A 72,089-nucleotide genomic window follows, 5' to 3' on the forward strand; every position below is an offset into this window, starting at 1 on the left:
AGCAACAGACCTGTAGGCAGAATCTTTCAAGTACAAACATAATCTGGAATCCAACTGCAATATATTTCCTTCCATGGTTCTGCAGGAAATGCATGACCTACACCAGGAGTCAGCAAACTTTTTCAGTTGGGGGCCGGTCCACTGCCCCTCAGATCTTTTTTTTTGGGGGGGGGGTGGACTATATTTTGAAGAACATGTTCTTTTTATGTGTAGCATAGCAGGCACATCTGTAAGAGAGGTCCCTTCCAGTGTGTTTAAAATGGAATAGGCATCTTCAATGATGGTGTCTGTCATCTGAAGTTTTAAATACATTTAAGTACCTACATTAAAAATAATTAACATTTTTAAATTAAAAAACAGTCCAATCAATTTGGGTCACCTTTTACTTGATCAAATGTTTATGAAGTGATATTAATCAATGAAACACTGCACCCTAAAGACCACGTACAAATTGAAAGAGAAAGGCAACAACAAACACAAGAAAGACAGGCACATATCTACGAATCACTTTTATTAGTACTTGTGAACATTCCTTATTCCTTTGAACATTCCTATCCAAAAGCGACAAAGCCTTTATAAAATAGCTGCAAACATGACTTCTCATGCTACTAAAGCAAGAGTGCTAAGTGAAAGTGTTCTGCAGTTTCTGAAAGTCTAGATCTGTCTAGCCCACATGACTGAATACTACTCGTATGTGTGGCTGAGTGAAATATAAAAACGCAAAGCTGTGTTGTGCATGTAGAAACAGTATTGAGATTCTTTGCCAGCAATAGGATCCCCTTTGGAGTCAGATGTTATTTGTTTATTCATCTCCCACTGTCTTCCAAGGAGCTCGAGGTGGCCTACACTGCTCCCTGACCCCATTTTATCTTCAGAACAAACCTGTGTTAGGATGAGAGACAGTGACTGTCCCAGTGAGTTTTATGGCTGTGTGGGGATTTGAAACCTGGTCTCCCAGCCCTAGCCCAACACTCTAACCACTACTATGCACATGAATTCTTTTGGAAACTGCAGGCATGGCGGAAAGGGGGAGAATCTGAAAAAAAAGTTTCTAAAGAGGAAAACAAGGGGGAAATTGTATGTTGTGAAGAGAACTATTAGCATGTGTGTTCTTTGGAGAAGTTCTTGCAGAGATCTCCAAAGCAACTGACTAGAAAAACTGACCTTAAGGGCCCAAGCAGTTTTAGTTACTGACCTGATTGTTGTAAGAATGGTTCCTGATAAATAGTAATAACAGTTCCTACCAAAGATTTCCCCCTTTCCAAAAAACATAGGGGGGGGGAATGGTGGAATGAGGATGGGATCAGAGGTTCACGTGAAATACTGCCTCCGCAATCGTTTTGTGACCACAGCACTGGCTACCAACGTTGTGCAAAGTTACACTCTTGCTCCACTTCCTGCTCTGTGATTAAACCTGTGGCCTCCAATCCTTGTTTCCAGTTGTTGGGTATTTAGAGTTAGTTAAAAAGCAGAGCATAAGGCACTACAATCTGGCATTGCAAACAAACAGTTTGAATGGTTACAAGGCTGGGGTTTTGAGTGAATGTACCTAGAATTGAAAGCCTGCACACTGTCTCTAAAGATATTGATAGGTCACTCTGCTTTCAGTGGAACTTAGTTCCAAGTAGTATACTTAGGAGTGGAGCATGCAGGATGTCTCCCTGCTTAATAATAGGTTTGAATCTTCGCACTCACTTTGTGTTCCTCATGCTAGGCATTGCGAAGGACCTATCATGAATCTTGTAAGTGATTTAAGACATTGTAACATATGACAATCCTACACGTGGTGGTTTTGCTGCATGGGCATACAGTGTTCATGCTGGAAAGATGCAGCTAATATGACTTATCTGTTCATGTATCAACAGTGAAATTCTTTATATTCAACTAACACTCAAAGCAGACCCAGGGTGGATTACAGCACTTTAAAATGCAGCGTAAAACTGTTTGCAAACCTTACATTCACAAACACTATTGTGAGTACTTTGATTGGTACTTTGGGCCTGGAAACAAAACTGCCAATCAATGCAGTGGTTTTAAAACAAGGGTTATATGTTCTGAATGGAACCCCAGCCAGTAGTTAGGCAGCTGCATTTTGGACCGATTGGCGTCTTCAAGTCATCTTCAAGGCCAGCTCCATGTAGACCACATTATAATAATTTGGAAGTTACCAGAGCATGGAGTACAGTGGCCAAGTCATTTGTGTCTAAAAATGGCCATAGGTGGCAAACCAGATGGAGCTGGAAAAAGACACTCCTATCCCGCCTGATACACCAGTGAGAATGTTGAATCCAGGAGCACCCCCAAGAAGGAGGCTCACACCTTTTAGGAGCAGTCGTGGCCATTTATTTCAGTGCATCTACTCTGGAGGAAAATTACTTGAATATAATCCTGGTGCCTTCCATGCAGAATTGTGTATCGTGCAATAGCTCTTTGTAGGTTCATATTTCTGAATGCCATGCCTTCGCCAGTCTTAACTATGGGCAAAGTGGCACTGCTCTAATAAAGCAGAAGTAAGAATGCAAGAAGAGCCTGCTGGATCAGGCCAATGGCCCATCTAGTCCAGCATCCTCTTCTCACAGTGGCCAACCAGGTGCCTGTGGGAAACTCACAAGCAGGACCCTAGCACAAGAGCACTCTTCCCTCCTACAGTTTCCAGCAACTGGTCTTGAAAAGTATTACCACCTCCAACTGTAGAGAGGAAGCATAGCCATTGTGGCTAGTAGCCATTGATAGCCTTCTCCTCCATGAATTTGTCCTTTAAAGCCATCCAGGTTGGTGGCCTTCACTGCCACCACTGGTGAGAGTTCTGTCATTTAACTATGTCCTGCTTGAAGAAGTCCTTTTCTTATCTGCCGTGAATCTTCCAGCTTCATAGGATGTCCGTGGGTTCTAGTGCTATGTGAAAAGGAGAAAAACTTTGCTCTGTGCACTCTTTTCCTGGCAATGATATAGCATAATGAAAGCAGGGGTGGGGAACCCACAACCCTCTGGGTGCTCTTGGACTACAACTCCCATAATCCCTAACCGTTGGCCGTGGTGGTGGCAGTTGGAATCCAACATCTGGAGGGCCACAGATTCCTCAGCCCTGCACTATAGTATCCACATCTGCTCTCCAACTGCTTTCTACTACAAAATTTCAACAGGAGGATATCAGGGCAGGCCTTATCTTATCAAAATGGCCTACTTATTTACTATGTGCCAACACGATGGTTGTTGAGATCAAGCTTGGAGTCAATTTCAAAATATTACAATACTGGCAATATTCAATAAACATATCCCATCAGCGCAATGATTTTAGCTTGCAAAATGGGACTACACCCACCACTCCTCGCCCTTTGCTTGCCCCACAGCTTCTCCAGATTTAGGGGGTGCATGGGGGGATGTTCCATTGCAAAAGCAGAAAATCAGGGGACCTACTTACTTTCACATAAGTATGCTTAGGAACAGAGCCTAAAACCACTTAAAAGGTGCAAGATTCTGACCTATACTGCTTAAACTGAGAACTTTGCATATTTCACCATTTTCTTTCAAAATGTGAGTCATTTCTGTATTTAAGAAAAGTATTTACTGAGCCATTTTGAGCTTAGTAGACACCCTCCTACGATAGAAGTAGCAGAAGCTCTTCTGTCATAAGCAGAGAAAAATAAAAGTAAAAATCCAGCAGGACTATTATACAAAGTCAAGCAAAAGTCAGCAACCCCTTCCAAATTACTTGGACTTTTAAACTGCTAGCCTCTGATTTATTTTTTAAAAAACAAAAACAAAATAGGAACGTGCAAAAGTACAATTGTTCGAAAACTAAAGCCAAACGCCTGTTGTATTTGTGTGTTAGCATGGGGTTCCTCCCTGTTAACACAACTCAAACACTGCAGACCTGGACTACAACCCTATACTTACTTGCCTGGGAGTATGTCCCACTGAACTCAATGGGCTCACTTCTGAATAGGATTGTACTGTCAAAAGACAACTCTCCTGTTGCAAAAGGGTGACCAGATGCACAAGTTGACAACACCAGGGCTGGCCCAAGAAAGGGGGGCCGGGGGTGGGGGGCAAGCAGAGGAGTACAGCCACTCTAGAGTGAACATATGTGAAGAGGCGTCCACAGCAATGCATACAAAAGTTTTTTTATTAGTTTTATTTATATGCAGCATTTTATACCACTCATTAACTGTATGTTCTCTGAGCAGTTTACCAGAAGACTTTTTAAACCATAAAATATAAAAAACCAAATGGACTTAAAACCAAACGCTGGTTAAAACAACATCGAATCAACCAGGATAAGAATAAAACCAGTAGTGCTCAGGGTCTAAAAAGCAATCAGAATTTTAAAGAACAAAATGAAAAGCCTGCAAAAATAAAACTCTTTGGGGAGGGCATTTCACAACCAAGATACTACTAAAGAAAGTGGCTTATTATAATTATTGGTCACCTTTCCCCCCAAATAGGAACCCAAAAATGGTGCATATATTATAACTGACATAAAACTAAAACAGCTAAAAGCTAAAAACACATTCAAATTTATAAAGACAAGACTAACATTCTACGCACTGAAGTCATAGATAATTATAAAGCCCAATTTCCTGGTGGAATAGAAACATTTTTGCCTGATGCTTAAAAATAGATAGTGATGGTGCCAGGCATGTCTCCCTGGAGAGAACATTTCATAAGCTGGGAGCCACTACTGAGAAGCCCCCTTCTTATGTCAACACCCTCCACAGCAACTTCAGAGGTGCCTCACCCAGAAAGGGCCTTGGATGAGGAATGCAGAGTCTGGGTTGGTTCATGTCATCTGTCCCACCAGATGTGTTGAGGCCACTCAGATAAGGACATCTGATGTTGATCTTAGAGCCAGGCACATATATGGGAGAGGAGACAATCCCTTAGGTAATTTGGCCTCAAGCTGCATAGCTTTAAATATTAATACCAGCACTTTGAATTTGGCCAGGTGGCAATGTAGTGGAGAAAAATGATAATAATTTCATCTAGTTTCTGCTAATAGTTAACATCTCTCAGACACATGAATAACACAGGGCTCAAATATCTGAAAGACTGCCTCCGTCCCTGCAGATATTCATGGGTGTTCAAATCAGGAGGACACCTCTTGATAGCGCCATCACCCTCAAAAGCTCAGGAGGGAGGTGGCTTGGGAGAGGGAATTATCAGTGGCAGCTCCTAAATTGTAGGATTTATCTTACAGAGAAAGCCTGGCACCTTCATCATGTAGTTACCGTTGCATGCTGGAGATATACTTTACCCTCACCTTTGACACTTGAGATTTATATATTTTAGGACTCACTCTATTCTTTTATTTGTCTGAAAACTCATTTTAATATTATATTTTTAAACACTTGTTTGTGTTTAACCTGGTGACAAAACAACAGAATATTCACCTACATTGTAAGCTTGTAAATGGTGGGGGCTGGTGCCACGTGGGGCTGGTGGGCCGGAAGGCATGGAGACTAATTTCAACAAGGCGTCAGTATGAGGTGAAGAATGGTCCTCAGGCTGCCTGGAATACTGCTGGAAAGATAATATTTACTTTCTTATTAAATTAGGCACTGACTTTCCCACACCATCCCCACGTGGAGCTCAGACCACCTGGATACCACCTGGGATCAGATACAGGCTATATCACCTGTGCTGGAACATTTCCTAGGAAAGCAGTAGCTGCAGTCATATTAAAAACCCCTTGGCTTCCTTCCTCCCCTCTGCCCCCACCAATGCCCTAAATTTCTCAAACTTGGGTCCCCAGCTGTTGCTGGACCACAACTCCCATCATCCCTAGCTAGCAGGACCAGTGGTCAGCAATAATGGGGATTGTAGTCCAACAGTTGGGGGACCCAAATTTGATCCTATATAATACCTCAACCCAAAACCTCTTGTTTATGCTATAAGGGTGATATCAAGTTATGACATTTTTGATAACCCCAATTAATTTTCTTAGTAAACGATAAAGGCAGTAAAAAGGTAAAGGGACCCCTTACCATTCGGTCCAGTCGTGACCTACTCTGGGATTGCGGTGCTCATCTTGCGTTATTGGCCGAGGGAGCCGGCGTACAGCTTCCAGATCATGTGGCCAGCATGACAAAGCTGCTTCTGGCAAACCAGAGCAGCACACAGAAACGCCGTTACCTTCCCGCTGTAGTGGTACCTATTTATCTACTTGCACTTTGACGTGCTTTCAAACTGCTAGGTTGGCAGGAGCTGGGACCGAGCAACAGGAGCTCACCCCGTTGCGGGGATTCGAACCGCCGACCTTCTGATCGGCAAGCCCTAGGATCTGTGGCTTAACCCACAGCGCCACCCGTGTCCCATAAAGAGCATTAAATGGACACTGAGGCCCAAGTGGTGTTGGTAGTTTGTACTGCTTTTCATCAGCGCAAACTGCAGTCTGTGCTGGATTATGTCATGGTCTTTCATGCTCCAGTGATATTATTGAAGCTAGACTGCTGCCATAGACTGTATGCAGGGCTGCCTTCGAAGACCATTCAGAAACTCCAGTTAGTCCAGTTAGGCCATTGATTGGGTCCAGATGGCAAGATCATTATCTTTCTGACATTAAAACAGCTTCACTGGGCCTTGGGCTGTTTCTGAGCTCAAGTCAAGGGGTTGGTACTTGTCTTTAAAGCCCTGTGTACCTTCCTCCTCCTTATTCTGCCCAATCACTCCAAGATACAATGGATGACATCCAGAAAGAGGGCCTTTTAAGTTATGGCACCTTTCGAAGAGCTCCTTAGACGGCTTGTTTTATCTTTCTGGGGCTTTCCCAAGCTTTTTAGATCTTTTGACTTCTCTTAAAGTCACTGCTAAGTTGGCATTTATCACCAACATTATTGGGCAGTGCTTGATGTGATGTATTCACACTGTGTTGTCCCCTCACCTCAGTTGGTACTTCCCCATCCAGAGGTAAATTCCGGAACCCAGAGATCTATTGTAGGCATGCGGACAAGTTTTTTTTATATTTGTGTGCAGGCACCTTTTAATTACTTTTGAAAGGTGAGTTTCCCAATATACATATCAGATTTGCAGAAAACTGCAGCATTAAACAGACCAATGTGTGCTGCTTCAAGCCAGGCAAGGATTTGGAGTCACTCGTGAAAGGGTGCCACTTCCTTCCCTTCCCTTTTCTTTCCCCACCTTTTGACCTGCAGGGAGAAATTCTATTTTAATTTTTAACACAGTTGTTTTGTGCAAGATCTCTTCTCACAAAAGAACTGCTTTCATTAAAAAATATACCAGGAACCCGAATCCTTTCCTATCAGCTGATGGAAGCAAAATGGAAGTATGGGGTAATAATTGACACTGCAGAAACATCACCAGAACCTGCCCATACAGTGCGTTCTAGTGTGTCCAGTCAGGTAACAAGTGATTTTATGTTGGATTTACTTTCCAAGTTTAGTATGAAAAATTGTAGGCTGCCAGTTGGATGGGGAGAATGCAACGTGGACAACACCAAAAAAGTCAAGCAGCTTCACATGCAGCTTCAAATCCACATTAAACTCCTGTGCAGATAAGTGGAAACAGCTTGGCAGGTCATTGGCTGCAAAACAGAAGACACATCCAAGATTGTGTACACATCTGAGGCTGTGTACACAATCCTGCTTACTCCAGTGCACCCCCACTGCTGGTGTTTGAACCTGAGTGCACATGGTGCTAGCCACTATCCATATACATCCTGTAGTTTCTTGAGAAATATTGCTGTTTGATGCATTTTCCCTCAAACCAGTTTCCATGAGCTGTGTTTAAGCTGTGTGTACAATTGATACAGCCATTGTGCAGGCACAGATGATAGCTTCATGGAATAGGAGCAGGAAAACAAATCAGGTCATGTGCATCAGGTGAACATATCATTGCCCCCTTCTGGCGTGTTCAGCTATGTAAAAAGGCAGCTTGAAACACAGTTAGGGGGAATGACCTCACTAATGTGTACGACTTCTGAGAGACTGGGCACAGACAATATTGTAAAGGTAATGAAGTAAACAAGTGGCAGACATGTATTACACACACGCACACCACACACACACACACACACACCCTTATTAGTATGCTAGTCTATTCTTGGTTCTATTGGTGTGGGCCAGGACAGTCTCATGGGGATACATAATGTGTGTGCATGCATTGCACATCACTCCCTCTAATAGTGAACTCAGTTGGTGAGTGCCAACACTATAGCCTAAACGGGGCCACTGAGAAGAGGAATGTACTGTATCAGCAAGCTTGGGAAAACCCCAGAATTTGCAGAAGTATTAAAGATCTTAAGGGGCGTAACCTAAGGGGACAAAAAAAAACAAAACCCCAAACCAGCGCAGTCAGGACTGAGCATTCTCAATCGCCATCAAATGCTGGCTGATGGTTGGAAATGTTGGGGAACAGAAAATGAGCAGTGCTAGTAATTAAATAGACCAGGCATCCCCAAACTCGGCCCTCCAGATGTTTTGGGACTACAATTACCATCATCCCTGACCACTGGTCCTGTTGGCTAGGGATGATGGGAGTTGTAGTCCCAAAACAGCTGGAGGGCCAAGTTTGGGGATGCCTGAAATAGTATGCAGAAAGTGCAGAAACTTGGATGTGCAGGTGTCTTGCACTGCATTTCCTCTCTTGCATTAGATATACTGTATGCAGAAACTGCCTCCCACTGTGCACTCCACAGCTACGGGTACTCCTAACACATGTGCAACGGGTGCCTTTTAGCAAAGGCAACTCCTGGGCTGCAACAATCCGGATGGAAGGTATGATTTCAAAACACTGGAAGCAGTCTGTCAGCCGCTAAATACAAAGCGCTGCCTGCTGCGATCTCCTCCCAGGAGAGTATATTTGCAAGCCCTGCTCTCAGTAAGCCTCAGATGGGGTTGCCACCACCTTCTCTCCCCCTCCCCCTCGTCAGAATTTATAACCTGCAGCATTTCCAAAAATTCAACAGGTCGTTTCTCTCAACAGAAAGGTGGCACTGCACCTGTTGGACGCCTGCCTGCTGTTAAAGGCATAGAAGCCCTGTAAAAAAAAAAACACGCACACAACTAGCGACATTACCGTCCACCTCCACCCCGCAAAAAAGACAGGTGGACCTGGCGGAGAATAAGTTGCAGCTTAGAGCTTCCTCCTTGGCAAGCAAAACGGGCAGAGCGCCAGAGAAAGTTTGAGCCCAGCAGTGCCCTTATGGAGGCCACGAAGTGGGTGAGGAGGAGAGCGAAGCGGGCTCCTCTCGCGGAGCCTAGCATGGCGACTCACAGCCACCCCGGCTCCACCGAGCAAGCCCGTGCTCAGGCAGTCCGGCGGGGGTGTGCTTTGGCGGGGTGTGTGTTTGTGTGCCTGTGTGTGTCAGCAGGACACGTCTCGGCTGCGCGGGACTGTGCAGCAAAAGGCGCCTCTCGCGCCTGCCCGCTCTCCCCCTCGAGTTCAGCTCCGGGCTGCCGCCGCCGGCGCCGCCTCAGCCGCGCGCGCTTCGAGCCACACACAGCCGAATGGGCTGGAAGGACTTCCTCCGTGCCAGTAAGACCCAGGGCCAGCGGCTGGAGAAGCGCCTGCGCACTGCAGGGGCGCCAGATTTGGCGGGAGGGGGAGTGTCCAAAAACCCTTTGTTTGATGGCATCTATGTTTACAGAGTTTAGTCTTTCATCTCAACCTGTTTCCTCCTCCCCTCTCCCGCTCCTGAGAACTTTGCGGCGGAGGAGCTCCTCTTAAGCGGCAAGAAACGCCAAGCACCTCTTCCAGCAGCATAAAGCCCTCTCCTCCCCCACCCGCCCACCTACTTTTCGCCTTGCCCTCAGTGACTAATGCAAGGATGGCCAGGAGACCTAGGCACAGGTAATAAGAACAAGAAGGGGCAGAAAAGCAAACCTCTTCGCAACGCCAATGCATTTCTGTCTGTCTCTCTCCTCTTTCTGTGTGTACGTCTTGTCTTGTCGGGCTGCTTTTTTGGGGAGGGGGGAAACTATCGCAGTGTCAGAGAAGAAAAACTCCCTAAGCTTCTAGGAGGGCGAGAGCTGCGGCAGTTCATTTGCACACCTGTCAGAGCGTGCATTAAAACGGGTGCCTTGCAAGAAAGCGCAAGGCTGCATCAGCCAAAGTTTAGCAGCTTACTTTCCCCTTTGCAAGCCACATCCCTCCGCTCCCGGTTGCGAGTAACTTAGAATCGATTCTTTGCAATGAGTCGTGCAGGTTTGTGCAGTAAAAGGCGTGTTTTGTGTGTCGTGCGCGGGAGGGTATTCCTCCCAGGCTACGCGTTGCACGCATGGGCCCAAATAATTAAATAAAAAGGTTCAGGCCCGTTTGTGGCTTGCCAAGGGGACCCGCTGCCTCCGGCGATCGCGACGGGCGTCCCTGTTCCGCGATCGTTTGTGGCCGGAGCAGGCGAGGAAGCAGCCTACTGGAGGTAAGAAAAGAGTGTATAAATGTCGGAGCAGCTTAGCTTGCAGGTATTTGATCCCTGTGTCCATTCGTCTCATTCATTCTCTGTGGTTGTGTCAGGAGGATGACAGGCTGCGTGGAAGGGAGACCCAGCTCTCTTTTTTGAATTTGCCCGGCGTGGTGTTTCGGGACTCCAAACTCAGCTTCCTCCCGATAGCCCCTCTTTTTAAAAATGCATATAGTGTGTTCGCGTGTGCGCTATATATGCATCCCAAAAGCAGTGCTGTGCAATGTGGCATTCATTAATGCACACGCTGTTCTCCGCAAGCCCGAGCGTTCTTTGCAGCAACGTGTGGAACAACTTTGGCTGCAGAGGAGGATGCAATGGGAGGGAAGGAGAGAACGGGCTAGGGGTGCTTGTCAAGAACTGTCACTCGTTTTGCTAATGTTGACCCTGATCTTGCATGGCAAGAAAGACAAGGTCGCCTGTGTGTCTTATGGAGGAAGCCTCAATCGTCCTGTGCTGGGAAACGTTGTGGCTGTGGGGTGGTGGAGGTTACTCTGGCTACCCGGCGCTGCTCCTTTCACCCTCCGCTGTTCGTGGCGTGCAGCAGCAGCAAACTGGAAGGGCCAAGCAGCGCCTCGTGGTCTGCAGAAACGCTCACACAGTGCAGGATTGTTTTCCAATTATCTCGGGACAGTCGCTCCACGTGGAGCCAGAACTTGCCTTTCTCTTTCGCCGTGTAGCGCCAGCGATTATTCCCCTCCTCCCTTTCTGCCCGCTCTCTCTCCCCTCCTCCCTTCCTTTCCCCTTGGCACGGAAAGCAAAGTCCTAGCTGCTGGGGCTCACGCTGAAGTTTCCCTTTTCTCTTTCGGTTATTACTAATCTAATTCGAAAAGATAATAGGCAGGCGGCGAGAAAACGGATCGACGCGGGGCATGCGTGCGCTCGCGATTGTGTGCAGTCGAAGTTGCGAGTCTGGGTCACAAAAGCGATTTTGGCGGCCCTCGGTGACGCACCCGGGGTGCCCCGCTTCTGCCGAGCCCGGGCATTGCCGCCGCCGCGCGCGCCGCACCGCCCAACCAGTTCGCTTCCTTCCTGCAGAGCGGCAGCGCTGGGCGGGGGGAACTCGTGGGGTTTCTTCCCAGCTTTGCCTTGGCAAAGCGCAGTTTGGGGTTGGGAAGAGTTCGAACCATGTCTTACAAAACACACACACACAGCGCCGGATCATTTTTTTAAAAAATGATGGTAATAATACATCCTGTACAGGAAGGAGTTGTATTCGTGTGTGAAGCATGAATGGGACTGCAAGGCGGGGAGTTACGATCTCTTGCACTCCGGGCGGGTAGAACAGGCGATGATGGATCCCCGTTGGCGAAGGAGGGCGAAAGAGAAAGAAGAAGAAAAAGCCCGGGGCTTGCTTCCCCTTGCAGCACCTGGTCGGAGGGCTTAGCGTGGTGAAATCGCGTCAGAGCAACGGCAGGGGCTACCCTTCGGTTGGCTAGCGCGGTGCTCGCTTTTTTTTTCTTCAATCACAGTGTCAGCGATAATAGTAATAGTAGTAGTAGTAAAGCGCCAGCAACAAATCACTTCCTCCCCGCCCCTCCACCCCTCTCTCCTCCCTTCCTCTCGTTTGAATTGGTTGCACAATTTGGTTTCCTTGGCAAAAGGGTAGCGCTCGCGCGTGGAGCCTTTCAGCAAAACTTAGCAGGTGGGGTGCTTTTAACTCTTTAGCTTCCTTCGGCCTGACACGTCATCTCAAGGGAAGGTACACTGAGCAGTTTATTGCACTGGAAGGAAACGAGAGAGGCAGATCTGGTGCTGGATCCACTCTGCTTGAAATGTAAAAGAGGAGCTGCAATGATGCTAAACAGGATGCAGTTGGTCTGAAATTCAAGGCTGCAGTAAACTGGCCATTGAGATGGTGCAAATGGGGTGTTAGCAATAGGTTTTTCTAATACTGTATTGAAATACAGTGCAGTTTCTGAGTTCTATTGTAAACACATATTGTATTTTTTATTTTGTAAATTTTTTAGGGACTGTCAAGAATTACGCGGCATAAATAAATGAATAACTCCATTCTCCTTTCAAAAGGGTGTGTGGGGGTTATGGACTTGCAATGACAACATTGCAAAAACAAAACAAAAACAAACTTGCATGCATGTGGATAACCAATCCTACAATTCCAGGGGGTTGGACTAGATGACCCTTGTGGTCCGTTCCAGCTCTACAGTTCTATGATTCATACATACATAATTTTATTAGTATGCTGCCTTTCCATAGTTAAAACAATGCTCAAGTTGGCTTACAACATGAATAAGCCCCTGTTTATTCATTAAGCACATTAAGTTTCATTGCTTACTCCCAGTTGAAAGCAATAGGAGTAACTTCTACTTAATATACATAGGATGGGGCTATTAGTCTCTCAAATAGTGACCTGACCATAAAGGCCAAGATCCAGATAATGGTAGTTATGACAGTTATATTGAAATCAGCGAAACTATACTCAAAGCTGAATTAAACTGTACTCTGGGTTTCAATGGGACAAACAGCACCATCCTATGTTTGCATATCCAGAAGCAATGCCCACTGTGTTCATAAGATTCCAACTTCATGTCTTAGTATTCCATATGAACCCAGTCCAGCAGCTTAATGGGGCTTATTAAGTACGATTCAAGGTTGCATGCTGACCAAGGTTTGCGGCTGATTTATAAACTGTAGTTAATGTTAACCATAGCATTATGTGTGAATTCAGACCTTCACATTAACTACAGTTAAGGAGCTGCCACTGCCCAAAATCTAAAGTGAAGAGCTGCTCTTCCTGGCTTGTGTTTTCTTTAATGGCAGAAGAGTGCATATGTTTCAACAACTGTCTACCAGCTACCTCAGCTTGGGGGGGGGGGAATCTTGTTGAGGTTTTTTTTTATTGACTTGCCTAAGATCCAGGACAAACCACTGCCTTTCGGAAATTCCCCCCAGACATCAATTCCGCCTTTGAAATGGCAGCCCTAACATTAGCCATGGCTTTGCATGATGTGTCCTGTAATCATGCTAGCTCTGCCCCTTCCCCAGCACTGTTTCGTTGACCAACTTGTGGAGGGTGACTGACTGCAACATGGAGCCTTCTATATTCAGATATGTTCCTTGAGTATCTTGTAGCCCTAGAAAATAGGGTTCTAAAAGGTGCAGGGATTGAACATGCTCATCCCTTGGCATGTTTCCTGATCACAGTCAAGAGGAGGGCTATATGTGTTGGTGTTGTGGAAGACAGACTGTTCTGGCCTCTGGTAATTGGTGACGCAATCGTTGGGGCTTAGTAGCACGGAGGTACCTTTAAAGCTGTAGTTTTTAGTTACTTGCTTAGCACTTTTAGATTTCTCAAAGCCCTGTAAAAGTGACTCACCATCATTTGATTTTTATGCATGGGAAATTGAGGCTGAGAACCAGACATCTTACCCACGGCTATGAGTGATGGCCAAGCTGCATGACCAGCAGTCCTACATGATGTATCTGTTGCAGAAATGTGCCACTTTAGTTATATGGTTAGAGATTTAATATCGGGGCTCACCCAGATAACTTTGTCCCTGCTAATGTGCCATCGTGAAAGGTTCTTCTAGGGCAGTGTTTCTCAACCAGTGTGCCTCCAGATGTTTTGGGACTACAACTCCCATCATCCCTAGCTAGCAAGACCAGTGGTCAGGAATGATGGGAGTTGTAGTCCCAAAACATTTGGAGGCACACTGGTTGAGAAACACTGTTCTAGGGTAGGCATGGGGAGTGTTGCAGGTGGTTAGGGATGATGGGAGTTGCAGTTCAGCAGCATCTGGAGGGCCAAAGATTCCCCACAACTGTTTTAGGGTATGATAGTGATTAATAGAACACATTCACCAGGGTTAGATATGGGGAACCTGCGACCCTTCAGAAGTTGCTGGAGTGTAGCCCCCATCCTCCTTGACCGTTGGCCATCCTTCCTGGGATTGATAGGAGTTGGAATCCAACAACATCTGGAGGGCCACAGATTCCCCTCCCATGAAAACATAATGTTCGATGTACCTACGTTCTGAAATTGAGCAGTCTGGTAGCAGGTACATTTATGTGAGTCTGCTGATGGTGTGTTTTGTCTCCAATACTGTGCCCGAGTTTGAATCCAAATTTAAGGTCACCTAAGGTGAATCCTCCATAAACAACATAGTCTTAGCAAGGCTTACTTGACGAATGGCATGTGTTAGTTTAGTGCCGGGAGATACCAAGACAGGGGTCGCCAACCTAGCACCCGTGGGAACCATGGTGCCACAAATGCTTTTAATGGTGCCCCTGGGAAGCTGCTCCAAACTCTGAACATTTATTTATTTATTTATTTATTTAAAGTCTCTTGCCTTCCTAGAATGAAAGTTGTGGGGCAAAATGTGCAGGTGCTTTCTGAGCAATTTCTGTGAAATGAAAGTGAGTGTGGTGTGGCCACCTTTTATCTTTTCCCTGGTACTGAGTAATATTCCCTGTTGCAGCAACATTGCAACAACACTGGTGTGTGTTTGTTTGCCTGTATGTAAAATCAGTATTGTATGACGTCCACAATCAGGATCTGCAGGACATAGCTGACTTCCTCTGGTTAAGCATAAGGGTATTGGGGATGTCTATCGCTCTAATTTTGTGTTGTGCCACACATACCCATAGCAGTTATTTTGTGCTAGGCATCCCCAGGAAGCTCTCAACATTTGAAATGTGCTCACTGGTCCAAAAAGGTTGGTGACCCCTGTCCTGAGATATGAGTTGAATAGGTGACTTAGGTTTTCATGAATGACTCTCAGTTTAAGCAGATGTATCTCTGTAGTTTTCAAAATCGACTTCTGATTTTTCATATAATAGTATAATGTCTTTGGCATTCACCACATGCCATGTGTTCTACTGATAAAAAACAATGATACAGTTTTTTTATCTGTAGAACATCTGGTGTATGGTACATCCTTAAAAGTGAAAATTCCTTTCACCTTTATTTGGAAACTGTGTGGTAGCAGAAAAGGAAAGCTTGATACTACAGCAACTAACATGCAACCCTCAAGGCATTGCTTCTGAGTAATCCTATTTTCTCTCCACCTGTGTAACTAGCTGAGGCTTCTAGCCATTAGATTCTGTTCCAGTGTTAGTCAGGATTACTTTAATAAGCTTTTTCCCCCTCCTCAAAACACATGCTTAAACTGCACCTGAGGTTTATCCCATTAACATATCAGCATAATTAGCCATAAATCATCCATGTGTTCTTTTCTACTGCATTTACAACTAGTATGCGGAGGTTTCAAAAGTTATGTTTATGTTATAAAGTTAGAAATAAAACATTGCACAATAGAAATGAAGTAAGGCCATTTGTGTTGCAACACACTTTGTTTTAACTTTACTGAACTCGATGGGTTAAACTGGATGTTTGTGATTGTTTCCACTCACTGCTGCCTTGGGAGAGATCTGCCTTCAATCAGCAGCTGAAAATACCTCAGGTGGACTAAAAACAAGACAACTATTTATAATTAAGTAATGTGACTGTTCACTTCAGTGCTGTGAAGTTTTTAGATTGTGCATTTGTCCTCAAGTTACAATTGTAGTTGGCCATGAATTGTGGACTTGTTGGTACTGCTCTTCATTTACAAAACAGCCTGATCACTTGATGTCTGTACATTTCATTTGTTTTGAGAAGCCTTTGCCCTCTGATGTTCTTTAGGTTGCTGTTCTGTGCATTTGTGCAGCCTGAGCCTGTGCATGTTTATTTGGAAGCAAGTACCACTGAATTCATTGGGACTTACTTCCTTGTAAGGGTGTTTGGAGTTGCAGCCTTACACCTAAGTAAGTGTGCAGGGGGAATGCAGCTTTCCTTGGCATCAGTCAAGTTGAACTCTGAATCAGTGTACATAGGATCAGGCTATTAGTCTTTTCATTATTTGATGAAGTTTAGTATTGAATGTATTTCCTTTTTAAAATACCCAGCCCTTCAGCATTTATCACCTGGGAGTTGAATATGCAAGCTTCTTTATCAACTGTGTGAAAGCATAGAGCATTCTTCAAGTGATCTGGCATAAGTTAAGGATTTTGAGTATGTACTTGGGCAAAGGACACAGCCTCCGTTCTCTTTATTGTCCTAAACATTGCGTTTTAATTTGAAACCATCATTGGTTGAACAGCTGCCAAGTGTGTAATTTGCCACTGATCTAACAGTATGAGCAGGTCTAAACATGCACAGTAATAAGAAAGTTGCCAGCCTTTTGCTTGTATCTGTGGATACCAAAAACAGCAGAACCAGTTCAGAATACTAGGAACAGAATGTAGAACAAAATCTTGCAGTGCAAGTTTCCAATGGTACCCTCATAACCTTTTAGTTTTAGTTTTAGTTTTTTTTGTAAATCCTGTCATTCTAAACAGCTTCGCATTTTACCCTGTTTTGTCTTTGTGCTCTGTTTCTCCAGCATATACAGCAGCGATGATGAGGATGAAGACCTGGAGGTATATGATCATGACTATGATGGTCTGCTGCCCAAGGGTGGAAAACGCCATTTAGGGAAAACACGGTGGACCCGGGAAGAGGTAAACAGCTGAAAAGTTCAGGGCAGACAAATAGAAGTAGTCTTTCACACAATGCATAGATGGAATGATATAATTTAATACTTCAGGATGTAGCAATGACCACTTAAGCTGGATGACTCTTTAAAATGTGAATTACAACAAGCTTAAGTGAGGATAGGGTTATCAAGGCTATATAGTTGGGATGGCTATATTATCTCCAGAAGGCACTATACTTCTGAATAGCAGTTGTTGGAGAACATGAGTGGGAGAGTGCCATTGTGCTCAGGTTTTACTTATGGGTTTCCCATGGGCATCTGGTTGGCCACTGAGAACAGAATGCTGGTCTAGAAGGGCCTTCAGCCTGATCCAGGAAGACTCCTCTTATGTTTCTTATGAAAGGTGTGGATAAAACCCCTCGTCTCAGTTGTCTTGGGCTTCTCCTAAGTACAAGAATAGAAGCTGCTTGCTGTTAAGAAATGTGAGCCTAGGCCTGTTAAAATTTCTTGTCAACTGCCTTGACTAGGCCTGTACCTAGAAAGGTAGCTTTGTTTTTTTGTTCTAAAAAAGTAAATTTGAAAGCAAAGGACAATAGCCAATTAAATCACCTGAAGTTTTCTTTTTGGGGAGGGGGCTTTATAGGTGACATCTGGGGGGTGGGGGAGATTGTTTGGGTTATATCCAAGGAAGCTTGCACAAACAAGCAACATATTTTGAAAGGAAATCCTTATGACATGTATAATTAGTTAACTTCCGAAGCAGCTTTCCTGGTGCGGCGGAGTCTCAATGCTAGCTTCCCGGCAGGTGTTTCATTGCAATGCAGGTGCACCAGTGGTGCCAATTGGACTCTCCTGCTGGAGCATCCACACCAGTTGCCTCACCCCTCCACCTCCTGGCAAGCAGCAGTGACACACCTGGTGAGAAGCTAGCATTGAGCCTCTCTCCTCCACTCCCGAGAAAGACACTTCTGGTCTACTTCATTCTTTGCTACTCAGTAGTTGCTCTTATATGGCCATCAAATACTTTTGATGTAGCCATTATGGCACGGAATTGGAACAGATGAGGGACACCCAGGAGCAATGGAAGTAGGAAAAAGAAGTTTGAGAAGCATTAATAGAGTTGTATTTGCTCTCCCACTTGGGAGTCTGGGGTAAAGGCAATAGGGAGTGTGCACACACTTAACAAGCGCCAACCCCTTCTCCATTGAAGGCAACAGAGCAGCAAACACTCCATTGACTTATGTGTAAAGGGGAAGGTACTGGGATGGGGAAGGTACTGGGATGGGGCACAGCCTTTTGTGTTGTAAGGCTGTATTTGTAGCCGTAGCACAAGACCTATATGTGGCCAGCTGGTCAACTATGCCATACAAAAAAATAAATAAAAAAAATCCTTCCAGTAGCACCTTAGAGACCAACTAAGTTTGTCATTGGTATGAGCTTTCGTATGCATGCACACTTCCTCACGTGCACACAAAAACTCATACCAATGACAAACTTAGTTGGTCTCTAAGGTGCTACTGGAAGGATTTTTTTTATTTTGTTTCGACTACGTCAGACCAACACGGCTACCTACCTGTAACTATGCCATACAAGTTTGCAAACTGGCATGCACCTGAGCTGAAGTTTTCCAAGGCCATTGAAAACATCACTGAACATTATTTGCTCTATAAATTTATAAATGGGTGGGTTGCACTGTTTCATAAGGTCAGGTCATACAGTAATGAAGTGTGGACATATTAAAGTTGCCCTTTGGCTCTCTTTGGTTGATATCAGTGTCATCGCTTCATGTTTCTAATGGTTGCTGCATAAAGAACCAAGATAGCAATGCCTTATAGCAGATAGATGAGCAGAAACTATGGGTCCTTTCTAGATGGGCCACCAACCTCCAGGCTTTGCAAGAGAAGTGATAGGGGGGTTGCTTACATTCTCTTACTCTTTCTGTGGTCACCGATGAGAAAGGAATATATAATGAGACTGTTAAAGAGTTGGGAACTACTAATTTAGTCAGGAGCTACTAAACAAAAGCAAATGGTGTTGAAAGACCGATCCCTTATGAAAGACCTCAGAACCATTTGTTTAATACACTCCAAACCAGTAGGACCCACTGGAGTTTCTGAACAACTGAACTGCATTCTAGAACAGCAGCTCTTAAGAAACAGAAGAACTATGACTATCTACCACCCTGTCTAGTTTTCAATATGTTATCTCCTTTTTGGAAAGCCATCAAGCACAGTGCAACCCGGTCTCATTACTTTCAATAGAGATTACTAACAGGTAAATGTGAATAGGATAGCAGTCTAAATGTGAGAGTTGAATACTCAGAACTAACTCCCACTGGGTGGGCTTTATCCCAGGTAAGTGGATATAAGCCTCAGTTATTTTTTCACACTTGTCACTCATATATTTATTTTCAGCATAAGCTTCTGTACTGGGGAAAAGAATCACTTGGCAGTATCGAGAATCATTATTTAAGCTTCCATTATTTCTGTGCATTTCAATTTTCATAAAGCTGTTTTGGCTTGATTAACATCATGTACTGATGTTGCTATGTAAACATTAGCAGGTCATATCCCAAATGCTTTTGTAAAAGCTTAGGCTGTTTGTTGCAGAACTCTCATTCCTCCTAAATAGCCTTTTGCGCCTAGTGTTATGCTTCCTAAACTTTCAGTAAAGGTTATTGAGACAAGACAGCAGCTCTCAAATAATTTTGCTAGATTAATGCATTTGTCAGTGAGAATACTCAGAAAGAGTATGGAGATTGCTGTCTTGCTGCCCAATCAACAGATTAATTAAGCCAGTACTTGAATATAATGGCAGTGGCGGGTGGGTGTCAATTAAAACATTACACCCCTACTGCAACTGCAAAGTGTTCCTTCGTGGTAGTGCTCCATGCGGTTGGTTGGCATAATGTTGAAAACCCCACTGGCCCAATTACAAAGAGTGTTGAACTTCAATGGTGAAAGCTGCATTTGAATTCCTGTTCGGCCATGGAGTTCATTTGGCAAGTCGCTGTGGGTGAAACTGCATGTTACAATAATGATGGGGCTGCTGCCAAGACCACGCATACATTGAATCCCCCCCCTTTACAGGACATTTAGTGAAACTTGCATTATCTCACTGTGTGTTTCCCTGCCACCTTTAGCCCATCATACAGGGTAGGGAATTAGTAACATCAGAACGTGAGGTACATTTTATTGCATGCAAAGGAAAGGACAAACTCAACACAGGGCTGCTCTTTTCAGTGTCATTGCAATGTGTCGTTCTCAGCCTAGCTTAGTTTGCTGTGTTGTGAATTCAAAATGTACATCAGTATGTGCTAGTTGAAGGAAGGATGGAACAGAATGTTGCTGTGCAGAATTTTCCTATTTGTTGTGTAAGGTTCCTATATAACAATAATGTTATCCAAGATAATGCTTTGTGTTCATTCACGGCATGGCCAATAATGACACTTCAGTGGTTGGGTGGTGCACTAAGCAATTTTAAGTGAAGAGTATAGTAGATCATACATTAGATTCAAAAATGTGGTGGAATTGGCTGTATTAGCCTGTGATGCTGGATAGATGTACGTAGGATTGTGACCTCATTTTATTAAGCTACTAGGAAGGGACTTTTAAATAACGCTGATCAATTACAGTGGACTCTTGGTTTTCGAGACCCGAAACCGTTCAAAAACCAAGGCACAGCTGCAGAAGCTTCCTGCACTCAAGCAGAAGCCACATTGGACATTTGGCTTCCAAAAAACATTCAAAAACCGGAACACTTCCGGGTTTTCGGCGTTTGGGAGCCAATTTGTTCATCAGCTAAGCCATTCGAGAACCAAAGTACTGTAATTCAACTTTGCCTTGTCTTCCATACAGTATACTGACTGTTTAGTCTTCTGGTGCGGGCTCACACTTCCAAAATAGCAAATGACACACTATTTCAGTGAAGTTGCAAAATCTTGCTAAAATCTAGCTCGTAAAAAGTGTGCAAGATGTCTAGAACAACCAAACTGGAGATTTCCTTTTCTTTGTTGAAAGATGTTATGACAATCAGCAATGCATAGTATTGACTTTTAAAACATGCACATGCACACACACGTCAGATGAACTTAAACCACCTTTTCTTGAAATGTACTAGGATGAGAAGCTAAAGAAACTGGTGGAGCAGAATGGCACAGAAGATTGGAAAGTTATTGCCAATTTCCTTCCTGTAAGTAGGCCTCGTTTTCTGTTTATAACCACACATTTATCAGTGGGTGAAAGCAGGGGAGGTTGTTTCATAATTACAGATGGGGACTTAATACAATTATAGCAATTTGGGAGGCTTGCAGAACTTCACCATGTATACCCAACATTTAAATGTCTTTCTTTCACTTCTCATGAAATGGAGGAAGGAGAAATGTTAAAAGCCTTTGGGGGGATTTTATATACAAACAGATGGTTGGTACATCATCTATCTATCTGTCTCTCAATGGAACAAAAAAGCATCAATGCAGAATGGAAACTGGCTTTGATCCGTAGTTGCTATTGCTTATTAAGTATGTGGTTCTGCTGGTAATTTTTGACACACTTGTTGAGAAGCAGCAGGTGAAGTTTATTATATATTCATTTAGTATGCAACTATGGTATCTGTCTGCTGTCTACAATCAAAAATTAATATGAGAAGGTGCTGCAAGGTTTTTGTAGCTGAAGCTGTCATAGTGTCCAATTCATCCTTTGGAAGATCCGCATCTCAGTTTTACCTCTATCGGTGGCCTGATCCTTGCTTCTTTTGATGGTGATGTAAGCAATAAAATGTAGAGAAGATTTTACTTACAGAGCCAGCATGTGTGCTGAATCACAGTGTAAATACTGCAATATCATGACTCAGAATTGCATCTGTGGGGCATTTGTTAACAAAGTTGCATTTTTTCATGCAGCCGTAGCAATTATGTACCGGTAATAATTTGTTGGGGTTTTTTTTGGCCTGTTAGAATCGGACAGATGTACAGTGCCAGCATCGGTGGCAGAAGGTACTAAATCCGGAACTTATTAAGGGCCCGTGGACTAAAGAAGAAGATCAGCGAGTAAGTTAGCAATATTATTTTAATCTAATCATTCCATCAGCATTAAATGTTGGGACCAGCCAACCTACATCAACTTTGATGAAATAATACCTGTATCTTCAGTTATTTAATAATTGATCTTTACAGCCCCTAACATTTCCTCCAGCAGCACTTTAAATAATTGCTTAACTGTCCACTTGAGAGGTGGTGTAATACAGAATGGTTGAGAGACTGCGCTGTGAACCAGGAAGTCCTTGACTTGAGTCTCGGTTATTATCTCATTAGATGGCCTTAGGCAAGCCTCGTGTTTTTGAGCCCAAATCCTCCCTCCCATCTTTGGGGAATATTTTGGGAATAATTATACAAGAGGTGATTCCAGGCATCCTGATTTGTTTGCACAAAGTTTGTGGGGAGGTTAGATTATGTGGAATATTGATTGATAACTAATTCTGATCTGTTTGTTGGAACGTTGTATGTTTTGTCCACTGTGCTTTCCCCCTTTACTTTCCTTATCACAAAAGTCTGTTTTTTTTGTGGGGGAGTGGATTTGTTGTGCAAGAATCTCACCCAAAATTTGTGATAGTCTGGAAATGCCATGGGGCAGCTGTAATGGCAAGACAATAAATGGGATGCCATCTTTTCCTACTCACCTGCTTTCTTTATTCCCTGATAAATTTTGCACCTGTTTTTATCCCCATTTTTCTTCCCGGATAATAATGCTGGCCTATCTAAATTCCTGATGCACATCACAGCCCTGATCTTCCATGAAACATAAGAGAATGAATGTGATTTGTTCCCATAGCATAACACCGTAAAAAATAGAGGTGGCACTTTATTTGTTTTTGTGCTTGTTTGAAGGTGATAGAGCTGGTGCAGAAATACGGTCCCAAGCGCTGGTCTGTCATCGCTAAGCACTTGAAAGGAAGGATCGGGAAACAATGCAGAGAGCGGTGGCACAACCATTTGAATCCAGAAGTTAAAAAAACCTCCTGGACAGAGGAAGAAGATAGAATTATTTACCAAGCACACAAGAGACTGGGAAACAGATGGGCAGAAATTGCAAAGTTGCTTCCTGGACGGTAATGACAGAGAGTAGCACTTTAAAGGAAAGACTGGGGTGGAGATGGGAGATGAGTAGATGAAACTCTGTATTTTGTCGCCTTAGAAGAACAAATGCAATGCATGTCAAAAGTCAAATTTTGCTCCAAATGAATATAAGTGAGCGCATGGCCAAGCTGATGAGATCAAAGTGTTGTGCATTATTTTATAAGTTGATACAAAGCTACAGCAACCAACTATTAGCTTTAATTGTAGGGGAAGTTTTATAAATTTTATCTGGTCAATAGAACAGGCAGTCTCACGAAGCTACTGGGGGTCCTCTGTAAAATAACGTCTCAGGTGATTTTAGCCTGTGTGCGTCTCCAGTGACACAGAAGACCTTGCCTGATAATGTTACGACGTCTTCATATGTTACAAAGACGGAAGGAAATATGTGTTCGTCTCATTTCTACCATAGTATGAATTGTGTGGGGCGTGGGACTTGCTGAGCTCCCATATGGAGAGTTCTATGATCCCTCTATGGAGATCCATGTCCTACTACTCCTGTAGAAGTGAGGAAAGAGGAAACCCAACTGACCTGGCACTTCTTCTTTTTACAGTTTTGCAATGAACAGAAACTTTATTTTAGAGAATATTAAAGCATAATTATGAAACCATTCTAAATTAATAATGTAGTAAGATAATTTTTATAATTATTTCTCAAGCACCTAAACAGCTTTTGGAGAATATCATACACAGACACACATCTGTTTTTTCTTTTCTTTGAGTAACAGCATCTTCTTCCCTTCACTGAGTATGAACACCATGGTCACATTGTTGTTGTTGTTTAGTCGTTTAGTCGTGTCTGACTCTTTGTGACCCCATGGACCATAGCACGCCAGGCACTCCTGTCTTCTACTGCCTCCCGCAGTTTGGTCAAACTCATGTTGGTAGCTTCGAGAACACTGTCCACATGGTCACATAAGCCCTAGCATGCTGTGTCCCAAGACTGGAAGATACCTGAGGTGCAAACTAAATATGACACAGGAGATCTGTGATCAGGATCTCCCACTACCGGCCTTGGACATCCCTTGTAGATAAGGGAAATGGTGCTCTTTAATCTTGCCCTTTCCCAAATCTATACGCCCTCACTCCCTAAACTTATTAGATCCACCAGGGTAGGTCAGGATAGAACATTACCCTCTCGTGCTTTTTAGGCCCGCAGAACTTCCCAGGATCAAGGACTTGTCATACATCTCTTGGATGAACTCCAATCATCTTGGGGTAACCACAAATAAAGCCCAAACCCAAAAAGAGCGAAAATGTTTGCTTCATTGACTGTAGAACGGGTTTCGATTTTCTAGTATGTTTGCTTGGAGGATGACCGCTTTGCATTGCCTCCATGCAGCAATGGAATGCTACAGAGTTCCTTTTGGACTGGCTGTATTTCACAAGCTTGATGGGCCTAGTGCGTCACAGAATCAGGAGGTTGTGCCTGTTGCATCACAAGTTAGAGGATGAGGTGCAACTGGAGTGATTAATTTATCCAGGTGGAACAAAGTGGAAGAGAAGGGGCAGGAGGAGTTGACTTCAGAACTGAAATCAGGAATTCAGGGAGATTGTTTGTTTTTTATGTCACTGCTTTACCTATTTAATTTTTGCTGCCAGTTACAGAAGCAGGGCACTAATGAAATGCAGTGTGAATCGTTGCATATTTTGACAACAGTAAAAACCCGTCTGTTGCAAGCTTGTAGCAGAAGTTCAGCCCATGTCAGCTGAATAGCATACAGTGGTACCTCGGTTTACAAACACAATTGGTTCCGGAAGTCTGTACTTAACCTGAAGCGTACTTAACCTGAAGCGAACTTTCCTATTGAAAGTAATGGAAAGTGGATTAATCTGTTCCAGGCGGGTCCGCGGAGTACTTAAACTGAAAATACTCAAACCGAGGCATACTTAAACCGAGGTATGACTGTATTCCAATATAAGCACTATCTATTAAAGTACAAAGGAGATTCCTAGGTGAATGGAATGGAAATGTTATATGTTAACTGCTCTCTCCTGCCATGCCTGAGCATTCCGATTTCATGTTGTTCTTTCTTCTTTATATGCCTGTGTCCTTGTGCAGAACTGATAATGCTATCAAGAACCACTGGAATTCTACGATGCGGCGAAAGGTTGAACAGGAAGGTTATCTTCAGGAGTCTTCCAAAGTCAGCCAGCCTTCAGTAGCCACAAGTTTTCCAAAGAACAACCATTTAATGGGCTTTACCCACACTCCACCTTCTGTGCAGCTGCCAACCTCCACCCCGACCCCGGCTACCAGTGACTACTCCTATTACCACATTTCTGAGACACAGAATGTAAGCTGATGGGAACAATTCAATCGGTTGACAGCTAGGTCTCCCCATAATTGAGATATTGTAACTGCCATGCATGACCATGGTGGGAATGGAGAAAGGAAGGCTAATATGATTGATATATTGCTATATCTTGCTTTTGCACGAGGTTCCTTGTGGTCTCTCATCTGAGGATCTAATCAGGTCCACATTTACGTAGCTTTAGCCACATTGCAGCATCAGCAGTTCCCAGACCACCTGCAAGGGCTGGGAAGGATGCTAGTTAGCAATTGTCTGTAAGAGGCGTAATGGCTGCGGTGGTAACCCCACTTACCTGGTGGTAAGCTCCTTTGAGTAGGCATGGTTAGAATTGCAGCCATAGGCTTGGCCTCGCTCTTTTTTAAAACAATGGGTAAGGCACGACTACTTGGAATTAGACCCACTGAAGTCAGTGGACTTGAGTAATGTAAATGCATTTATTTCAATGGCTCTACTCTTCAGTATAGTTACATTAGATATCATTCAATGTTTTTAATTTTACAACTATGCGCTCCATTAAAAAATGGAATTCAGATAACAGTGATATGCATATGTAAGATAGATGGACACGCCTATTCTCATATTTTTGTGTGAAAGCATTTTTAATGTCTTAATTTTGACAAGTAGAAAGTAATCATTGAGAAGTTGTCCTTCCTCTGTGGGGTCTAAACCTGTAGCATTCTCCTGTTCTAGACTTCCACTGGTTTACAATTTGGCTGCAGGTGAAGTAAGTAGTTATAGCTGATAAGTTATATAGTTATAAGTAATTGTAAACTCATAGTCATTATTAACTAGATTATAGGAATCTAAGATTTATATGAATTATATGGCTCTAGTTTGGACTAGATGGCCCTCAGGATCCCTTCCAACTCTACAATTCTATGATTCTATTATGTTTGTAATGTTATTATTTTATTACAGAAGACATGTGAAGGCAGCCCTGTTTAGGGAAGCTTTTAATGTTTAATAGATTATTGTATTTTAATATTCTGTTGGAAGCCACCCAGAATGACTGGGGAAACCAAGCCAGATGGGCGGGGTATAAATATATTATTATTATTATTATTATTATTATTATTATTATTATTATTATTATTATTACTACTACTATTACTACTACAGAATATAACAGTCCATATGATATATGGCAAAAATCAATAATACAGTACAGAGAGAACCCACTCATAATTTTGCCAGTAAATACAAAATGTCAAACATTGGACTATTTGGTTGCAATTTAAACACTTCTTCCTTATCTTTTTAATTTTTTTATTTGTCACAGCATCTGAGGTGTCTGCTTCACAGTATTTAGCTTTTCTTGATAACAAGAACTCACAGTGACTTTCTTACATGAGACATATTGTAATTTTACATTGTGGACTGCCCTGAGATCTACAGATAAGGGGCAGATAATTGATTAATTTAATTAATTAATTAATTAAGTGGAAGCACATGTACGATAACTTGGTATCCAATTTTTGTCATGGTTTGTTATTGATTGGTGGATCATAACACAGACTGCATTCTCTGTATTCTTCCTCATGTTTAGATGTATGCGGAAGCCATACATGTAATGGATCTGATGGTCTGTCTGTGTTACAATCCACCAAGTAGTTGTAAAGGGTGGGGAAACATGTCTTGTTAGATGCCTGCTGGATTGAACCAAAGGTCCATCTAATCCAGTTTTCAACAGTGGCCATTCAGTTGCTCCTGGGAAGCCCATAAACAAGACTTCTTTTCCTTTTCTGGGGAATAAAAAAATCATGCTGTGGGCCTGTTACCCCCTTTTACTTTGAGATGCTTAGCCTTCGACCCAACACAAGCGGCCTTGATGCCATCTGTCTATTTTGTTGTTGTTTATGAAATTAATTAGGCACATTTCTCAAGGAGCAGCCAGGAGTACAAAAGACACAATCATTCATTAATGCAATACAGAAAATCTCACAACCTCATAAAAATCAATACAATCCAGGCCTGCAAAATAATCCAGTAACCAAAAACAAATTAAAAATTAGTAATTAATAAAACAGCAATAGATGGTTGGGGTGTGTGTGTGTGTGTTATTGATTGATCAATGGATCGTTATAGTTTGAGAATTCCTAAAAGGGTTACTGAACTTGTTGCAGTTAAAATGAGATACCTCTTTTATTTCAAGGAGGTAGAAAGATTGGCATAAGAAGTACATTGTGTGTGTGTGTGTGTGTGTGTGTGTGTGTGTGTGTGTGTGTGTGTGTTACTTAAGCCCATCACATTATTGAGAAGTGTGTGAACAGCATGATTAATTTGGGCTCTCTTTGTCTTTTGGTCTAGGTCTCTTCTCAGATCCCATATCCAGTAGCACTTCATGTAAATATTGTTAATGTTCCCCAGCCAGCTGCTGCAGCTATTCAGGTAGATAAATTTAAAAACCATTTCAGGGGTCCATTTGCCATACATTTCATATGCAAGTTAGATGCAAATACCTTAACCTGCCAAAAAATAAAATCAGACAAAGTCACAGCTCTTTAACAAAGTACAAATTCTACTTACGAATTTAATGCGTTCCGAACGCACATTTGTAAGTCGAAAAAAAAATGTACATCAAATCCTATAGGAATGCATTGGGAGAAAAAAATCGTAAGTAGAAAAAATCCTATCTAAACCGCATCCAAGATGGCGGACGGAGCTCCATTCGTAAGTAGAAACATAAGTAGAGGTACCACTGTAAATGATGGAGAAGGGCCTGGGCAACCATGTTTCCAGCAATTTGGCTGCCAGCCTTGAGAAGATACACACTCTCCTCACAGCTCCTTCACTTCCTAGAGCAAATTCTCCCCACTTTGGTGACTGAGCAGATTGTCATGGTTTTCAGCTTAGGGCTAAACAGGGTTTTCCCTTTCTCAAAATGTGAAGGCGGCAGATTGGCGTGGATTTCAGATCCTGGTTTTAGAGTAACCCCTGGTTAGCTTTCACCAGAGTCAACATTGGTGAAGGTGAAGGTGAACTTGCAGTTTAGGAGGAGAGGGTATCAATTGCTCCAGGAAAGGGAGTAAGCGCGCACGTTCCTGAGACAGGCTTCCAGTTTGCTAACCACTGTTAGCGGCTGCCCAGTGCTTTTGTTGGCGCACTGGCAGAAAGAAAAGTTGTATCAGGGCGAGGAGGTTTACTCATTTCTTTAAAAAGGTGGCCAGGGAAAGTGATCTGGTTTCTTAGGTTCCCTAGGCATCCAGAAAATAGGTATTGTGTTTTGCACTTTAATACCTGTGTAAAAAAAATTATAATTAAGCAGAGATGCCGTTTTTGTGTCCAGTGGAGGAGCCTGTCAGGCTAAATTGCCTGCGATTCTGCAAGGCCGCAAGCCATCGTCATCGTTGTAAACTGCAGCATCCAACCCGGCCTTTACCTTCTCTTTCCCCTTAACTCTTAATTGCAGAGACACTATAATGATGAAGACCCTGAGAAAGAAAAACGAATAAAGGAATTAGAGTTGCTACTAATGTCGACTGAGAATGAACTGAAAGGGCAACAGGCATTACCAGTAAGAATGTCACTGTGTGCTTGGACGGAGGGATAGCAGCTTTACCCCAGTGCTTCTCTTTTCCCCGCCTTTTCCCTCCCCCTCTTCTTCTGACACTAATCAAGGCTCTATATTTCCATTTGAAGAGGACGAGACATCACATCGCTCTCCACCCCCCCATAAGCATTTGCTTCTCTTCCCCCCCCCATCTCCAAATTACAGTGGTACACTAATACCACCATGTTTGCTTTTATGTGTAAATGGACTGCTATTTAAAAAAGAACAGCAACAATCAGTTCCAGTCAGGTTTTATCCTGAGGGGAAATCTTTGTTTCTGAGAACTTCCGAACACTCCGCGTAATGAAAATGTAGTGCCTGGTTCTTGGTTTTCTTCTCTTTCTCTCTGCACTATATTCCTTACCTTCAGCTATATGTTGCACTCCTGGCCTGTGATCCTCAAGCCATTGTAGGTGGTTTTGCTCACTCTTTGGGGCAAATGTGGCACAAGTCAAATCCAGAGTACGACACGTACCGCTGCTCTAAAGAGTGCTGCTTGTATGTATTCAAAACCTCACCCCTGCCCCAAAGCTTGGAGTGGTTTCCCCTCTAGCTTGCAAAGTCAGTGAGCAATGCTGCATGGAAGGGGGCAGGCAGAGTATGTCTCTCTGCACTGGCCACACCGCTGGGCCTGTCTCCTCTGTTTCAGAATGCCACAGAATCCTCCTCCCAGGTGGAAAACAACATAGTCTTTAATTGGCGTTGGGGAGACAGGACTATTGCTCCAGACTGAATGGTTTGGGAATCACAGCCCAAATAAGGTCTATTTTATTTTATTTTATTTATTTTTATGCATGTTTGGTAATGTTTCGTTGAGGAAAGTTAGATTCTATAACTGCATGTATGAAACCCAGAGCTGGCTATTACTGAATTTGTATATGTAATAAAAAATTAATATGGGAACTGCAGAAAAACAAAAACCTGGGTGATAGCCAGCAGGAAACATCTACGTCTAATTAATCCATATTAATAATTAATTCATTTTTCTAGTTAATGGGGGGGAAACACAACCGTGTGCATGAAATGCTAGTTTGGCCACTTCTAATTTTTAGTTGAAGTTTTGCAACGTCTTCTCTTGCATGGTTATGCTGCAAAGAGACTTCTGTTAATTTGCTCTTCTGCTTTCCTAACCGCGTTGATTTTACAGCCTTTTCATTGCATTGGTGTAAGCTGTAGCGCTAGTCAGAGATAGGGCAAAGATGAGGGGAGGTGTATTAAAAATAAGTAACTGGTATTAATCTAAATCTGCAAAGACCAATGGAAAAGTTGCCAGTGACTTCAAACGTGATGTGGAATTCACAATCTAAATCCACAAGTTACAGATTAGACTGAGTTTTGCACTAGGGAGATCTTGCAATTTCATTACTTTGCACAGGGAAGGAAAAACAGATTTGTGCACTCACGGACTTTGGAAGAAGAGTGTAGGCATGTAGCTGTATTGCTCGATATACTATAGACACTGGCCCAGGATGCAGAGTTATTGCACAAGATGAGGTAATGCCAAAATGAAAGCTATAAATCTATTACCCTTTCAAACAAGCTCTTGCTGCACTGATGAAAGGAAACATCTTGACAACTGTTTCATAGGCATTAAGTGCTTAGATGATGCAACTACTTTTATCTTTTCCTTCAACAGCCATCCGATACCTTGTGCAATTTCTTGGCTAAATTCCTTCTGCCTCTTTTTTCTCGCACCCTCTTTACCGCCCTTCCCCCTTCCTTTAGACACAGAACAACACGTCAGATTACCCAGGATGGCACAGCACCGCAATTGCAGACAGTACCAGAACTAGTGGTAACAGTGCGCCCATTTCCTCTTTGGGCGAGCATCATCATTGTATTCCGTCTCCACCAGTGGACCATGGCTGCTTGCCTGAAGAAAGTGCATCCCCTGCAAGGTGCATGATTGTCCACCAGAGTAACTTCCTGGATAATGTTAAGAATCTCTTAGAATTTGCGGAAACACTTCAGCTGATAGATTCCGTAAGTAGAATGGTCACCTTCTAAGGTGTGGCTGGTATAAGGACTGGAGTCATATGCTATTTCTATATCAGTTTGTTTTCTTACATTCTGACTTTCTTGTTCACTTTGTTACTGAATAATCCAATATCCAGGGTAAACTTTCACCATGGCTACCTGAGTACAGTTGGGGGGGGGGTTGCTGCACATTTACAACTTACAACCCAATCCTATGCAAGCTTACTTGGAAGTAAGTCTCATTGAAATAGGTGGGCTCTTATTTCTGAATAAACATGGCAGGATCCGAGCATTTAGCCCTAGCTTGTTGTTTGTAGGCTCCCAATATTTATCAAGCACAGGTAAACAATTGCCTGTAACATGCATGTTAGTGTTTTCAGGTTGCTTGCATATTAACCTGCAAAGGATAAATTTATTCTAAGTGAGCTGGCATATTTAAAATTATTTCTAAATATGTTGTGCCTTTTAACAGAGAAATAATACTGCACATTACAAAAAACACAACTCTATGTGTATTTTTAATTCCATTTCAAGTGACTGTACGCTTCTGCATACCTTCCTGGATCCCTCCTTTTTTGTGAAACACACATTGCATTAATTATTTTCTTCTATGAAAACTTCGAGAAATCACATGTCATTTTTGAAGATTCTAAGACTTTCATGTAGAAATTTTAAGATTGGCATAGGGCTCTTTAAGAGGTACAGTGGTACCTCGAGTTACAAATGCTTCAGGTTACAAATGCTTCAGGTTACAGACTCTGCTAATCCAGAAATAGTACCTTGGGTTAAGAACTTTGCTTCAGGATGAGAACAGAAATCGTGCTCCAGCGGCGCAGTGGCAGCAGGAGGCCCCATTAGCTAAAGTGGTGTTTCAGGTTAAGAACGGACCTCCGGAATGAATTAAGTTCTTAACCAGAGGTACCACTGTATAGGCTGAAACCAAACATTTGGCAAAACAAATTAATTATGACAGCATCACCTGCTCAACTGTATCCTTTTCACTTAAGAATCCTGCCTCCTTAATAAAGCAGATGAGTCACAGACTGTAACAGACTGACTGGTAAGGGAGGGGGAGAGTTGCTTCTTTTAGGAATCCACCATTAGGATAGTTTTCACTCGGGAAAGACTGAAACTGGGTCAAAATGACTTAAAAATGAGGAACAATAGCTCCTTTACTTTGTTTCCCTTTTATTAAAGTTATGTTAGTGCTATACATAATTATTATTATTTTAATGAGAGGGCATCGTACACTGTCTCATAGATTCGTGACTTCCCCCATTGTTTTTAGGATCCTTCATCATGGGGTGATCTCAGCAGTTTTGAATTCTCTGAAGAAGCAGACACCTCGCCTAGCCGAGCTCCCTCAGGCAAAGCCCCACAGCTTCAGCAAACAGAGGCCAGTGCATTTAGGCCTGAAGGACACCCTCTCTCAAACCTGAGCAAAGCCATGTTGAGTCAGGATTCCCTTGCCTTGCCCAAGTCCTTGGCTGGCTCAAAATGTGGCACAGCTCCGTTGGTGTTTCTGCGCACAAAGAGAGGGCATCCCAGCCACTTAGCCAGTGGCCATAAGTCCTTCATACTTGCTGATGTCAGGAGCTCAACTCCTAAGCGCTCCCCTGTCAAAAGCCTGCCATTCTCTCCCTCGCAGGTAGAGCAAGATTTCTGCACAGATTTTACTAATCCTCAAAAGTCAGCAAGGTGTTAACAACGTAGGAGAACTAATCATTGGAACGAATGACTAATTCCTGTTGCATTCACTGATTGCTCTCCAATTTTGAATTTACTCATAGCTTACTCTTCACCATGGAGTTTAGACTGCCAACAATCTAACTGATAAATTTGCTTTTCTCTGTGTGTCTCATTCTTGGTGGTTTTCAAGGGGTTAGCGGTTTGTTTGCTTTGCTCTTGCTTGTCATTCCTTCAGCTATCAGAATTTTAACATTTCTGTTTCCTGTAACCATTTTTTTTACCCCATACTTTGCACATTTGGGTTCACTGACCCCCCCTAAATTTGCAATAACAGACGATGGTGTCCAAATTATGCTGCAAACTAACAAGTGATTTAAAATAAAGATAAAAATAAATGATTATTTGAAAACATTTTTGAACAGTAAGGTGTGAGTTACAAACTACTTGATATACTTAATGTATACGCATATCATTGATTGGGCTAAACAGATTAAGAGTATGTGAATTGGTTTAAGTGGCTTGTGGACATCTGCTTAAACATGTAGAGTTTGAAACAACAACATGTTGAGTTAATGACAGTCATTACTGCTAATGAAGTTTATTTCCTAAATTCTGCAGTAGCAGCCCTTTTTCAGCAAATTAAATATTTACATCAAAACAGTAATTTTGAAAAGCTCTGTGCATCTTTTACTTTATATTCTGTGAAAGTAAAACAATCACTTTTAATGGATAAAATAGGAACATTTAATTTAAAAAATCTAGTTGCCTTATTTCATGCCACAGGGTTCAGTGGGTGATATCTTTACTTATTTGGAGTGGACCCATTGAAATAATTGAAGTCAAGTCCAGAGATTTCATTGGCTGTACTCTGCTCATGACCTAGGCAGACGTCACCCAGTACTTCTCATTAACCAAGCTCCAAGGTTCTTTCATATTATTAGACATTCTTTGCAATGGCAAATAAACTCAGCGAGGTAAAACAAATACTTGTTTCTATAAATAATCTTGTAACAAAACCAAAGGAATATATTTGTGTAGGTCAAACACCAGAAATGTGAAACTTTACTTTGGGAGTATTGCAACCAAAATACTCACTGCCACAGGACGCTGTTGTTGATAGTTTCACTGTAAGTTCGTAGAAGAAGCACTCCTGTTAACTGAGATTCCCTCTCTATTTTTAATATTTGCAGTTCTTGAACACCTCATCAAGCCAAGAAAGCCTGGACCTGGACAATCCAACTTTAACTTCCACTCCCCTCTGTGCTCATAAACTCGCTGTTACAGCACCTCTTCACAGAGACCAAGCATTTAAGATACAGAAGGAGAATAATATGTAATTTCTCTTGCTTTATTTTTTTTAATGCACTTTGGCCATATTACTATAACAGCTAAAATTGGCTATGAACATGCATATTGATTTCTTTCACCCTGATCCAGAGTTTGTTGGGTTTTGGTTGGGTACACAGAGATTCTCTGTAAATAAGCATCCCATTCGTTTCAGTGGAGGGAAGCTCAGTATTGTACATTCACAGCTGCTCCTTCCATTGACAAGAATGAGGGGGCCAGATGTGTAGGGTAGCTTTTGAACTAGTATGGTGGCCACTACGTCAATTGTTCCTACCATCTTATAGTGGAACTGCTTCTGGGCACATATAATTAGAACAAAAGCAAAGCCTGCTAGGTTAGGCCAGTGGCCCAGTATCTTGTTCTCACAGTGGCCACCCTCACAAGTGGGACCTAAGCAGAAGACCACTCTTACTTCCTCTAGTTTCCACCAACATGTTCATAAGAATTCTGCCTCCAGCTATAACCACTATTAGCCATATCATCCATGAATTTGTCCAGTCCTCTTTTAAAGCCAACCAAATTGCACTCTGTGTCCACCATCATTACTTCTAAGTGCTTGAAGCGGTTTGTGGACATTATTTCAGCAGTCCTTACAGCACCCCTGAAATACATGCCCTCATTATTATCCCCATAGTGCACATGGCTGTTTGGAACTTAGAACTTTGCAGTGCACAAGTCAACCTTTTAATTTGACGCTACTCTAAACTAGGATTTCAGCAAAAAGATTAAAACTACTTCCTAATTTCTCTCCCCCCACCCCCCTTTTGTGGACTCAGCTTCAGAACTCCAGCTATCAAAAGATCAATATTGGAGAGCTCTCCAAGAACACCAACTCCATTTAAAAATGCACTCGCAGCTCAAGAATTCAAATATGGACCCTTGAAAATGCTGGTAAGAACGGGAGGAGACCGTGATAAAAATTGGATTTCTATGAGGATGATACAAAGAGTTTTGTGTTGTGTTGTTTCATTGCATACTTATTTTTCCTTTTTAGCCTCTGACACCAGCTCACCTTGTAGACGATCTGCAAGATGTTATCAAACAAGAGTCTGATGAAACTGACATTGCTTCTGGCATATGTGAAAATGGATCCCCTTTGTTGAAGAAAATCAAACAGGAGGCAAGTTAAACAATATTTATCTTAAGACCACTTAAAACTGGGGTAACTTTGCCCAGAAGTGTCTTAAATTGATTCACTTGCTCTGGCAAGAAGCCAATTTTGCCATGTTTTATTTTTCGAGATCATCAGGAGCTGGATCAGATTGTTCAAATATTTCCTCAGTCATAAATTTTTGTAAGCAAACATATTAATTAGGTGAACCGTAATATGTCACAGAAACAGTACAGTAAGCCTGCCACTTGCATGCATTTAACTTGTGCACATTCAGCTTCATGCGCATGGCAAATAATAAAAAGGGAGTGACTTTGGCCATCCATCCGCCTTTGAACTTAATGGGGTTTGACTATACACAGTTTTGGTTTGGGGTGCAATCCTTGGAATGAAACCCCTGCGTAAGTTGTGGGCCTACTGTCCTGTCATTTCTGTCATTCAGAGAAGGTCATTGCTTCCACAGCAAAAAGTATACAATTGGTGCCTGATTTTTATATGTTGAGAATAGATTATCCTGGTCTTTACATACAACAAACTTATGTTGAGCCTTGTAAACCATTAATTTCAAAAATTTCATATTCTATGGCATGGGATGACCCACTGGCTTCAGTGGAACTCTCAGGAACAAGAAAGTTAATCAATGAAGCCTTGCAAATCTTTTACATAATGTAAAAAGACTACCATTTCTCATTGATGGCCCCTCTAAGAACTTAGTTGCAGTCTAGATTTCCAGATTTTTCGAGATGGTTGGACAGTGTTCTCGAAGCTACCAACATGAGTCTGACCAAACTGCGGGAGGCGGTGCAAGACAGGAGTGCCTGACGTGCTCTGGTCCATGGGGTCACGAAGAGTCGGACACGACTAAACAACAACAAGATTTCCAGGAGCTTAAATTATTGTTCAAATTGGTTTTTTTAATTGAATCAATCCTGAATGTCAGAACTTAATGTTATGTCATACAGAGAGTGACTTTTCAAGAAGTAATGTACACTGACCAAGCTAACTTGCGATGTAGGCCAAATTCATCTGGAAATAACATTACTGCTAAATAGGGATATAGTAAGTCATTTGTTGTATTTGAAACATAGCTCTGCTTTCTGCTTCTAGGTAGAGTCTCCAACAGGCAAAGCAGGAAACTTCTTTTCCTCGAATCATTGGGAAGGGGAAGGGCTGAACACACAGCTCTTCACACCTGTGTCCGCTGGGGAAGATGTGCCAGTATGTATTAAGCTATGAATCTTGTGTTATTTGTTATTTTGGTTTTGTTTTTTGTGACGTGGCGTATTTGGAAGCTGTGGTAAACAAGCAGATACAGCTCAGGAGCCACATCTGTCTCACCAAGATGTTTCCTCTGACCATGTCACCAGGCTGCTGTTGTGGGCTGATTTGTCTGCAAGATGGGTAAATTCTGCAGGAAAGAGGTAGAAAACTTTCCCCAGAGAAAAGTCCCTCGGTAGAGCCACTTGTTGCTAATACATTGGTGCCTTGCTTAACGAATGCCCTGCTTAACGAAATTTCCGCTTAACGAAAGGTTTTTTCTAGCGGAGGTTGCCTCGCTAGACGAATTCGTTTTATGAAAAATTCGTCTAGCAAATCACGGTTTCCCATAGGAATGCATTGAAATTCAATTAATGCGTTCCTATGGGCAAAGAAAAATTCAAAAAAATTTCAATGCATTCCTATGGGATTCGCTAGACAAATTTTTCATTATAAGAAAAGACCCGTGGAACGGATTAAATTTGTCTAGCGAGGCACCACTGTACCTTATTCCCCCACACCCCCTTCTGAAATTCAAGTAAGAAAACAATGCACAGCCTAAGATACGCACGTGGAAAGCTTGTTTTTAACTTAAAGCATGTTTAATACTCCCATTATCATGAACAGGACACTAAAATGCTCAGCTTTGGTTTGAAAATCATTGTGTGTGTGTGCGCGCGCGTGCGTGCGTGCGTGCACACAGACACACACATGCAAAATAAAAATAAAAATGGGCTGGATTGTGCCAAAACATTTTTCACCTTAAGTTCACCAGTTTTTCTTTATATTGTATGTATAAAAGCACTGTGCTGGTACAGAGTGCACTTTAGGTTGTGTAAAAACCTGAGCCAAAGTTCTGCTCATAATTGGATCGCTGAAGTGTTTGCTGAAGTCAGTGGAATCAGTGAAATATTTACTTTCTTTGCCCAACACCCTTTGCAAATGGCATAATTTCATTTTTAATATAAATGGGATTAGAACACAATATAGTCCAATCGCTACATACTTGTACTTAAGCTGATTTACTGCTATTTAAATTTTATTTCTCACTGTTCCCTTAAAGTGACTGGTACCAGATTTAGCCTTGCGTGTTTTCAGTTTTACTGGGCTGTGTGAGTCAGACTGCACGTTAATACTGTCAACTAAAGGACAAGGAAATTCCCACTTTAGTATGCATGTCATTCTGATCCTTTCAATGCAATGTGCTGTTTAGCTGTTTACGTTAAGCTTAGCTTAAGTAGTTTGCTGAAAATAAACCTTAACTTTCATTTAATATCACTATGATTTCTCTTTCAAGAATATGACAGCCCTATCCTATGCTTCTTTAATCAGAACTAAGCAAGTTCTGTGTGTGAAGAATATAGATATAGATAAATCACCTTTGTGGGGTGAGTTAATAAAGAATTAGCTGGATCCCTAGATCCAAAGCACAGAACTAAACACACTCTCCAGCAAGAGAGTCTTAAAATCACAGAACCATGCAGCTCAGTGAAGTGTGAGGAATATAAGCTGTTAGACCCTTTCAATATCCTGTTTAGTCCTCTTACAGCGCTTCCCTTCTCTAACCCTCTCACAATGAACAGACCACACTGTTAGTAAATTTAAATGCTTTACTTACAAACTCCAAAGGTCAGATTCATGTGTTATTCCATGCAGCAGCAAGAAGAACACAGGTAGAAAATTATTAGGTTACAAAATAAAGAAAAATATTTCTGAGCACACAGTCTGGGCTCTAATTGGTCAAGTCTGGATGTGCTGCCTGGTCAGCTTCACATGGTGGAAGAGGCCGAACGAATGGTCACTCCCTTCTTCACTGGAGGTGAGGGAGCATGACCTGAGTCTACAAATAGAGTTCTATGGTCTCAACCCCTTCACGCATTAACTACCACTTAAGCTTGCCAGTTATATTTGACTACAATTTCCCACATTCTGCTGAGTTGAAAGGGGCTTAATGCTCAACAAGGGCCTGCAGTTTGGTGTTTCTGGAGGGTGAGATGTTCTCTGAAAACTCCCAGCCCATTATTTATCATTTCTGCCTGTTCACTGATACTTATTGTCTCTCTCAGCAGCTGCTCCATAAGAGTATTTCCCTTTTAACTGTCTCTTTTTCATGTTGTGTATGTAATGTCATGACTCGGTATAACCAATCAGACTTGGTTATATGACCTCACCACAATAGCCAACTCAGAAATACACACAGAACAAAATCACATTGGAACTTCCTTCCAAGTGATTGTTCTAGGATCAGGCTGTGACAATGCATAGCAACATCTTGTACCCAAGTTACTGTTTTAAATTACTGAAATTAAATCGTTGAAATAACATATTCAGCATATTCATTCATTCTGCCTTTTCAATCACCTTTTTTTTTTTTACTGTTTCATCAGAATCTACTTACCAGTTCTGGTTTAAAGATGCCTGCATCAGAAGAAGAGGACAATACTCATAAATTATTTGCATTACATAGAAATAGGTCATCAGTTAGCCCACTTCAGGTAAAATTCACCTTTAAAAATTATTTGCAGTATATGATGATTCCTTGCACAATAATAGAACTTATTTTTAGATTACTATTGGATGCAGTATTGTTTGCTGACTATAAAATTCAATGAAAAAAGCTGTTAAGGAAAGCAAAATAGCTGACCTGACATTTTGGTATGCTGGTTCAAAGGTGGCATTCTTTTTTCTGCAACCTGGAAAAAAATGGTTTGTCAAAATGTAAACAGAATGGAAGACACAGATGTTATTCCCTCCTATTGCCATTACAGACTTCATTTTTATAGCGGTGAAGCATGCTCTTTTATGTATTGGTTTCCTTGGACTAATCATTATAATTGGCTATCGTAAGTATGAACTTCAGCAAAGTTCCACAAGGCAGTTCAATGGAAAGTCAATATTTTAACAGAATGGCAGGAAGGGAAAGTTGCCAAGTCTAGAGAAGGGCCTTGATTTCAGGGGTAGGGCATTTATGTGCTTTGCATGCAGAAGATCCCAAGTTCAGACCCCTTTATCTCCCATGAAAAAGGTGGGATACGGCTGGGAAAGGCATCTCTCTGAAACCCTGGAGAGCCATTGCAGAATAGACAAAACAGCTAGAAGGTTCAATGGTCTGGCCCAATGTAAGGCTGTTTCCTGTGTTTAGCTATGGAAAAGGTAAGGTTAGTTACTAATGTAAAAGGTTTTTAGCCGTAAGAACCTAAGTAGAGCCCTGCTGGATCTTGCCAAAGATTCTCCTTGGCCTGCATTCTGTTCCCAGCCGTGGCGAACCAAAAACCCACGGGAAGCCCACAAGCAGAGAGCAAAAGTGCACCAGCCCTCTCCAGCTATTGTTTCCCAGCAGAAGTGCACTCTTTATTTATTATTATTTATTATTTATACCCCGCCCATCTGGCTGGGTTTCCCCAGCCACTCTGGGCGGCTTCCAACAGAAAAATAAAATACAGTAATCTATTAAACATTAAAAGCCTCCCTAAACAGGGCTGCCTTCAGATGTCTTCTAAAAGTCTGGTGGTAGTTGTTCTCTTTGACATAAGATGGGAGGGCGTTCCACAGGGCAGGCACCACTACCGAGAAGGCCCTCTGCCTAGTTCCCTGCAGATCAGTTTCTTGGGTTTACGACATTATCTATGAAATAATGGGGGACAGCTCCACACGCCAGGAAAAAACACACCACAATTGTGAATATGTGACTTGTAGACATAAAGCACGGTACCTTTCCACTGTCTTGTGAAGCTGCAAAGATAAATAGTACAGCAGTTGCTCATATGGTAATAATCCCCTCTGGACAAGAGCATTAGAGCATCTATTTCTATAGAGCTGAGCCAACAAAATATTTAGAATCTTTTATTACTCCTTCAGCAAATAGCATTTGCTCTGAGTAAATGAAGTAGAATTGGCTTATTACCTAACTAGAATTTTGCAATATACTTTTATTACCACAGAATTGATAAATGGCTGATGAACGAGCTTTCTCCCTGTTCCAGTCATGAACCTTGGGGTTGTCACTTTTCAAAAGTTGTTCTGATTCTTAGATGTGCAAACTCAGTAAAAGATTTTATGTACACCGGGAGAACTCACCTTTTACTCAAAGAGGCAATTGGAGATTGTCATTCAGGAGGCAAGAGCAAAGGAAGAGCATAAGAACACTTTCTCTTTCTCATTTTGTAGGTTTGTCCTCCCACTTGCTCCAGTAGGCCCATTCAAATTAACCCTGTAACAGCAAGGGGGGGGGTGTATTCTGACCATATGACTGTGTGGTCTGCTTCAGCATCACTATGCTGAACGATAATGGTTGCTAGCTTTGAGTTCCTGGTTGTGTCTGTTGCATTTAGAACGCTCTTTGTGCAGGGGTCATTTTGACATCAGAGTAATCATATTGTGGTGCGTGGTGGGATTCTTCCCTGGGTAAAGCTTCCATGAAACTACAGATCATTTTCCCCCCACCTAAAACTTGGAAATACTACTGCAGAACAAGCCCTGAGTTAATAAATGGATTGTAGGCTGTGGCCCCTTAAAAATTACTGAGGAGAAAGGATAGGTATCAGTCTCACTATGAATACAACCCTGAACGTTTATTAGTAGCCTTGCTGTTGACTTCAGGAAGCCTAGTCGGCAACCATTTTGTTTTCAGAAGAGTGCTTCATTGTAAAACAATCAGGTCAGTGTTCTGCTCATTTGCATCTGTTCAAGTACAGAGTGGCTGAAGACAATGCACTAATCACAGCAGACTTCAGTGAACCAAATGTTTATGTTGGCCTGAGGTAAAATCCAACTCCAATTAAAAAGTGATTCCTAAATTTCAATCCAAGTGGAAACCACCATCTTGAATGGGGAATTCACAACAATTGGTATAAATTGTATAATATGTGAGCTTTTCTTTTGGGATTCAGAAACCAAACCTTCACCTTTATGCACTTTGCTATTATAAAGGGGTCAGGTGTCCTAGGGAAAAAACACACATTGGCAATCCCACCCACCAAATGTGTTTTGACTATATGTGATTTTGGCTTGAGGCATAAGAGAGTTCGTTGTATTACTTATTCCCACTTTTCTTCCCTTGAGTGCTTCCTACTTACAGGAAAGCATAATGTGTGAATCAGTCTTTACAGTGTGTGAGTGAAGGAAAGCACCTTGGCACAGCCTTGCCTTGTTTCTCTCTTTTCCCTAGAGGGGTCACTTTTCTTTAAAGTGCTTTAACTGGATAGCCCAGTTTAAGCTTTGACAATCTGTTTACTGTTCACTCTTCCCTGGGGCAACAGAAGGCAGGTTACAGGATAAGTGAGATAATTGCCTTGCTAGAAGAAGGATGTTCTTGTAGGATTACTGATGTGGCAAAATGAACCAAGAGTGACACAGCTGAAAATACACCATGGCTTGATAATTATATATTAACGTGGCATAAACATACTGTATGGAAATTGCCTTTCTTGTCCACAATTTTAACTTTTGAAGTAGCTTTGGAAATTGTTAACTTTTAAAATCTGATGTGAAAGAACAAATTGATTGCTTTAGCAATATTTGCAGTGGATTAGTACCATACATAACAGACTCATATAATCCAAAGTCTTGATCCGAAACATATAGCCAGCCAATGATTTTTCCTGGTTTGGGGCTAAATTGCCTTCAGTAATGCACTCAGAGCCCGCTGGCACAACCTAGCAAAAAATAGCTATACATGAAAACCAATGGAACAGGAGTCACATGGCAAGCATTGTTGGGCTGTACATTGGTGTTTCGTGCACGGCTGGTAATGAGAAATTTGTCCTGTGGCAGCTTGTGAGAGGTACAGCATGTGGGAAGTGACCGTTACTGATGAGTGGAGCATCTTGAGGGGGAGGCAGAGGGGCAGCTGGGTTATTAAGACTCACATCCCACAAAAGTGCTTGCAAGGGGATGAGATACGATGAAAGATGCTGCTGCTGCTGCTCAGCACTAGCCTTACACACCCCTGTCCAGAAATGTGTGCCTGTTTTGTGTTTGTGCATATGTACCAAGTATGGAAGTGGAGCTTTTTCATTTCCGAAAACTTTTGTGTATGTCTATGAAACCACCTTCTAAAACTGGCAAACCAGAGGTCATATGTTCTTGTATGGCACTAGAGGTGCCATTTGGGCCTATGTGTGTTGGATTTGATGCATGTAACCCTGTTCAAAGACTAGCTGATGCATAGACACATTCAAGGGTGTTGGAAGTAGGGGAGGTGCTCTCAGGCAGATTGGAAAGGGATTATCTCCCTCCACCGCTATGCACAGGTACCATGTAAGGGAGAGCACCATCCAGAGTATTTTCTGAGGTGACTGCCCAGCCTTTGTTTACACACAGAGAGAGAATTGTGGTCAACCATAGGGTGTGACTGTCTCTGGTTACTATCAGGTCACTGTATGGTTTCAATGAATTCTGATCCCTACCCACTTCTGCATGTTTAAGATAATGGAAGAGAGTTACTGTTCATATGGTCCCTTATCATGAGAAGAAGCAGCCAGACAAGAGCATCTGCCTATCACTTTCTGTTTTACTTCAGAATATAATTTATTTATTTTATATGAAGTTTCCACCTTCCACCAGAACAATGGACCCAATGCAGACTGCAGAGCACATACACTACATGGAAAACAGTCAAACTGTTCAAAATATTCCAGAGAATAATGTATTCCTAACACACTTTAATGTACTCTCATTAACTGCAAGAAGATCAAACCTATCCATTCTGAAGGAAATCAGCCCTGAGTGCTCACTGGAAGGGCAGATCCTGAAGCTGAGGCTCCAATACTTTGGCCACCTCATGAGAAGAGAAGACTCCCTGGAAAAGACCCTGATGTTGGGAAAGATGGAAGGCACAAGGAGAAGGGGACGACAGAGGACGAGATGGCTGGACAGTGTTCTCGAAGCTACGAACATGAGTCTGACCAAACTGCGGGAGGCAGTGGAAGGCAGGAGTGCCTGGCGTGCTCTGGTCCATGGGGTCACGAGGAGTCAGACACGACTAAACAACTAAACAACAACAAAGAGAAAAGTTAAAGGGTTGCAAAGAACCCATAGTGTAAGGCAAATGTTGTTATTCCCTTCCACAGAGCTTGAGCGACTTCAGACATCCCCATGCCTAACCTAGACACCCTTCAACAGTAAGATCCATTTTTTGCCTATGTACTGTTCTACAAAAATACCTCCATCATTCCAGCAGTGGCTCCTTTCTCCCCTGAGTGGATCTGAGTTGTTGGGCTTACAACAAAGGCTGAAATTGCCCGAGGCATGCCAAGTTCCCCAAAGGGGTGGAGATTGTTCATTGAAATCGTAGCAGAGGAAACAGCAGCAATGTGGTGGCATATCTGTGATGTGAAAAGTATGTCACACCTGCCCTTGGCTGCGGTTTGAAGAGACAGAAGCCCATGTTGCAGAGAAAGCAAAATAAATGGGGTGCCCTGTGTCACGCTTTACTGAACTGCTTGAATACCAAAGTGTGTATCATGTGGGAATGCAAAAGGTGGATTTCATAGTCAGGACTGCTGGAACTAAAAGGCAAAAGACAAAGAATATTAAAAAGTTGTATATTCAGAAAAATGACTTTTAGCCATTCACTTGCCTTTCCCCTTAGCATCATCTTGATAGGAAATATATTTGCCCCACAAATCATTTCTTTTCTTTGAGGAGGAGTTCACTTGTTTTTGGCAAGAAACTTGATTATATTAGAATCCATTTGTCTTGAGCGGAAGCTTGGCCATATCTGACACTCCAGCTATATCACATATTAGGCATTTGCCTTTGAGCTATCCAGTAGGTGTAAGGGATGTAATATTTTAAAAAGAAATACAAATAAATCCCCTGTTTGCTCAGACAGCAGCTTCTTAATCTCCTTTAGAATGTATTGGTTATGGAACCAAAATGACCACTCCCAGCCTTCAAATGTTTTAATCTGAATTTCAGTAGTTCAAGTTTAGGAGAAATAGTGTGGAATACGCATCAGAAATGCCTCAATTTGGCACTTGACAATTGAACTTAATAAATGGATGACCTGGTCTAGCAAGAATCTTCTTATGATGTTCTTATGCTCACAGAAGCTCTTCAAAAAGACAAGGGATTTCGAACAGTTCTTCCCACCCACCCCATTCCTCTTCCACAAAGATCTTGTCCTTTGTTCCCTCTCTGCTGTCGTGTAAATTACCACCCTGAGAATAGTGATCTGACATAAGTGTGCTTAGAATTTTGAAAGAGATTGCGTGTTGTGTGGTAGTTTATACATAGAGGAGAGTGAATTGCTGCATCAAAACTGCAAGTTCTGGTAGCAATATAGTACTATAGGTGGAGAAGAAGAAAAATATATCTGTATTTACACATTCCATAGAGTGCTGAAATTTTTGCCCTCCTATTGGCTTGGGGCACCAAGACATTTTGCATGTCTCAAGAACAAGCAAATGACTGAGATGCCACCCTGGTTACAGATATGTTTATCTCTGGGCAGCACAGCACTGAGGAGGGCTTCCAATCTTTGCAAATACCACAAAAACAAAACAATATTAAATTATGCCTTAAAAACTTGTTTCTCAGTGGAACATTTACCTCTGGCTATGTGCTAACATACTTTTGAAGTTACCTGAGAAAACTGAGCTAGTTATTAACTTGAGTCCAGAGCTGTCTATGTGAACCTTCACTTTGGACTAGGCTATGCAAGTTGGGCACAGTCACTGTGCTTTCAGCTCACAAGTCCAGCAACTATCTACACCAGGGCTGGGGAACTTGTGGCCCTCCAGATGTTCTATGAATTCATCTCCCACCAGCCCTAGGTGGCGTAGCCCAATGGCCACTGTTGTTATGAAAGCTGTAGGCAAGTGACAAATGGAAGACGGCTCCGGTTCTACATTGTGCAAGAGCAACTTGCCTGGTGGGGCAGAGCCAGGCAACAACCCCTTGACAGCAATATCCATGCTGCTTACTGGGTGAGAGGCTAGTGAGGTTGCGGGTGGAACCAATCTGGCAGTCCTGCTAGTGAACCCAAACAGCCCCTGCCTCACTGTCGCCCTCTTTTCCTCCTGGTAAGCAGCCATGCCACTGCCAGGAGGCTATTGCTGTGGCTCTGCCCCACTGGGGTGGGCTGCTCCTCACATAGTACTTGCTGCCAGTTAAACCCCTTTTAACATGCTTCCAAAAGCCTATTGCTGTTGGGTTGCTTGAAAATATTTTTAGCATCATTCCTTCATTCCCTTCTTAAGCCTATTTACATCTCAGGGGTTCTCAGAACCACTAGGATTGGCTTCAGCACAACATTCCTAGACGTTGCTTCCAGTGGCAAGTCCCTTTTGTAGACGCTGTGTAGCCACCAAAGTTTTCAAAGCACCCCTCCAAAAAAGAATCGTGGCAATGGTGCTTTCTTGAAGGTCCTGAGAATTGTAGCTCTGTAAGGGGATAAACTGCAGTTTCGGGGGGGGGGGGTATGCACTTTGAATGTGCTTTAAAGGTCTGGTGTGTACGCTGTCCCCATGACTTCACTCCTCTGTACTGCCACGCTTGCAAATGACTCAAGCACAGAGGACAATTCTGCAGCGCCAACCCTGGGAAGGAGCAGGTTTACAGGAAGGACTGGATTGTGCCACAGCTTCTAAAATTCTCCCTCCTTTTTATTTTTGTTTCTAGCATTTTAGCAACACATGGGATTCAGCATTCTGTGGGAAGACAGAAGATCAGCTGACCTTCTCAGATCCTGCACGCAAGCATATGAACGCATTCTCGACTCGAACTCTGGTCATGTGAAAAAGAGTCTTCCAATAAGCATTATGTTTTCTTTTCAAAACACTTCCACTTGATTTGGACTTACCATTCCTCTACATGGGAGAAAAACCTTTTTCGTTGTTGTTGTTGTTGTTGTTGTTGTTGTTGTTGTTGTTGTTGTTGTGGTACAACATTTGGGAGCAGCACAAAGTGCATTCAGTCACAAAAGCATATATGTGTATATATTGTTCATGTTGGATCTCACCCAACTTAAAAAAAGAAAAGAAGAAAATAATTATGTTTGTTGATGATGCTTACCTAAATTCCTAGGTATTGAATTTTATGCAATTAATTATTAATAATGTGAATGCCGATTTCTTTCTCTCTTTTTTAAAAAGTGATTTTTAAATGATTATTTTTTATATATTAAAAAAAACCTTTTTGGGAGATCAAATGGACCAGTATTAATTCAGTGAGGAGTTGCCACATGAGTTCCCATACCATTGAGGATGCTTGCTGAGGTTTCCTTTTTTTCTTTGAAGAGCTGGCACTCCCATCAGTAGCGTCAATCACTGAACCAAATGTCTCGGTATGAAATACTGCAAGAAAAAGCATTACTGCAAATGCTGATCTGAAGGTGGTCACACAGCTATACTGTTTGAAGAACTGTTCCACTCATTAGAACTGTAGACTGTTTACGTGTGTATGTTGTTGTGTTTTTTTAATTAGCTTGCTTTTAAAAAATTATTACGGTATGAAACATAGTTTTATGAGAAGAAATTATATTTTTTATCCAGTAATTTAATTTTGTAAATGCCAAATGGGTTTTGTTCTATTTTTGGTTTGGTTGGTTTTTGTTTTGCGGGGGGGGGGGGGTCGGGTTTTTTTCCCTGGTGCAGATTTACAACATGTAGATGGGCTTAAGGCCATAGAGCTTTATAAACGAAAGAGAAACCGGGGGGGGGGGGGGGGTAGCTAACTTAACTATGCACTAGCATTTCTGACTTTGGAAACATTGCTTTTTAACCCCCTACCTGGCCCTCCTCTTCTTCTTTTTCTTTTTGCAAGCAATATTTAAAGTTTAAAACACTGTTCTTGGGAGATTTTATGTGCCTGTATGTGTGCTCGTGGGTTTGCAACAACATAGAATGCAAACTCCAGCTATTTGGGAGATCTTAGTCTTGCTTGCTGCTTCTACTCTTGTTTCATGTGTAGTCTAAATAGTCCCTAACATGGATTCCATACACAAAAACATTTTTTAAAATAAATAAATAAATAAATGTATGTCTTTTGGACTGCCATATCAAACTTTTCCCAGTACTAAGAGAAGGTTGCTTCTTTTTCTTATAATGGATTCTGAACTTGCTGCCTTAATAGAATTAGGTGCAGCTTTTCCTGCACTTAACTTTTTTTTATATGACACTGTACTTACTGCCTTGTAGATAAATAAAGCGTGCCGTTTTGTAAAAAAAAAAAACCTACTGTTTGTTTGAATGCACTTGTTTTAGCATATTTGGGGGAGAGGAGTGGGGGGGGGAGTAATCTTGCCACATCCATCTGTTCATTGAGTAGGTCTTGCAAAGTAACAAGATGCCCTTCTACCCAGAACTCAAAACTCTGGGAACCAATAGACCTGTATCAAGGCTTCAAATTGCCCATCAAGTTGGGAGAGTCCCGTTCTACAGTGGATATCTACAATGGATATTTGAGTTAGATCCTGTTGTTTAAATAAATTATTCTATACCATTCAGAACATTCTTTCCATTCAGTGTGGGTGTATCTGTGTAGAACAGGATGGGGCTCATATAGTGCAGAACAACAAAATATGGCATGATGCCCGAGTCCTTGCATCTTTCCAGGTTTCGGGTTCTGCTGGGAGGAACTTCTGCCTGCATGCTAGCGATTCATTTCCCTGAATAATTAAAAATGCATGTTGAATGGAATGTGCTTATCCTAGTTCAAAAATGGATATACACTCAGGAACAGAAGGCCCATGTGTGTATTTTGCACAACATTTTAAACAAAAGTCCAATCAGCATCTCAACACAAGAGTGTAACAAGGAAAAATCGACTCAAGTGCGTTTCATGGCGTATTTTGTAGTTGGGCCTGTATACCTCCCCCACTACTGAGTAGGTTCTGTTTGCCCCCAGGCCAAAGAATACAAAAAAAACGAAAGCCAAAAGGTGATACGAGCTGTACTTTGAACCTCAAAATTGCTTCTTTCCCCATATGGCTCAACTTTTAATTGAAGTCAAGTTTGAGGTGCCTTATGACCAGCATATTGGCATGCCATAATCTTCTGAACAGCCAAGGATATATCCCATACTTTGAAAGAAAGTTATCACATGCCATATGACACACATGTCCTCACTTTATTTATTTATTTATTTATTTATTTATTTATTTATTTATTTAAAGCCCTTTCATGGCACAAAACACTTTAATAATATATTCTGTATCCTCACAACAACCCTGGGAAGGAAATCATTTCACAAGCAAGGCATTGGAGGTGGACAGGCATGCTCAGCAAACCCCCAAGGCTCTACCCCCCCCAAAAAAATGGTGAGGGGGACACAATTTAATGGTGAGAAGTGGACCTTTCTCACCCTCGATGGACCTTTCCAACCCTTCCATGGGTGCCTCCCCATCCCTTGCCTCCAAAATCACCTCATCATGCCCCAACATGGCAGTAATCAGGGTTATAAAATAAGCTACGTTAATAGGAGCTCTCTTTTGGGGGGGGGGTCAGTCAATTTTTTGTTTGTAAGTCAGTCGTGGGGAGGGTTGTCCACAGATACAATGTCTCCCTCCTTTTCTTGACTAGACGTTTACCGTGCTGCCTCAGTATTTCAGTTTCTTGATTTCCTTTTCTATTTCACATCCAGCATCAACCTGTCCTCACTTTCACAGCTTTGCCCAACTTCCTCTTTTGCCCTGAGGGGCACGCCGGGGGGAGGGGGGTGCTGCTTCACCTTTCCCACTTTGAGGCACTGCAACACCCTGTTCGGGGTGTGTGTGTTGCTTTTCACAGCTTCTCAAAAGCCCCTGTTCCAAAATGCCACAGAAACATAGGCACAGCTGCCCACCCTCCTAAATCAATAAAAATCAATAAAAATACATAGCTGACTAAGGTTCTGCCCTCCCTAACAGAAGGCCTGGCTGCTGGCTTTTAACTTCCAATATGCTTTGGGCCCGACAGGATGCTTTGAGGCGGCTCCTGCCAATTCCCAAAGAGAAAGTAGCCCTCATGGAGACCTTTTGTTTGAAAAGAACATGGAGGCCAGGCATCGCTCGCTGATTGACTTGCAAGTAGGGACGGAAGTTTCTCATTTTTCTAATCTTAAGTTTCCCACATTTTCACACCAGTTCGTTGTTGTTTTTCAGAAGAGGGGGAGTCTTCATGGAAATTTATCAGCATTTGAGTACAAATTTCTCCTAATGCACATTTTAAAGACCAATTCCCCCAGTGCAATTCATTTTTTTAATTTTGCTTCCACTAACATATATAGTTTAATGCACACTTTACCTCAGAATATGCATTTTTTAAAACACATCTCAGCTTGAGAGCTGCATTGCAAAATTCAGAGAAGTGCACCTTTTCAAAGATGACCGTGTTTTTCTTTTGTTAGGGAGGTTCCCTTTTAAACGAGAAATGAATCTAAAATACAAATCAGCACACATCTCGCCTACCCCAAAGCCAGCACAATAAAATCAATATAAAGCTATCATAAGAACTTGCAAATGGAAAAGATATTTGGTGCAAGTCTTTTCAGAACAGCAATAATGCATACCTGTCATAAGTTTTTTTAAGATAAATCATTTTTATTAAATTTTCCACTTTAACAATTCAATCAAATCACGTGAAATATTCCAAACTGTACATATGCATAAAATAATCCAAATATTCTGCCAAATTGTAAAAAATAAATAATAAAAAGGACTTCCCATGCTTCAAGTTTAGAAGGCCATACCTGTCATAAGTTGAAAGGTTTGGGGAAGTGAAAAATGCCTTCACTGGCAGCTAAAAATTCATAACGTAAGCACCAGTCAAGTCTCTGAGGAGGCTATTCCAGAAATTACTCCACTCATAATATGGTTCAATGCCGAACAAATTGTCAAAGAAACAAACCTGTATTATTTAATTAGCACAAGCAATATACCGTATTGTACATATCAAATATATAGAAGCTATACTTAGGGAGACAGTTCCATAAATAAAAGTAAAAGAATGTAGACAAAATATTAGGAAGAACTTGATGTCAAGTTTGAGCCATCAGTTGATAGAACAGAAGGAGATGGACACTTTGTCACTGAAGCAGAGGCTGGTGGAAAGGTTGCATTCAGCTGTTTTACTCAGAGTAGAGCCACTGAAATTAATGAACATGACCGAGCTAGGTCAATTAATTTCTATAAGTCTACTCTGGATAGAACTTAGCTCCTGGATGGCAAACTACAATGGGCGCTGTGTAGTAACAGGCTTCCTGAATTAGGAGGGGGAGGGGCTCAGGACTGTTGAGGTCATTTTCAACTCTATAATTCTATGTAAGGGCATTGTTGGAGAGGGGCCTATGCCCCTTGTCTTTTGGACTGGGCCCCATATCTCATGTCCCATCACATATATAAATAATCTACAGACATACACACTTCACTTGCAGAGCTGATGCATTTGTCATGCAGATTTGTTTCATAGTCTTTTGTCCTCTTTTAAATATGTAGGAATGTCCCTGGTTTATGACTGGGCTGGTCCAGCAGTGGCCCTGGCAGTCAACAATCCACTAGATTAATGGACCCAGTACTGAGTTGCAACAACCCTACCTCCATATAAAAATATGGTAAAAAAAAGTGAAGTGGGTGCCCAAATGCACATTTGGGTTAAAGGTGGTCCTGGGTCTGCAAAGGTTGAAGACAATGTTAAACTACAAGAGCAACCCAATAGGTGTGCAGGATACATTGCAGGACTTCTGCAGATCATATACAGGTCCATTGTACAACAGTTCCAGTCAAATTCACAACTGCAAAACTACACAAAGCAATAAAGTTAACATAAATAGTAAAGGAGGTACCTGGTATCTTAATTCATGATAAATCACCCAGGTGGTTTCATATTAACTTTTCTGGATCTATGCCTACGGAGAATGATGGTGTGTGTGAAGTGTGATGTCACTACTTTCCATATATATTTATGATAATTAATCTTAATCAGGCATGCTTTTACAGAGCTCCCAGTGAAGCAATGCTCTCAGCATTACATCAGAAATTTTTAATCCTGATTGTTTCAGTTGCCCTGGAGAACTCACAAATTAAGCCGTTACAATGCTAGCCCAATCATGTACAGAACTGGTTATTTGCCATATACATACTGTTATTGTATGCATGCATGCATGCATACATACATACATACATACATACATACATACATAATAAAGTATGTGACATGGAAATCAAGTAGCTGCATATTCAGATTTATTTAGTAATGTGCCTATGCAACTGACATTCATAAAAACACCCAAATGAGCCTGCAATATGTGTTTGTGTATTAGCAATCTGTTTGGGAGGCAAGCACTCTGATGCATGTACAGAGCTCCCCTGTCAGAGTGCTGTTCTTTGGAGAGACCACTCTGCATGCACATTGCGCATATACCGACCCATGGAACATCCCCATTCATTTCAGTCTAGGAACATCAGCAGACACAAACCAACGGGGATGTTATATAGCAGTAAGAGGTGCACAGTTAGATACACACTCATTAAACTTTAGATTGTGGTGCATGTGTTCAATTTGACATCAATATTTACAATTTTCAAGGAGCAAAGATGTTGCCTTTATTTTATTTTTATTATTTTTTTTGTTTAAAAAAATCTTTATTTGTCCTTCATTAAAAAATAACATAACATTCCAGATACATCAATCAGCAATTACAAAAAAAGAATACAAAAAGAAAAAAGGAAGATTCGCGTACAACATCAACTTTAATTCCTATCTGAAAGGGGGGGAGTAAAAAAAAAACAGAAGAAAAGGAAAAAAGAGAAAAAAAGAAAAAGAATAATTCAGGGGTGGGGGGGACGACATTAAAACAATTAAAATTCTTCCGAATGATAACATACCGTTTCCTATGCTTCTCTTTGCCTTTATTTTATTTTATTATTGCTTTTGAGTTACAGGCTCTTCTTGATACCTCTGGATACAAAAACACTTGATATGTGCTTGTTGCAACTCACCCTGCTCTACAGAGCCTGGATTTATCCAGCTCTCCTAGCTTCCAGCTCTGTATTGAAGCTTTGTATTAGCCTATGAGCTAATACAGAAATATGGAATATTATTTAGGTGAGGAAAAGTGAAAAGCATCTCTCCCAATATTGAAATGCAGGAACCTGCTGAAGGAAGGCAAAGGTTTCTCTCTCACACACACCTTCTCTCTTCTGCTAGCTTCCAGCAGTCTAGGATTTTTCTTTGCTGCCAGCTATAAACTTGTGCAGACTTTTATTTTTATTAACAAGGCTGCAATTTTGCATTATGGGCCCCACTGTCATCCAGGTTTTGGTGTTTCAGCATACACAAACAGCCATAGTGTTTTTTTGACCTCTTGCCTTCCCTCAATTTACCAGTTGTCTCTCAGCTGGGTGCTGAAAACGTCCCATTTGTGAAAATTGCCTAATTGTGCAGTCTATTCTTCACCATGCCTTTTGAAGAAAAATGTAATGGCAGCTCCTTTAATGAACACAAATGTTTCTACTGTCTGATTCTTATTGTACACTGTGCATGTCATCACCAAGTACACCTGTTTTTTCCTGTCAGCTTTTGATGGCTGGCACTGCACCAAACCTGCATTCTCTGAATGTATCTGGGATTTTCTCATAAACAGCGCTGAGAAATGAGTGACCCCCAAACACCTGTGCCCTACATTTTTGACTCAGGCACTTCAACTTTTTAAAAATATACATACTTACAACAGTATGCTGGGACTCTTACTACTAAAGTGCCACTTTTGAGATTTGCAGTTCATAAAGATGAAAGTGATCGATTTCCTCCAGGAAAGGGACCTGTTCTGTTTCAGAACTACATCTGAAATGGCAAACCTGAGTAGCAGGTACAGATGGGCAAATTGGTCGGTTCTGGTTTCTCATTTTTTCCCAATCTTCAGGTCCATTCTTCACATTTCCACATCAGTTTGAGATTTTTTCTAATGTCCTCATGAAAATTCACTAGCATTTTAGTGTGGCTTTCTCCCAATATACACATTTTTTGCAAAACATTTCCACTAATATAATATATGTTTAGGTTACTTCCACTAATTTATGCAATGATATGCACTATATGCCTTTTTGTATACATTAGGCGGCTGGAGAACTGCATTGCAAAATTCGGAGAAGTGTGAATTTTGAACAGTGGCTGTGTTTTTGTTCATGTATTGCTTTGGACTGTGAATTAGGTAAGTAAGCTGACCCTTGAATGTAAGATGCATCAAATTTCTCTTCTTTCCCCAGTTACAACATTTTAACATGTACAAAGATGGTAATAATTAATGTTTAGTTGTGCAAAATGCACAGAAACATCAAATTAACTTGTAATCAATTTCCGTTAGAATTACAAGAATATTTAGTTACAGGTAGGTAGCCGTGTTGGTCTGAGTCAAAGCAAAATAAAAAAAAATCCTTCAGTAGTACCTTAAAGACCAACTAAGTTTTTATTTTGGTATGAGCTTTCGTGTGCATGCACACTTCTTCAGATACACTTGAAACAGAAGTCAGACCCTTATGTATATACAGAGGGTGGGGGGGGGGAATGGGTGATGGGCTGATGGGACTGGTAAACCTGTAGGTGGCTGTTAACGACTGCTGATGACTGCAATTGGTCCTGCGGGAATATTTAAGAATATTTAAGTTTATTAGGAAGAGAACATGGCTTGGCACACACCTTGGCCTTTTCAGCCCTCCAAACTGGACTTTCAGCAGCATCACTAGGCATAACACATCAAGTTCCATGTCCCATTGTAGCAGGCACAGCAATCCTATAGTGGGGGGGGCTACCACCACTTCCAAAATGCTTCCAGCTTCCTGAAGTCAGTTTGTGTGAGGTAGCTTTCCCCCACTCCGCATTTTTTCGAACCATGTTTCCCTTCCCACTTTCATGAATGAGAGAAAATTAACTACATCAGTCCCAACTAGCATAACTGTAGGCTCTTTTGGGGGTTGTGTATGTGTGTGTGTTGGCATCATCTAGGCCCAGTTCAAGGTGTTGATGTTGGTGTTTAAAGCCCTAAATGATTCATGCCCCAAATATCTGAAGGACTGCCTCCTTCCCTACAGAACCTCTCAGGTGCAGAGACCAGCGGTTCTTGTCCCTCAGAGGCTCAGGGGGTACTGCCCTGAAGGAGGGCATTATCTGTGGCAGCCCCAATTGCAGAACTCCCTGCCCACAGAGGTGTGTCTGGCACCTCCATTGTACAGCTTTCAAAGAATGCTGAAGACGCACCTCAGTCTCTACCCTGGCTTTTGAAACATGGAAGTAGTTTTCTATCGTGTTCTAACACTTTAACCTGCCCTGGGACCTTAGCATGAAGTGTGGGTAATAAACAAATATATTGCCAGTGGAGCAACACCTAAGCCACCTCCCCTCAGCCAGGTTTCCAACAGCTTTTGGATTATGCCCTAAGCCTTAGGATGTATACCTGAAACAAGTGTGTATTCCCCCCCCCTTTGTCTCATCTCCATTTCCATCTCTTTCCCCTTCTTGTTTTCTATCCCTGTGTCACATTTTATAATTTTATATCATAAGGTCTTCTGCACAGGGGCTTGCCCTCCTATACTTTGTAAAGCACTGTGTGCATTGATATATGAACAAATGGAACAACACCAACAAGAGCTAGAACAAAAGCCCTGCTTCTCTCCCCCAACTCAACGTGAAACCATTTTCAAGTCTTTACCACTAGAAGTAATAATCATCATCATCATCATCATCATCATCATCATCATCTTCATCTTCATACAGTCATACCTCAGTTTAAGTACGCCTCGGTTTGAGTGTTTTCAGTTTAAGTACTCCGCGGACCTGTCTGGAAACGAATTAATCCACTTTCCATTAATTTCAATGGGGAAGTTCGCTTCAGGTTAAGTACGCTTCAGGTTAAGTACAGACTTCCGGAACCAATTGTGTTTGTAAACCGAGGTACCACTGTAATAATAATAATAATAATAATAATAATAATAATAATAATATTTATTTATACCACACCCATCTGGCTGGGTTTCCCCAGCCACTCTGGGCGGCTTGCAACAGAATATTAAAATACAACAATCTATTAAACATTAAAAGCTTCCCTAAACAGGGCCGGCACTGAATCCATGTTTTGAATGGAAGGTTCAGCTCTTAGAAAGAAACGACACATTTATAAGGCGGGGTTTCACATTTTATGGTATAATTGTGGGGAGTGATTCCAAGGGCTGCAAATGCATGGCAGCAAACTGTCAGAAATGGACAACCGCAGAACTTGCACATCAGCAATCAATCTGTTGAATCAGAGCTATTCAGGAATCCGTCTCCTGTTAACAGAATTGTACAAATGATGAGGTGTACAAATGAAGGGAAACCTGTTCACGTATATACGTACGTTCTTGGGAGCCAGAAATGGTTCAAAGTCTATTCCTGGACCAGATTCTGTCCTGTAATTCTATCTACTACTCTTGGCCCTCGAAAGTCAGTCAGAACTAATATAGAGATTCAGTCAAGCACAACACAACACACACAAATCCTTGTTTGTGGGTCAGAGTTGGTTTTCTCTGCCTAATACCAGCAGTGAGCAGTCCTGATGTGGTCCATTTCCGAGAGATATAATGATACCACCAAACCAGCAGGACTGGATGCACATAATGAAATGTGACAATGTGCTCATTTGTGAAGAGTATAAGAGAGCCCGGGTAGTTAGAGCGACATTTGCATAATCACATTAACTTTCAGGACCTAACAATGGCTCCCATTGTTGAAAGCCACAGCTGTCCATGCTGATCCGACACGAAATTGAGTTGTGCTGTCACAGAGCAAGCATCTTCACAGCCATTCAGAATCCAAATGTGAAAATCAGAGGGCGGGACAAAGTATTACAGCTCAAGGGAGCTTTGCTCTCCAGGAACACCTTTTTCCTGCTTTGATTACTCTTATCTAATTTCCATCACTTTTAAGACTACAGCATGCGTGAGTGGGAACGCACGCTCTAATCATAAAGTTGCTTGTTAAAATGTTGCAATGAATTAAGTATCAACTATATTAATATTGCTTGAGGTGCATTTACTTTTGGCTCTGAAGTGGTACCGAGAGGAACATTCCAAACAAATATTCTGTACATCACATATCCTGCTGACATAATTGCTACTTTAAAAAATACTTAAAGGGAGAAGGTTAGGTCAGGTGCATCTTAATTGTCTTTATCTCTTTCCACTTCGAAAGAGATAATTTATAAGTTATTTGGCAGGTAGCAGTTGAAAGGAAGAAATATTTACTTATACGAAAATGGAAAGCCATCCAAATTGGGATAAAATTTACACATAGACTCATTGAGACTATGAAGAAAGAAACCAATCAACTAATCCCCAAAGAATACAATCTGGCACATAGCTGCCAAGTTATCCCTTTTTTTAAAGGGATTTTCCTTTATGCTGAATAGGCTTCCTTGCGAGAAAAGGGAAAACTTGGCAGCTATGATCTGGCAGAAGCAATTTTACATATATCACAAAAAATATTTTAAAATATTTTCAGATCTTTACTTAGTCCCAGAAAGTGTTTAAGGCTTAGCAGAGACTCTTAGTTGCATTCCTTGTTGCAATAATATGACTTCTATTTTGCATAAAGAAATACAGCCTATATTTATATTTCTTCTTTTGAAGAAATACATGTAAGCAACCAGGTAGAATAGCAATTTTTTTGTTAGACCAATTCAAGTTATTGAAATTCGCATGTTTGAAAGTTACCCAAAATTGTTCATGTATGTGATGGCCTGGGACTCGGGTTCAGACTCGGAGCCGGAGGAATCATAGCCTGCACCAAACCCTTTGCCTGGGATGTCGGCTGAACTGAGATTGGGACCTGATCCTGAGGATCCTCAGTTTACTCAGCCTCCCCTGCAACCAGCATCAGCTGAGCCGAATCTCGGGCCTGAGCCTGCCTTGGTTCCAGGTGCAGGAGAGACCTCATCACCAGCTGGCCCACTGCCAGCTGGAGCTGAGGCAGCTCCTGGGTCCAGTAACCCTCCGGGGTCTCCTGAGCTACAGAGGTTCAGGGCTGAGAGGAGAAGAGACCTAAGTATGTGCAGGAGGAGTGCTCGCATTCATGCAAGGCAGGGTGGTGATTCATTGGGGGACTGGGACCGGCCATTACCTCAGCAGAGATAAAAGGCGGTCAGACCTTGCCCCAGGTTGCGGGAGCATGCTCCAGTTCCTGACCTGCCCTAAGTTCCTGTGTCTGACCTGCCCTAAGTTCCTGCTTGTCTCCATGCTTCTGACCTGCCCTGGATTCCTGCCTGTGTTCCTGCTCCTGACCTGCCCTGGATTCCTGCCTGTGTTCCAGCTCCTGACCTTGCCTAATTTCCTGTCCTGCTTCCTGCCTCAGCTTCATTGGACTGACCTCTTGTGGACTCTCTTGACTTTGGACTGGCCCTGGACCTCGCCTCTTGGTTTATCCTTGGACCAGCACAATGTACGGTAGGTGTGTGCAAGCCGTTATAATACAATCTGTTTCATCAACAAACGTTTTCCCAGTAGAATGTAATTTCTTGCCAAAAATATATACTGCTCTCTAGTGCTAAGACACCAACTGATTTCTTAAACCAGCTTTGAAAGCATGCGTAACACTTTATTGAAGAATAAACTCACAACAAACTAAAGCCTCATTCAGATGTAATTTTGAAGTTTTACTAGCTGTGCTCATAAAAGTATTATGATGTAGCATGTAGACTGGAAAACAAAGTGCTAGCCATATCTCCCTGGAAAGAGCATTCCACAGATGGGGGCCACCAGTGAAAGGCCTGTCCTCATGCGACCACCCTCCACACATCTTCTGTGGGACACATGGAGAAGGGTCTCTGATGAAGATCACCAGTGTCTGGCCTGCTCCAACACAGATCTGTGCACTCTTCAGTCCATTAACTTAACGTAGGGCTAGAGATTATACTCAGGTGGAGTTGTATTAATTGTATTGATCCTCAGTTGCATCATTTATTTTTCCTGTAACCAACTAGTCAAAATATATGGCTCCAGTGGCAGCTTCCACTTTCATATATGAAATCTAACAATGCAATGAAAATTATAAAATGCATTACATGCACCAAAAGAAACCAAAACAGTAGATCAAACAGCGAAAGTCTCATATGAGGCACACATGCAAAATTCTGTAGAACCTGTGGAATTCCTGAGAAGGAATCCCAATGCTTTAATATTCTGTTTTCAACCAGTAGTGGGTAAATCATGCAAGAGTATTTATTTAAGAAACATTGTGTTTATCCTGCTTCCTTATGATGGTTCCAACCCAATCTGTCTTTCCTGTCATTTTTTTGCAAAGTGCTGAATTGGCTGCCCTACACGGAAAAGTTTTTGCTTCTCTTTGGAGAACGGACAGGGAGATGCCATCTGCTGGCAGCCACTCAAAAAATGTTTGTTTTGATTATTCAAAAATGTATGGCTAATTGAAAAAGGCTTTTGGAGGGAGCAGGAATGATTCTTGAAATGTGTTTTTCCAGTTCAATATGGTAATTCCCCTGCAGTGCAAGGAAGGACTTAGCCAGGCTGTGTTTTCAATGTTTGTGCATCCTGTACATTCACTGCATACACTGTCCATTCAATGTATGTGAAGCCTGCAAATCCCAATTGAAAGACACAGTGCAATATATCCAGTCCAGCTGATTTTAGTCGATTTTAACTATCTTTGAATTATTTATTGTTTATAACTTTATTTTTTACTGATTATTTTATTTTATTCCTTTATTGTTTTTTGTAAACTGATGTGAGGGACCCACGTGGCGCTGTGGTTAGACCACTGAGCCTAGGGCTTGCCGATCAGAAGGTCGGCGGTTCGAATCCCTGTGACGGGGTGAGCTCCCGTTGCTTGGTCCCAGCTCCTGCCAACCTAGCAGTTCGAAAGCACGTCAAAATGCAAGTAGATAAATAGGAACCGCTACAGCAGGAAGGTAAACGGCGTTTCCATGTGCTGCTCTGGTTTGCCAGAAGCGGCTTTGTCATGCTGGCCACATGACCTGGAAGCTATACGCCGGCTCCCTCGGCCAATAATGCGAGATGAGCGCGCAACCCCAGAGTCGGTCATGACTGGACCTAATGGTCAGGGGTCCCTTTACCTTTACCTTTAGTATATAAATCTTGTGAAGTAAAATACACTCCCTGCAATACAATAGTAGAACTTGAAATTGGGGTGGGAAGTAGCAATGACTCATATGACATACTAACTGGGGGGCAGGCAGATGTTACAGGAATTTTTTTTGTGAAAAATATATATAGAAAATCAAGAAATCATTACAAGACAAGGAGGAATATTTTAAAATTGCTGTACAGTTAAGGCTATGCCTAGTTTGACAGTAAAATACATTCATAAAAGGGTGCCTTTACTGCTTGCTTAATTGCATTTAAATCCCACCTTTTTCTCCAAGGAATTCAAGGTGGTAAGCATGGGTCTCTCCCTCCTCATTTAAACCCCACAACAACCTTGTGAGGTAAGTTAGACTGAGAGGCAGTGACTGGCCCTGGGTCACTCAATGAGCTTTATGGCTGAAGTGGTGTCCCAGGTCTTAGCCCAACACCACTCTAGGGAGGAGAGATCATTTCCTCACGCTTGTATTCCTGACCACATGCCATTCCTTATCAGGTGACTAAAAGCAAATGTACTTAAAATACAATACTGTACTTTTTTATTTTAAAAAAGGGTATTCAAGAGCAGCTCTTTGAACCTTAGCCCTTCTCCATCACAACGGAACATGGTGTGATTCCCGTAATTCAAAAGACAAGGACCACAGAAACTGACTGCAGCTCTATTGCCCTTTTATAAAGCTTTACCGAGAGCCCCCCCCCCCGCTTGCACTCTGCCAATGATCATGACTTCAAGTAGCAGGTGGGCCCTTTTATTTCCACATTAACCAGCAAAGAGCAAGGCATAAATTCTCAGGTTCTTTGTGAGGGCTGCTCTGCCAGCCACACTTTCTTGGGCATCCCTGGTCCTGTGGAGCGATCCATCTCTTCACATTAGCATACATGAGCAAAAACAATAGCTCCCTGGTAGAACGGGCGCACCACACTCCTCCTGGGTGGAAATTAATTCATTTGAATTGGATGCTTGGCCCTTCTGTGCACTGTTGCCCCATCTAGGGAAGCTGGCTGCCTCCCCGCTCCTTGCCTTTCACCCCCAAAGATGCAAAACTCTCACTGTGTACTTTCTGTCACAGAGAGGCTTCCATCTTAGAGCGGCTCTTGCCCACCTGCCCTGTGCTGCTTTGCTGTGCTGTCTGGCATAGCAATACACGCCTAACCTTGATCCCTTGAGAGGTGAAGCGGAAGTTGGTTTTCACTATTAAACATTTTTATAGATAGCAAAGTCCACCCTTCCACCTGCACCCAAAGCACCAAGGCAGCTGGCAGAACAAAGCGGGTGAGCAAAAGGGCTGACCAGAATGTGTCTGTCTGCAAATTGCCAGCATCCAGGTGCAGCCTTGTTTTTATCATCTCACTTGAGGGAGCCCCTCCTGGTTGTCAATGTTTTACTGAGTCTCATTAACCCTTCCTTATCCAAGAGAGGTTGCTAAGGACGTGTTTTCATTTGACAGTCACACAAAATAAACATAATGCTCCAATCTTCCTTGGCTAAAGTACAGCTAATGGGAGCAACATTCATTTTCCAGCCCCTCTGCTTGTTTAAGCAAAACTTTAGCAGTCGATTGGTTGGTTTTTAGTGATTTTTTTTTGGTCAGTTATTTACACAGTGCTTTTTTTAAGGAAAAAAAGTTACAGTAAGTGCCATACTTTTAACCTGTTGGGGGGGGGGGTAGGTGCCAGTAAGACTCTACCTTTGAATATCCCCAGAAAAAAAGCCCTAGTTATTTACATGTTGTTGCTATTTTTACAAATCTATATTTGTTGGGGGTTTTTTTAAAAATAAAAAATATGAATTTGTAGATGCAATTGTTTTAATAGTTTTATATATGTGCAACAATTTTATTATACATGTCTTTATTATGTTATAAATTGCTTTGGGATGCGTCATGGGAAGTGAACTAACAAAGGAACTGGAGGAGGAGGAGGAGGAAGCAGCTATAAACAGTCGAACGGTGGGAGGGAGGAAGAGGAAGAGTAGTACTAGTTGTTGCTGTTCAAGCAATGCTTCTACCATTTGCCTCCAGCTCAATGATTCTTTTACCTCATAGCCTTTTTGTGAGCTTCTGGAGGCTTTGGCTTGACCATAATGATGAACTGGATGGACCTCAGGGTGATCCAGCAAGGCAATATTTCTTACAATCTCTCAAAAATCCATTCCTTTCTTCCCCATTCTCGGACATCATTGTTCTCCCTCTTCTTTCTAACATTTTCAAACATCAGAGTGTTGTCCTTTCTCTAAACCTTCTCCTTCTCCTTCCTCCAGTCTTCATATGACAGGCTTCCAAAATCTTTTATTTGTTCCTCATAGCTTTCATTGGAATCTTTTCTAGGCAGTGATTATCTTTCTAGGAATCATATTATGTCATCAAATGTGTCAAATGCTATTACTCACTGAAACAGCAATATATTCCATTTGTGCTCCGTTTCATTATATGGCCATCGTTAACATCAACTAGGGTGCAGCCCCACAACCTGAATCAACTGAGTCTGTAGGAAATGGTGGATAAGTGCAGTTGGAAGCCGCACTGCTGAAGTGACACACAGAAAGCTCCACAGGCACAAATATCCTGCTGATGGAAGTGTCCCACCAATGGCGAGGGTATGCCAGTGGCAGCTGAGGATTTCAAATCCTCTCATTCCCTGGAACTCCCCCAAAAGAAGCTTCCAACTATGCCAGCCCCTGAGTTGGCATATTTAATTATGGGAAGGGGTGAAATGAGGGGGAGGTAAGAAAAAGTCACCTCTTCCCCTGGCCTCAGGGCTTAGGAACGGGCAGTATATTTGTGTGCGCACACAGCACACATATCCATATTATTGGTCTTCCCGTCACTTTGATAAAAATAAAACACCAATTGAAATGAAAGCCAGCGATTTAGTAGATGTAGTTTGGCACACACATTGAGAATTAAACAAAAGATGTCAATCAGATACTGCCAAATGTTGGTGCTGTGGAGTTGATAAAATGCAAATGGTGGGTTTTTTCAGGAATCATAGAATTGTAGAGTTGGAAGGAAACCAACAGGTCACCTCGTGCAACCCCCTGCAATGCAAAAACGACAGCTAGGGGACCTCTGACCAATGGCCATCCAACATCTGTTTTAAAACCTCGAAGGAAGGAGAGTCCACCATATTCCAAAGCGGTCCATTCCACTATTGCGTTAACATTTTGAAAACTGGTAACATCCATCAGGACGTTAAAAGTGTTAGTAATTCATGGAATAAGAGTACATGTGGAGGCATTAGAGATTCTGCTACAACATTTAAAATACATTAGAAATAAAAATAAGCACATTTTAATTTCTGATTTTTTTTACTTTTTAAGAGCAGTAGGAATAGAGAAAATCTGGACATGTAAACACTTAAAACTATATTAAGGAATTAACAAATCTTGGCCTTTTAAGGAACATTTGGAGTTAATCTACTGGCCTATTTCAAATAATTCTTAATTGGTATCAGATTTACCAGCTTAGTTGGGCAGAAACTATTTACTGTAAATATAATGCCTCTTTTATTTGAACTAAATTATGACTTCAAATTTGCAAGTGAGTATTCCTATATATTGATAATAAATACAATAAAATGAAAAAAGCAGTCAGGAAAAGGCTCATGCCAGAATGTTGCTGCCAAATGATTACCTCATGGCCTGGCCTAGTTTTCCAAGATCACTAATTCAGCCATAGCAGCCTGGTCAGCTTCTTCTTCCGAAAGCCAGTTGCTCAACTTGATGGTGTTTCTGCTTGACAGAAATAAGGAAGGACAGCATTGTTACAGTGGGAGGCAGAAGCCTGACTCCAGCCTTAAAAGACTTGATCTGCCTCCTGTGAGCCATATTCTATATGCTGAATTATTTGAAAGGAATTAATTAAGCGGTAATCCCGGTAGAGGCCAGCAATGGAAACGTCCCTGCTGGGATGCACAAACTCTCCCTGCCTGTGAGTTGGAGTCAGGCATGCACGATGCCATCCTTTCCTCAAAACTGTTGCACCCCACATATGTATTGGCCCACAACTTGTGCCATGACTGGGGCTGGTGGGAGTTGTAGTCCAAAGGATCGGCCAAGTGCACCAGGTTGGTGAGGGCTGTGTTCCTCCACATGGTACCTCTGCTCCTTACATTCCTAGCACCAGTCCTCTACATCCCACCCACCCCATGTGTTGTTTTCTTTCTGCTTATCCTGAGACACATTGGTAGGCTATTTTAATTGTTTTCTTAAAGAGTGGAATCAAATCATAACTATGGGATGTTTTCAAAACATAAGGGTGTGTCAGACTAACTGTGACATGATTGCCAGTCATAGTAGTACACAAACCTTGGTAATCTTGGGCCCAGGTCACATATCATGCCCTCCAACACATCGACAGCAAAATCCAGACACAATCTTCCACGATGCCATTGTCCTGTTTTTTTCTCACGAGAGAATAGCAGCCATTTTGGATGCCGTGATCTCTCACAATTTCATGCTGCAATTTTCCCTCCCCCAAAAGCACTTTTTCAGGCACACACTTTGGGGTGCTGTGCAAGATCACGGCCCTGGAAAAAGCATGTTATAAACTGGTTGGACAAGAAAGGGGAGGAAGAGGATCCCAGTGAGTGGTATAGCCAGAATTGGGACACACCAGGGCAAGCTGGGGATGGGGAAGGAGAGGTTGGTGTAGGAAGTACTCATGAGAGGATGGCACAGTGCACAGGAAACAGAGCAGCAGGACCCATCACCAGAGCCAGAGGAGCCCTTCTCCACAAACATGGTGGGCTCTGAGATGTAGGGATCAGTGGGGTGGCTGGTCTAGGAGGCTGAGGCAGGCAAGGGCCCACAGTCCAGCTCACCAGCTTGTCAGGTGGGGCTTGTTAGCTCTGGGAGGAGGTGTGTGATTCCTCAGCTGGAGTAGGCTCAGAACAGGTGAGGGTCACATGTCTCGTCAAGCCCAGATGCTACAGTATAAAAGGGCTACAACAAAGGAAATCCGCTGTGTTGCAAAACAGAACTCTGAACAATCACAGGCAACATACGGCTAATAATGTTCTAACAAAATATTTGTAACATGTATTATTTCACAATTCTTAAACAGTTTTTTTTAAGAATTGTGAAATAATGTATGTTACAAATATTTTGTCAGAACATTATTAGCTCCATGTTGCCTGTGATTGTTCACATTATAAAAGGGCAGCAGAGCTGAGGTGCTGTGTCTGCTCAACTGCCCATGTTGATGGGCCTCACCCTGGATGCGCCAGGATCTCTGCAGCACTGTCCTTCAGTTTGGACTTTGGACATGTGGATTGACCCTCAACTGGGGACTTGACATACTGACTTGACACTAGGTAGGCCAGGGATTCAGGACAAAGTACTTTTGGGGGTGGTGGTGGAGGAAAGGTTGCAGTGTGAAATTGCGTGAGCATGACGAGAAAAATGGGGTGACAGTTTTTCCAGAACACATGTGCAATAGTCGATTACTCACCCCCTGGTTATGCTGCTATTCAGCTTTATGCTGATGGCCTTAATGCCTCAGATAAGCAGCATGGAGGCATTATTGCACCTTCTGGCCCTGCTCTGAACCTATTGTGCTAGGATTGTGTTTGCTAGTTTTCCACAGGCCTGGGAGGGCAGGACCATGACTGACTCCAGCTACAAAAGCTGAGGCTGGTGAACAGACTCTAGGGCTGGGGTGTTGTTAGGGGTTTTTTTTTGTTGTGGCAGGGAGTTTGCCATCGTTGCTGTTGGTTTTCTGCATCTTCATTTTAGATCTTGTGATTTGTGTGGCAATTGCTCAGTTTGGTTGCATATTTTCAATGTTCTGTTGTTTATGACTATGATTTTCCCCATGCAGTAAGCCACCTTGAGCATGGTTTGAACTGTGGAAAGGTGGCATACAAATAAAATTATGTATGTATGGTTGGCTTGATGCAACAGGCTCTTTTTATGTTCTTAACATCCACAGAATGATGTCTTCTATAGAAACTGTGTGTCTTTGTGTAAGTTGGGGGTGGGGAACCAAAGCCTTGGGGGCCAAATGCAGCTCCCCTCTGACCCCTCTATCTGGCCCATTCCTAATGTATATAGTAAGTCACCCCCAAAGAATCTGAAATACTCAAGATTTTTAAGGTACAGATGACAATGTCTGCAGCTTTAATGTGTACAGGGTGGGGGGGGGTCTATGTGTTGCGCCTAGGTGCAGAGCCGAAAGGCCAAACCTGCTTCCTGTTGTATGTTGACTTCCCCTGGCACGCAGGCTCTCTGCACAGGTCTACCATGACTCACAGCTGGTTGCTAAAAGCCATTGCTTTTCAGATGGCTGCACTGCTTTTGTGTCTGGGAGATTATTTAAGACAGGCCTCTGCAATTTAAGGTAAGGGTAGCAAATATGGTTAGACTGCAACTCTTATAAACTACTGGCCATGCTGGCTGGGGCTGATGGGAGTTGTAGGCCAACATCTGAAAGGTACCACATTTGCTATCCATGACTTCAGGCCTGCAGCTTCACTTCCTGTCTATTTTTAAACCCCCCACACGAGTAGTTCTAAGTACATATTTTGCCTCCATGTGTCTGCTGCTCAGTCAGGCTCCTGCCCAAGTGCCAACTCTTCATGGGCAACTTCAAGGCCCCTGCTGCTCTCCCTCCTTATGTGTCTTCATCTTTAAACTGGACCTTAGGACTTCAAAGGCAGATCTTAAGAGAAAGCTACCCTACGTGGCTACTTCATACTGCTGTTAACTAGTGATGACTGTGCATATGTGAAGTTCCTAGATTCTTCAGTCCAAAGATACATAATTTCCACTTATTTATGTATGAACTTCAGGATTGTTGTGGCTTTAATTTCTAACACTAGAGTCCTCAACAGAATTAGAATTAGTTAGTAGTGTTTCCCTATTATTTCATTAAGGTTTATTGGCAAGTAAATAGTTTTGTTCAGGATTGATTCACGCTTTTTTGCCTATAAACTATGCTGATATTTTTGCTACACAGAGTACATAAGTGATTTATAGTGCAATCCTATACATGTCTATTCAGAGGTGTATCTTACTGTTTTCAGTGGAGCTTACTCTCCCAGCTCAGTATGTATAGGATTGCAGCAGTGTAATTTGGTACTGAAACCTCAGTCCCACTCATCACAGAATTGTGATATATACCAGGGAGATTACAGGTCTTTTAAGGTGTTAAAATACTTTGAGGACACAGTATATCTCACCACAGATGTACAGAAACCATTATGGCTGAGGGTGGCACAGCAATCCATGATGTAATGAGTTGTCATGTTATGCTCCAGAGGTCTCAGAACATGCATGACAAGACCTTTTAAAAAGCCCAATCTGACAAATTTGTGACTTTTGGAGCATTTGGTGTTGATGTGGGTCAGTAGAAATGCCAAATTAGATACATTGTGTGGGAGCTGTCCTCCGATGTGTAGTGATATGAAGGCTAACATATATTTGTGTGTGTGTGTGTGGACCAGGTTATAAACGTTAGGGTTGGCTAACATGGAATCCTCCATATATTCCGACTGCAATTCCCAACATCCTTGGTTATTGCCTACAAGAGGCTGGGAGTGATGAAAGTTGTAGTGCACATGAATTAATCTGTAGCCTTTTAATACACCCTCTAGGAACCATAAACTGAGCAGGCATTTCAGAAAATAATAGCATTCTCATACAGTCAGGAAAGAATATATTCACCCTGATGATGTATGTGAAGGACAGAGTATAAATCTTAGTAACTACTGTGCAGATAAAGAGTAACAACAGTCTTGCTGTTACTATCCAAAGCACCCTTTTATTTGAACTGTCTGGTTTTACATTTCACATTACCATAATTTCTCAATATCTTTTCTATCTGAACAAGTTGTTTTCGTTACTTACATGACATTGACTATTATATAGGAAAACAGGAACTTATCATGCCATTCCCTCTTGTGATTATAAGTCAGGGTCATTTTGCATATACAGGTGTGGCCAAGATTCCATTCAGGTTGAAAAAAAAATGCTTTGCTCCTTCATTCAGAGATTAGATCAGAGAGACAGATAAAAGCTTCACGATGCCTTGAAACTCCTAGATTGTGCAGGAACTGAAGCTTTAGCACCATGGTGATAATCTAATGATGCAAAGAACTTGGACACCCTTCAATTGTATCAGAACAATAGGTGCTGTCAGCCCAACATAGGTAGTTCCTAACAAATGACAAACTAGGGCTGCACATAACTCTCGTTCCTTCCCGTGTTCTCTCTTGCTGTTGAGCATTGTGTCTCATTATTCAGTCAATGTTTTATATATGGGGAAGTTAACAAATAAGGACCTGTGCAACAGGAAAGCTCTGTTTTGCCCTGCAATGGCAAAACTATTGCCTGTGATTAGATCTTAAGCACCTGTTTGCTCAATATGACTTTCACTGTTAAGAAATGAACAAAAAATGTTAAGGATGCAAATTGGTCTCACTCACTGTCAGAAGTCATTTCCCAGGGCAGCGACCACCTTTTGTTCTATGAAGTGTCACAAGGATTGGTGCTGTTGCAACATATGAACACACTAGAGTGGTTGGATACGAAAGTGAGCAGAGCTCCTGTGCCTTTGAAAGTTGGGAGTGGAAGGACAAGCATGACAAACTACATTTGCTCCAATGAACTCTTCCATACAGATCTTAGGGAAGCAGGAGCCCTGCCCCTCCAGCTTTTGCAGACTTGCAATTCCCAGCATCCCTGGCCATCAGCTACGCTTGCTGGGGATGCTGGTAGTTATGGGCCAGCAACATCTGGAGGGCCAAAGGTTCCCCACACATGGTGTACGGGTTTGCAGTCTGAGGAAGCTGCCTCATATTTGGTCAATGTGCTTGTTGTCCATAACCTGAAAGACTGCAACTTGCTGGCACCAACTCACAATGCAGAGCTGCAACATTTGGTAAGGTCTTGGACCACCATGTCTTGTTCTGTTTCATAAGTTGCCATCATGGTGCCCACAGGTGCACATGGCCCAGCCAAAGCCTTCCCTGATGCCCATGGGATCTACTTCCCCAGCTGAAATAGTTTACAGAAGCATAGCCAATAAAACAGATTGTGGTGTGTGTGCATATGTGCGTGTATCCACAACAGTTTCTCTGCTTTGTTATAAACTGTGGCACTTACTCTAACAACTTCATGGTGAGTACCAGCACCTATTTTTCTAGAAGAAGAAGAAGAAAGCACTGCCCACAGGTCCCCAAGGTTGGTGACCCCTTCCCCAGTTCCTTGCTAGAGAGAAACCGGAGGACGGAGGAACAAACAAAACCGGGGAAATGTTTATTACTGCTTTAATGATTCATGCAAGGGAGTGGGTTATACAACTTGTGAGGCAAGTGTTTTTCCTGACTTAACTCCATCCCATCCCATAGACAAACACTCTCATTTCGTGATGACTGCGGAGGTGGGGCTGCCTTTCTTTCTTCATTCCAGTACCTCCAACATGTACCTCTTATCTCTGGATCATAATTATATCTTCATTTAAGAGTACTATAAAGCCTAGGGGGGGAAGAGAGCCTTTCCCCTTTCCAAGAGAACAAAGACTGCAAGGCTTTCAGCTGTTCTGGCCATGCTCCACCTCAGCAAAGAGGGCCCAGCTCTTAAGGGGAAAGACAATAGTTGCCGTGAGAAAGAGAGAGAGAGATATTCAAAACAAAAAAACAAAAAAACCCTAAAAGGCAAAAGTTTCTTGACTTAAACTAAGCTGAGCGTAATTAGAGGCTGGTGTTTCCAGGGTCACCTAATGTTACCATCGAAATCCTGTCTTGCAACATTTCTCTCCCTTTCTAGAATCTGTTTCAAACTAGAGTCACTGTGCCCAGTTAGGTACCTGGGGCAGAGTCTCCCACAAGTTATCTGTGAATGTTTACATGTGCGTAGATCCATCTGAACAGCAGTTGCTGGGAATCACAAGTGGAGAGAATGCAGCTGCGGCCAAGTCCTGCTTCTGAGTTTCCCATGAACTTCTAGTTAGTTGTGAGAACAGTGTACAGTACTGGCCTAGGTGGGCAGGCCTCTTATGCTCTTGAGGATAAGGTGCCCAGCCTGCCACGTCAAGCTGCATCTGAGCATACCATTGCTTAGTAATTCATGGCCTGCTCTTTTACATGCAGACTGAAAACATACAGCCAAGTAAAGAAGCATGGAAATGCTGATGCAGAGGCCGTGGATGCTTAGCCGAGGTTGGTTGCCTGATGTTGGAAGATAAAGTCCAGCACTGCAGAACATGCTTCCTATTATTTATTAAATTTTAGGCTGCTGATCAAACAGGAATCTCTTCTACACATAGGAACCAGATTCCATCCTTTTATGAACTTCCTCAGTTTCTTTAGCACTTCCTTTCCTGAAAGCGCATGCCCTCTAACGTTTACATCATAAGGTCATGGCTATAGAATGCTCTTCTGCTCTTATGCACAGTGCTGCACCTATGTTGCTGCCCATAGCTCTGGAGAGAGTGCCAGAGAAAAAGGGCTAGATTTACGGTACTAGCATTGCCACCAGTGGCTACCACAGGCTCAACAACAGCTGCAGTGTTTGCTGTGATTGAGATAGTTTTTTCCATCTTTGTAAAACTAGGGTCCCCCCCCCAGTTATGTCAGGAATTGCTTCACAGAGTAGCCATGCTTTTTATTGGTTTATCATCATTATTTTATTAATTTTATATGGTACTAGTAGAATCAAAGCATGGCGCTTTACAAAGTAATATAGCTTAAATAGCAACCAGAGGAAGCACTTTTCCAGTGTCGCCACCCCGTTTTTTATGGAATGCCTGGTCCACAGTGGCTTGCCTGGTGCCTTTTTGATCTACCCTTTTTGTGAGTGTCAAAAAGGGGCAGGGGTTTCTGCTGAATATTTTCCAAACAGTTAGCAGAAGCATGAAAACAAAAATCCCCATTTACCTTCTGAAAAATCTCAGCCGAAAGGACCTAGATTGTTTGAACATACTGGTGAGTGGAACAAGCAATGGGTAAAGAGAGGGAGGAGGAGCCGCCACCCCTTGATCTCTTCAACAATATCAACTTGGATTGGAGCCATATGTGATGCAAAATTATCAATCCTTTTGTGAAAAAGCAGGGTGGAAAGTCTGCTGGATATTATCCACCCCTGAAAGTCTCCAACAATTTTTAAACAGACTGAAAAAAGACAATTCTCACATTTCAGCTCAAGTGTATTGCAATTGGGACTATCACAGAGGAACCTCAGAATAAGGGCTTAGCCATACTTGCCTTTAAAGCCTGCTCTTTGCAGGGAGGGCCACGCTCTAATGTTCAATGTCAAGAGTATGGGCGGAGGGTGTTTTCTTGCCCCAAGATTTCCCAGTGAAAACCCACACTTTAAAGTTAAATTGGAGCAAACACTAACTCAGGTTGTCCACAGATTGACATGTGCTCCGATTGAGCTTTAAAGACTGAGTTTTCATGGGGAAAGCTCTGAAGCAAAATAAAAAAAATAAAAATAAGCTGCTTGAACACGGCTCTTTAAATCGCAGACCGTGCCTGGAAAGAGCGGAGCAAAGGTTAAGTGTGGATAAGCCCCGAGTCAGATTCTACACAAGTACAAGCTGCAGGAAATCGGAAGACCACTGTGATGATTGGTATGCCTTTGGGCTATAGGAGCCTAAACCATGATGCACACTGAGGTTTCGTCATGCACCCATGTGCATAGGAGGGACTGAACAGAGAGGAACCAGCAGCTTGTGTATAGACTGGCCCAGAAACTGAGCTGCCACCAGTTAAATCCTGCAGATGCCGAGGGATGCCTTCAGCATGTACTTGCTAACGAGAGAGGATTGGGAGTGGCTCTTCTAGCGCCCATGGCACACTCTTGATCCATTTGTTCTTCATTGTGTGTACTTTTCAAATGTCACTTTCTCATTATGTCATATTACTAAACCATAATGAGGATTAACCCCCTGTTTCCCTTCCCCGTCTTTCATAAGCCTATTAAAGGCTTATGCACATTGCTATAACTCAGCTATAGGAAGCATTTTTAGAGGCTGATGTCATTCACAATCATCATAGGCACACAATTGTGTGTTGTGACAGGACAGGTTAGAGTAACTCCTTCCACACATACAACAATAAGCCCCAAATACAAAATTAAAGCTTCTTATTAAAATTCTCTAGACGGCACGCAGAACAGTTTGTATGAATGGCTGAAAGTCTTCCAGTTAAATAAATGCATGACATCCAATATAATGCCCTTGTACTTATGGGATCTAATGAACCTTGCCACCTCTATGAAGATAAATATTTAAACACGGGTAGTAAGTGTTTATTATTATTATTATTATTATTATTATTATTATTATTATTATTATTGCACCTTTTTTCTGCTCCTGTTTCATTTGTAGTGACTCATGCTAGCTCTGCAAATCCCTAAGCAGATAGATACAAATGGGGAGTGTTGAAGTATCAAAACAAAACATTTGGACATTTACAGAACTTACTCGCCCTACCTCCATGCCTTGTTTTGCTCCTCCTGTTCTATATTTATGGCATATTTTAAAGAGATTTGATCATCAAAGCCTGAACTATGCTACTTCATGGGCTGCTCTGTTTTTAGGAATGGCTTTAGAATGGTATATTCTGCCTCTAGAGGTGAAGAACTACAAGGTAAGCTATGATGGATTTCCGCTCTAGTTTCCCATTGGCATATCCAAAACACTGTAAACAAATATAGGGAAAACATTTCTTAAATTGTATACATAACCCACCCCCCCACCCCGCTGACATTGCAGAGTAATTATGTGTGTGTGTCTGAATATACCACGTGGCTC

At 42.2% G+C, this 72,089-nt stretch overlaps 1 protein-coding gene across 3 annotated transcripts; it reads left to right on the forward strand.

The window, feature by feature from the left end:
• Nucleotides 1–9,438: 9,438 nt before the first annotated feature.
• Nucleotides 9,439–47,445, forward strand: MYB (MYB proto-oncogene, transcription factor). 3 transcript variants are annotated; one of them, XM_060272701.2, is made up of 16 exons: nucleotides 9,439–9,807; nucleotides 16,801–16,918; nucleotides 21,013–21,084; nucleotides 21,848–21,940; nucleotides 22,778–22,998; nucleotides 25,086–25,320; nucleotides 27,646–27,726; nucleotides 28,748–28,852; nucleotides 30,614–30,871; nucleotides 32,154–32,513; nucleotides 33,745–33,887; nucleotides 34,678–34,792; nucleotides 34,896–35,025; nucleotides 36,124–36,230; nucleotides 38,657–38,764; nucleotides 45,894–47,445. In XM_060272701.2, exons 1-16 carry the CDS (start codon nucleotides 9,785–9,787, stop codon nucleotides 46,008–46,010), a joined length of 2,286 nt encoding a protein of 761 aa, XP_060128684.1. In that variant the 5' UTR covers nucleotides 9,439–9,784; the 3' UTR covers nucleotides 46,011–47,445. The 3 variants fall into 3 exon arrangements, with proteins under 3 accessions (XP_060128684.1, XP_088522334.1, XP_060128685.1); XM_088666208.1 differs by having other exon boundaries at nucleotides 32,154–32,261; XM_060272702.2 differs by lacking the exon at nucleotides 32,154–32,513.
• The last annotated feature ends 24,644 nt before the right edge of the window (nucleotides 47,446–72,089 follow it).

Source organism: Zootoca vivipara, chromosome 3 (genome assembly GCF_965207765.1).
Source record: "Zootoca vivipara chromosome 3, rZooViv2.hap1.1, whole genome shotgun sequence".
Classification (NCBI taxonomy): domain Eukaryota; kingdom Metazoa; phylum Chordata; class Lepidosauria; order Squamata; family Lacertidae; genus Zootoca; species Zootoca vivipara.

Excerpts from the sequence above, each read along its gene's own strand:
- MYB (XM_060272701.2), top strand. The coding sequence starts at position 9,785 with ATGGCCAGGAGACCTAGGCACAG. Across the intron at positions 21,085-21,847 it reads TTATTGCCAATTTCCTTCCT|AATCGGACAGATGTACAGTG; the intron begins GTAAGTAGGCCT and ends TTGGCCTGTTAG. Across the intron at positions 28,853-30,613 it reads AAGGGCAACAGGCATTACCA|ACACAGAACAACACGTCAGA; the intron begins GTAAGAATGTCA and ends CCCTTCCTTTAG.